This window comes from Phaseolus vulgaris, chromosome 8 (assembly GCF_000499845.2).
Source record: "Phaseolus vulgaris cultivar G19833 chromosome 8, P. vulgaris v2.0, whole genome shotgun sequence".
Lineage (NCBI taxonomy): Eukaryota > Viridiplantae > Streptophyta > Magnoliopsida > Fabales > Fabaceae > Phaseolus > Phaseolus vulgaris.
The window spans coordinates 21,237,037-21,309,125 of record NC_023752.2 but is presented as its reverse complement, the minus strand read 5'-3'; the positions used below and the strand labels follow the sequence as shown (position 1 = coordinate 21,309,125).

The 72,089-nt window shown below is 35.2% G+C and overlaps 1 protein-coding gene across 1 annotated transcript; it reads right to left on the bottom strand.

The window, feature by feature from the left end:
• Nucleotides 1–20,018: 20,018 nt before the first annotated feature.
• On the bottom strand, nucleotides 20,019–25,800 carry LOC137826015 (uncharacterized). Its single transcript, XM_068631853.1, is given in 3 exon segments — nucleotides 20,019–21,623; nucleotides 25,393–25,612; nucleotides 25,615–25,800. Coding segments are annotated over 3 exon segments (1,641 nt in total). The 5' UTR covers nucleotides 25,658–25,800; the 3' UTR covers nucleotides 20,019–20,245.
• Nucleotides 25,801–72,089: the final 46,289 nt, after the last annotated feature.

Sequence of the window (72,089 nt, the reverse complement as noted above, 5' to 3'; positions counted from 1 at the left end):
GATGAAGTTGTTCCCATGGAGGATGACACAGTTCAAGCAACAGAACACTCGTGTTATGTTATCCATCACTCCTATGGGCAAAAGCAATCTGCTGGTCATGCTGGAAGTCATAGGACAAGCTCCCCATCTGTAGAAGTCAGAGGAGACTCACCTGCTCCCCAAAGAGTGCATGAAGAGGCTTCTGCAACTCATCAGAATGCCATTGTTGCCTATCAAACTCCAGAATACCGAGGTGAACCATTATCCATGTTTGAAAGGCAAGTTCTGTATCGCCTTGATGTCATGACTGCAGAACAGAGGGCATATTTTGAGATCACTCAAGCAAGGTTTCAGCACCTTGATGATCAAATTGAAGGAGTTCAGGCGCAGCTTGCAGAGCTATACTACAAGGATTATAAGAATGTTGCTTTCCATGCTTTCTTTTATCAGTGTTTTAAAATTCTGTAATGCTAACAATTTATCTTTATTTTCTAGACTATTATGGTTATGTTTCTGTTTTATCTTCCCTTATGCTTAAATGTTGTTTGATGAATCCAAAGGGGGAGAAAAATAGCTCACCATGCTAGGTGAAGCTAGTTGAAACAGGAAGGTACATTCTGCACCTTAAAACTGATTTACATGTTATGCAATGTTTCAATTTTCTGGTTTATTATTTGGTGCAGTACTTGTTCTTAAAGCAACATAGCTATGGGGATTTGTCTCCATCAAACAGAGGGAGATTGTTGAAGATGGTTGCTGCCCCTTCAAAACATGTGTTTGATGAAGACTTTTATGTACAATTCATGTATATTTCCTTTTGCTTTAAGAATGTCTTAGGAAGTATTTAGAGGTTGTTTAAGAGTAGGCTTTTTGCTGAGTAACTCACCTCCTAACCCCTGGCCATGTGATAAGAGCAAGCACAAAATTTTTTAAACTGTTTTTCACATGTTTTCCAAAAAACACGTTTACTGCATAAAAATAAATCTTTTCTTTTCTAAATAAACAGATTCTTTTTTAAACTGATGCTTTGGCTAAGTCTTGTGAAAATTAGATTTTGTGCATCAAGTATTTTGACTAAGTCTTCTACCTTTCAAAATGACTGTGTTTTAATAGTTAAGCTTTTTCTGTTATCATTTTGAAAAATAAATTTGTTCATCTGTAAATGAATGGATTCTTTTTAGTCTAGTGCAATGCTTATCTTAAACGGTTTTTCAATTTTGTCGCTGCACCAAAATGGTTGGCTAAGTCTTCTCTCATAACATATTCTCTAACTGCTTTTGAAAATAAATTTGTTCATTTTATTTTCAATCTGTTGTTTTTATAACAGCTTTAACTGTTTTTCAAAAATCTATTATAAGTTGGTTTTCTATAAAAAGAAAACTTGTTTCTGAGTTTAAGTATCGATCATACAATTGAGAAAACAAGTTGTGCATCAGAGAATTAAGGTTTTACAAAGAATTAGCATTTGTTCTTGAAAGATTTCCAAAATCAAAAGTGTGTTTGTTCTTGTTTGGTTCCAAAGCTTGGTGAGAGGTGTTGCTACTGTTTAAGCGATCTGTTCTACTAGGTTAAGGTAGATTTCTGCGTCCTCTATCAGGTGTATTCGTTTCACATTTCATTTCTTGTAAAAGTGTGGTTGTAAACTCCTCTTGATAGGGTTTCTTGAAGAGTGTGTATGCTAAAATAGGGTTTTTCAGCAAGTGTACCAAAGTTCTTGTAGGGTTGAAGAACAGTGGTGTTTGTGTTTGTTTGAATTGTGATTTAGTGAATTTCACCTTGGTTTAGGTGAATACTGGATGTAGCTCATTGGAGTGAACCAGTATAATTGCTTTGTGTTCATTCTCCCTTAATCTCTGCACTTGAATTACTGCATATTTGTTAAACTGTCAAGAAATAAATCTGTTCAATTAATAATAAATTTGTTCTTTCTGGGCTTGTTTCGTACTGTTCTTAATTTCTGGAAAATCTGTTTGATTATGAAAAGAACATATATAATCTGTTAAAAGCCACTGGAACAGATTGATTGTGATAGGTTACTCAATTAATTGTCAAGCTATCAATTGAACCTTAATCACTTGCTTAAAATTGAAGGTTGTTGTTTTGTGATTCACTGGTTTTCTTTCTAATATCAGGGTGTGTGTGACTTGCAAATTAATCTGCATAATCTTGTGATTAACTTGGGTGATATAAACGTTTTCAAACATAAACAATGCCAAAATAAATCTGTTCATTTCCAAATAAATCGATTTATTTTCTGTGTACTGTGATAAATACTGATTCTGCGAAAAATTTTAAAAGGTCAATTCACCCCCCTCTTGAACTTTGGCACTATTAAACCGAAGAATGTTAAGCATTGAAGGATAAAATTGAAGAAACTGTCCAAGCTGATAACTTCTTCAAATTTGTCCCAACGACGAACAGGAGCTCATATCGATCTCCACAAAGAGAAAGGTATCCATCTAGAGACGAACGAAAGGAACCATACCCTAGGCATGGTCGAGAGGAGAAACGATCACATCGTCATGAGGACGACTGACATCCTACAAAACAGTAGAGAAAGAGTGAAAGTCCCAGGCGTGGCGATCGCGCAAGACCAGGCGTTCATGAAGTAATAAACACGATTGCTGGGGGATTTGCGTTTGGTAGTTTGGGTCGAGAAGAGGAATGATCACGTCGTTATGAGGATGATCAAAATGTTAGAATTATAGGTCTTAAACAAGAGAGGGGGTGAAGATAGATTGAAAGATAATGAGGAATCAATCAATTAGAAATCAGTTCAGTCAATTTCAAAATTGTTTTTGATGTGATTGCAGAAAATCAATCGGTTGTTTTTGCGAAACAATCGGTTGTTTTTGCTAAACAATCGGTTGTTTTTTGCGAAACAATCAGTTGTTTATATCAATAGTGTTAAAAACAAAGCAAAAACTATTTTAAAGATAGTAAGGATAGAGAGATTAAAACAAATAGTTTATACTGCTTCACTCTTTACCAAGAGCTACATCCAATCCTTAGCAACTATTGAGAATTCACTAAGTAATAAAAAACCTTGATTACACACAACACATCAAAGTGGTGATCTTGAATCCTTCAAGAACACACACCACCTTTGGAAAAATACACCACAGTTTTTAGAACAACCTCTGAAACTGCACAACAACAATTCACAAAGAATTACAATAGTCAATAAAGAATGAATGGAGTACACCTGGGTATAATCATAGATTAAAGCACAATTGATACAACACAATCCTATTCCACTCTTAGAAAAGATCCAAAGCTTTTTGCAATCTTGGAAGAACTTATTTGAATAATTTCTCTTGAATTAATTAAGACCAAAAGCGTAAAACAACTTATTTTAACTTCAATCAGTTAGTCAAAACATTTAATGCAAGAGCTAAAATAGTGTAAATCATTTAAAACAGATTAAAGCCACTTAACATAATTTTGTTAAGGTTTTTAGAAAAAAAATTCGATTGAAAACATGAAACAATCGATTGAATTGGCTTGACAGAAAAGTCAACCAAAGTCAAGCTTTTTCAAATCCTTTTCAAAATACACTAAGTGTAAAACAACCGGTTGAATCAAAATTTCAACAGGTTGATTTTTCACTTTCCTTTGAAAACACGTATTTTTCAAAAGGATTAAAATCAAATAAACTTGGATCATCAATTAGAGTGGATTCAAATCCAACTCTAGACACACACACAACCAACAACAAAGATCTTCATCAAAGCACCTTGTTCAACACAAAGTTCATCCAAACAACAAAGGAGTGAAAGCCCCAGGCGTGGCGACAACTCAAGATGAGGCGTTCATGAAGTAATAAACACGATCGTATGAGGATTTGCATGCGGTGGATGTTCAAATTCAGCCCGCAAGAAACATCTAAACATTGGTGTGTTCTCATACCCATATTGAACTTAGAATCGTTTATTATTATTTAGATTTAATTACCTTATTCGTCCCTACATTTAGAGGGTCAATATTCAATTTAGTACCATGGTTTTTAAAAAAACTAATTTAGTCCCTATGTTTTTTAAAAAGTACCTAAATTCGTTATTTCCGTTAAACCTCACTTATGGCGTCAAGTACTGCTTATATGGCAGAGACAGGTGGGATTAGGTGTTCTGTGAGGTGTGAGGTGTTAAGTGACGTGGATTGAGAAATTAGTTTAGTGAAAAATTAATTAGAGATTACGGTTTTTTTTAATTAGAATTGGGGATTGTGGTTTTTTAATTGGAATTAGGGATTAGGGTTTTTTAAATTTGAATTGGGGAGTACACTGCAGAAGAAAATTCGCCTGCTTCGCCGACCAATTCGCGGGAGGGGGTTGTGCGGTGGATAAAGGCGAGCTGCGCGACGAAGGTTGCACGGTTGCGTTCTCCGCGAGAAAGAACCAAATGTCTTCTAATCCAGGGCGTCTCCGCAACCTGTGCTCATAAACAAACTAATGTTTTCATCTCTCAGCTTCACTTCATTGCTCCCGCTCACCCACCCCCCGCCATGGAACTTTAACACCACCGACAACTTTTTTCAGCAACTAGCACCAAAGGTGAAGAGTGTTGCTACTTGTGAAGGTGAAGCCAATTTCCTCACTTATGGACAAGGTCGTTCTTTCTCCCCCAATTGCAATTAAGAAAACCCTAAATCCCAATTAATTTTTCACTAAACTAATCTCTCAATCCACGTCACTTAACACCTCACACTCACATAACAACTTGTCTTTGCCACATAAGCAATACTTGACGCCGTAACTGAGATTTAACACAAAGGACCAATTTGGGTACTTTTTAAAAAACATAGGAACTAAATTGATTTTTTTAAAAATCACGATACTAAATTGAATATTGACCTTAAATGTAGGGACGGATAAGGTAATTAAATTTATTCTTTATTTGTGATTAATTATTCTTTCAATCTTTATGTGATGGAAGAGGGCCAAGCACAACCTTTCATGAAAAGCAAGAGCCAAGTCAAGAACGTCCAAGATCAAGCTAGGAGCGTCTAAGACCAAGCTAGGAGCGTCTAGGACCAAGCTAGGAGCGTCTAGGACAAGAAGACCAAGCTAGGGGCGTCTAAGACAAGCTAGGAGCGTCTAGGACAAGAAGACTTGGATCAAAGCTATTAATGGGAGAGTGGCTTACTAACACAAATTCCGTGAAGGCCCAACAAGTGTAGTTTAGCTTTAATTGGGGTGTAAATAGCATAGCATGTGGACAAAGGTTTATTTTTCTGCACATTAGAATTAAGGAGGAGTTAACCTTGATTAGCAAAGGTTTCTAGAAGCCTTCACTAATCAAGGGACGATTTTGGTAGCCATGTGAACCCATGTGCACCCATGTGCTCCATGTGCCATGTGCCTCACATTTACATTTCATTTTGCTCACATTTCATGTGGAATTAGCTTAGGATTTACGGTCTCCTTAGCCTATAAAAGGAGATGCCTAGCTCTTGTATTTTTAAGATTAATGAGAGTAAAGTTATGCTGCCAACATTGTGTCATACTTTGCTTTTCCCTAGTTTCTAGGATCTAATCTTCACCTTCATCACCTACCATAGGGCTGGCCGAACCTCCCTCTTTCCATACACATCATGCACCTTCAAGATCACCATAGCTCCTAGGAGGATCTTGCACATTTACATCCATAACTTCCGCACCATTTTTCACATGATTCCGAGAAGAGCTCCATGAATTTGCCATCATTATGTATGAGTCACAATTTTTTTTTCATGTTTTGAAGTTATAAAGAAAAAAGATAATTTCATTCTTTGGTTCAAATGGGTAACATGTGAATTTTCATAATTACTCTTTGGCTAATTGCTCTTTAAAAGAAGCAAGGTATTGATCATACCCCAACACACATATGTATAAAGTATATGTAAGACTTAAACCAGATTAATTGTTCATAAAAGAAACATTACCAATCAGTAGATTTGATCACATCACTAAACTCACCTAGTATACTATTGGAAGTTAACTATTTCATTCACAATTGTTAATCATTAAGAAATAAAATCAACAATAAAAAAATTTCACCCAATAATCAAAACAAAAATCTTTATGTTTACCCAAAAATAGATAATTGTTCATTAACAAGAAAAGATTTTATACATCTCATGCCTTGAATTTTAAGAAAAAAAAATTTCACACAAAATAAACAAGAAATACAAATAAAAGCAACTAGAAGGGAAAAATGTTACTGTTAGAAGAGTATATGGAATTCAAATAAAGAAAAGAAAACAAAGACATCACATCGAAGAGGAAAAAAATAGGATTCATCCAAGCGTTAGTCCTCTTCTGAAATATTTATCTCTTCCTCTTCCATGGGTGCCTCATATACATCATTCTCTTCTACTTACATGTGTTGTGTCAATTTTTTGTGTGAAATAAATTAAAAACAACTAGGGAAACAAAATGTACATCCTTTGTTCGAGGTCCAAACAATACTCGTTTTGTATCTTTGCGGCGTTAGTCTGCTTAGATAAACTTGATCAAGTTGATCGAGAATTGGACAAAAACTTCTATTTATATACCGAATAATATAAAAACATTAAAAGCAAATCCTTGTTCTCTGATAAGTGTCATAAATCAGTAATATTTCATACAAAAAGATACACACTTATGAACTTTAATTGATAAAATAATTATAATTCAACCTCTAATTTAGGAATTTCAACCTTTTTTATTATGAGATGAATAAAAATGATATATTCCCAATTTTGTGTTATTTTTATGAATATAAGGAGAGATGAAGAATATAAATATATTATGAATAAATATGTCACTTAGCCCAAACCCAATTAGGTTAAATAGAAGACATGAGGCATAACCCTAGACATCATTGGGATCATTGGGAGGAACCAAAGGAAGGAAACCAAAAAAAAGGCAAGTCGTCAAAGAGAAACGCTCTGAATCTTCTTGTCCATGCTTGTAATAGTCACCATGAGTGGCTAATTCTTTTCTTTGAGATTGGGAGTAATATGTTCAAACTCTTATGTATTAAGGTGATATTTATCCATAATATTTTGTTCTTAATTGATGATTGGTGCTGTCATTTTATTCTCAAAGCTTGACTTATTCATGATTTTGATCCATAGATTTGACTAGAAAGTATTTCTAAGCATCTGACCTGGCTTATGCTTAACATATTTGAATGCTAGTTTAAATTTTAAATGTTAATCGCTAGTAACATCTATTCATAATGATAAGGAGTTTTTATAAATATGCGAGGAATTGATATTTAGGAGACTCTCTTAATAATTTTGTATACGACAAATCGATATGAATGATTTTTATATGGGCATCAATATCAATCAAAGATGTTATATGCTTTTCAAAATACAAAAGAGTGAGAAGGATGAACTTCTATCCCAATTTTCCCAATTGACTCATACAAATCTTTTACTTTGCTTTTATTTAATTTTCGTGCAAACTATTGTCAATAGCAAATCAAAATCAGATTATAGTACATATTCTTATACTTAGTGAATGTTACTATTAGGATTTTAAAAAAACTGTTTCTTATGGGTTCGATATTCGTTCTTAGGAACAAATTATTACTTCTGACTCAGTACACTTGCCATGAAAGAGTCATCATTCTCCTTAATCTCTTTATGTTGTATGTTACTTATTAGCAACTAATATAAGAAAGAGATATTTGTCAAACTGTCTTTTAAAAACCTTTTTAGGTAGTGTGTTTGTTTTATCGAAGTTGCATCTGACGACATTTCATTAGATGCAGTTCTTAACAAACTTGCTTGACAACACATATCTTCCATTTTAAACCTCATTTGTTCCATTGAGCTTTATGAAAAGTTTTTGAATTTCAAAAAACACAATTCAACCCACTTTTATTGTGTTTTGGCCTAGTTTTCACATAACTCCTCTCCTCCCAAATCTTTTCTTTAAACTTTATATATCCTCTCCCTTTTAAGGATCATCAAAAGATGACCTTAGGCCAAAAGAATTAATATAATCTCCCCTTAAGTTGGAACAAAATGCTTTCACACGGGTTTGATGACTAACTTCTTTCTCGTAGAAGTGCACAAATATTGTATCCTTAGGTTTGATATTTTTCGTTGTGACACAAAAATTGTTTGATGATTATAAGATAATAGTTAAAGTTGCACCGACTCAACAAAGATAATAGTACTACACGATCACATCATCTAGTTAAGTGGCATCCATAAGATCAATCATATTTAGATTTTCTTTAATAAATTTGAAACATTCTACAATGAGAGCCTTTGTAAAGATATCAACCCATTGATGATTTGTGTTAACAAACTTAGTTCAAAAACATTTTTCTAGGTATAATCACGAATGAAATTGTACCTCACTTTAATATGCTTAGCTTTGAATGTTGGATAAGGTTTCTAGAGAGGTTAATTTCACTAATGTTGTGATGTGAGTTGATTTTAGATTTGTCTATTTTAAGGGTGACACTTTGTTTATGATTTGAGTTTTAACAAATATAGGGTGAGACCTAGTGATGTGAGTTGATTTTTTTTTCTGGTTCCATTTCATGATGACACTCTTACTTAGAGTTGGGATTTTAGCAATTTATGGTGAAAACCTAAGGAAGATTCCCACTGGACACAAACTTAACCAAATGGTTAAGTAAGTGTGAAAGTTCACTTCACAAAGGCAAAAATGAAAATCAATACAAAGTGACATGGAATGCAATGTAGAATGAAAATAGCAATAAGGTAAACACCAATGGTGGTCATGGTCGAACCAAATGATGAACAATAAGCATATAACAAAAGAAAAAACGAAGAGTAAGAATTTAAGACAAAGACATATATATAATGGAAATGAAATGAAAAGAGTGGAAGAAGAGTAGCTTATGGAGTGGTTGTGAGAGGGGTTCACGCCATTTGGGGTGTGGTAGCCACTAAGATGAGTGAAGGGACACCACTTGAGAGTCTCACACTACTCAAGATAAGACCTAGCCAAGAGGACTCAAACCTCACAAACTTCTCATACAATTTGTGCAGAGTAACTTTTCTCTTCAAAATTAACATGTAAAATACAAGGAGTATGACACCCTATTTATAGGAGATGGTGCCTTGGAAAACAAGAAGCAATGGTAGGATGTGAAACCTAAAATATGGGGTTGCCTTTAGGGTTTGACTAAGTCAAACCACACCTTAGGCTTGTTCTTCTAGAAACTAGGTAAAAAACCAGCTAAAGTGATAAGTGCACCCCCCTTTTATGTTAAAGGACACCTATTCTACTGAAATTAAAAATAATGACATTAACTGATGTTCAGCACCCAAGGCCTTTACTCTACTCCTCGTGATCCTCTGGGGCAAGCTAGGTGCTGAGACAGTAGTTGGAGAATCCTAACCTAGCCTTGTGTCTTGAGGCATGCTCCTAGTCATTCTCCTAGGAGGCTAGGCTTGGTCAGTAGGCGCACTCTCTCATATGTCCTCATTATGCTCTCCAGGTGGGAGGGAATTTGTCCACGGATTTGGAAGACTTACAGAGAAAGGAGTCAGATAACTGATATTGAAAGAATTACTATCTAAATACATATCATGTAAATCCAACTCATATGCATTGTCATTGATCCTCTTGATGACCTAAAAAGGGCCATCACCACGAGGTATAAGTTTGGACTTCTTTTGAGTAGGGAAGCGATCCTTCCTCAAGTGCAGCCAAACCCAATCCCCGGGTTCAAATATCAATGCCTTGCGCCCCTTATTAGCATGCTCAACATACTTGCCTACCTTTCTTTCAATTTGAAGCTTGATGTGATGGTGCAAGTCTTTAATAAAGGAAGCTTTTTCAAAACCATCCTTGCACAAAACCTAATCAAGTATGGGAATAGGAATGAGGTCAAGGGGTGTGAGGGGATTGAACCCATTCACAACTTTAAAAGGAGTGTGGGAAGTAGTAGAATTAACTACCCTGTTATAGGCAAACTCAATATGAGGTATCAAGTTTTCCCACACCCTTGGGTTCCTGGAAATAAGGCACCTCAACATTTGACCCAAAGTCCTATTAACCACTCCTGTCTGACCATCAGTTTGGGGATGGCAAGTAGTAGAAAACAAGAGTTTAGTTCCAAGTTTTCCCCACAATGTCCTCCAGAAGTGACTTAAGAACTTAGAATCTTTGTCAGATACAATACTTCTAGGAAGCCCATGCAATCTAACAACTTCCTTGAAGAAGAGATTTGCAATAAAACAAGCATCATCTACTTTGCAGCATGGAATAAAGTGTGCCATTTTAGAAAACCAGTCCACCACCACAAAGATAGAGTCCATACCCTTTGATGTCTTGGGAAGACCTAGAATAAAATCCATGGAAATGTCTACCCAAGGCATGTCCAGGATGGGAAGAGGGGTATATAAACTATGGGGTTGCACCTTAGACTTAGCCTTCCTACATGGTATACACTTATCACAGAAGCTATGTACGGATTTGCGTAGTGGGGCCAAAAGAAATGCTCATCCAAAGTCTAAGGTCTTAGCTACCCCAAAATGTCCCATAAGACCACCCGCATGGGCCTCTCTAACTAGAGATTGCCTCAAAGACCCTTGGGGAACACAAAGTCTTTTCCCTTTAAAGAGAAAACCATCATGTATGAAAAAGTCTTTGTGTCCTCCCTTTGAGCACTCTTGATAGATGTGAGAGAAATCAAGGTCATCCTTATAGATTTCCTTTATGTGATCAAAATCCTAAAAATTTAGTATCCAAAACATTTAGCAAGGTGTATCTTCTTGAAAGATCATCCGCAACCACATTAGCTTTACCTTGCTTATGTTTGATCGCATAAGGAAATTGCTCAATGAACTCTACCCATTTGGCATGTCTCTTGTTGAGCTTGCTTTGGCCTTTCAAATACTTAAGGGATTCATGATAACTATGGATCACAAATTCCTTTGGAAAAAGGTAGTGTTGCCAATTTTGCAAGGCTCTCACAAGAGCATAAAGCTCCTTGTCATAGATAGAGTAATTGAGATGACTCCCCTTGAGTTTCTCACTAAAATAAGCTATGGGGTGACCCTCTTGAAGAAGGATAGCCCCAAATCCTATGTTGGAGGCATCACAATCAATTTCAAATGTCTTAGTAAAGTTAGGGAGTGCTAAAATGGGTGTCTTAGTCAATTTATCTTTCAAAGTTTCAAAAGCTTTCTCTTGTTCTTGGCCCCATTTAAACACCACATCCTTCTTTACTATGGCATTGAGAGGTGCGACAATGGTATTAAAGTCTTTCACAAACCTCCTAAAGAAACTAGCAAGGCCATGAAAGCTTTGTACCTCACTAACATTAGTGGGTGTGGGCCAATGTCTAATTGCTGCAACCTTTTCTTCATCCACATGCACCCCTTTAGAACTCACAACAAACCCTAGGAAGTCTATGTGATCTATTGCAAACACACATTTTTCCGGATTAGCATACAACTTTTCCTTCCTAAGGGTTTCCAACACTTGCCTAACATGCTTCTTATGGTCCTCTAAAGACAAGCTATAGATGAGAATGCCATCAAAATAGATCACTACAAACTTGCCAACGAAAGGCCTTAGGACATGGTGTATAAGTCGCATGAAGGTGCATGGAGCATTGGTTAAGCCAAAGGGCATGACTAACCACTCATATAAACCAAACATGGTCTTAAAGGCGGTTTTCCATTCATCTCCCAGTTTAATCCGGATTTGGTTGTAACCACTCTTAAGATCAATTTTGGTAAATATTTGAGACCCATGTAACTCATCCAACAAGTCATCTAATCTAGGAATGGGATGTCTATATTTAATGGTTACGTTGTTTATAACTCGACAATCCGTACACATCCTTCAACTCTCATCCTTTTTAGGGACAAGATGTTGAATCAAGTGTGTTCAAGCTTTGAAGAATCCAAATCCTTTGAGTTTGATGGAAGGCTTGATGTGCTTGCTATTGCTGAGGTGTTTTAGAATAGGATCTGGGGTAGATTATCTGTGTAAATCCACTCTTGATTGAATCCAAAGCTTAAGTATTCTCAAACCTTTTGAATTGAAAGTGTTTTTCAAACTAAGTGAAAAATAACCTGTTGTTTTGTCGAAACAACCGATTATTTTATACTTGGGTGTTTTAAGAAAGGTTGAAAACTGTTTTTGGTGGTTCACTTGCTGTCAAACCAAAACAACCGATTCGAGAATTCAATCGATTGTTTGTTTTCAAACCATAACAGAAAACTATTTTGTGTTTTGACTGAGCTTTAAATGATTTTACAACTGAATGCGCTCCTGTTTTAAATGCTTTGACCAATCTTTTAAAGCTATAAAGAGTTTGTTCAACTTTTGTAACAAACAAGAACTGAGATTTAATCATAGAAAAGCAGATTTGAGTTTTTCACTGATTTTGTTTTTCAAGAGTTAAAGATTGCTTTGAGTTTGCTTTGATCAAGAGAGAGTGGAATAGGATTTTCATCTTGTATTGATATCAGATTATTCTGTAACAAGTGTAATCCTTTTGTACTTTGTGTAAACTCTGTTGTGATAAGCCAAGAAATGTTGTGTGCTCTTGAGGTTGTCAAGATCAGCATTCTTGGTGGTGTATGTGCTGAGCCAAAGGAAGTGTGTGTCTTGAGGGGATCAAGGTCACTTCTTTGGTGGTGTGTGTAAGTAATCTAGGTTTGATTGCTTAGTGGATTCCCCCAGTGGTTTCTGGGAAGACTGGATGTAGCTCTTGGTTTAAGAGTGAACCAGTATAAACTGTGTGTGCAATCTCTCTATCCCTTAAACACTTTAATTTCAGTTTGTATAGTTTAACTGGTATAAACAACCGATTGTTTCTGCGAAACAACTGATTGTTTTACTGGTACTGTGCTAAATTGCTTTGTGTTTTTGGCAAACTGAAAACCCTCTTTAAACCATTCACCCCCCCACCCCCCCTCTAGTTTAAAGCCATACATTTTAACACAAGAATCACAGGTATAGCATAAGGACTCATGCTATCTTGCACCCACCCCTTAGTTATTAAACTCTCCATTGTTGTTGAATTTCCTTGGCCTCGGTTGGATTGGTCTTATATGCTGGTCTATTTGGTAAAGAAGCCCCGGTATGAAGTCGATTTGGTGCTCATTTCCCCTTAGAGGAGGTAGTCCTTTAAGGGGATCTTGAAACACATCTTCAAACTCTTTTACCAAATTTTCCAAGCACTTAGGATTATCTACCGTCGACTCACTCCTAAGGGTTTTCTTTAGAAAAGCTATGAAAATAGACTTTTGTGAAAGCATTACCTTTTTAACCTCTTGTGGTGAAATGAGAAGACTTCTCTTAGAACGCCTTTTTATTTTTCTTTTTCTCTCTTTTCTTTCATTTTAAGTTGGTCCTCATGGACTTCTTTTGGTGAGAAAGATTTTAGTGTGATCTTATGCCCATGGAAGGTGAAAGAGATTTCGTTGGTAAGGCCATCATGTAGGTTTTTCCTATCATAGTGTCATGGCCTACCCAAAAGAATGTGTAGCTTCCATAGGGACAAAATCACACAAGACCTCATCCTTATATTTACAAATAGAAAAGGCTATGAGGACTTGCTTGTTTACTATTATTTCCCCCTCTTCACTTAACCATTGAAGTTTGTAGGGCTTTGCATGAGAGATGGTAGATAACCCAAGTTTGTCTACCACTCTTGTACTTGCCACATTTGCACAACTCCCCCCATCCACAATTAAGGAGCACAACTTATCATTAATGAGGCACCTAGTGTGGAAAATGTTTTCCCTTTGACTTTCATCAAAAGGCTTTAAAACTTGGCCTAGCATGCGCTTCACTACTAATAAGTCTCCTTCACATGGAATCTCACTTCACTCTTTTTTAGCCCAATGTTCATTACAGCCTTATGCCACCACTACATGGCATAGTCTAAGAATTCTAAGGAGGCTAATTTATCTTTTGGTCCTCTTGGACCTCATGTACATTAAAGATTTTCTCTACCTTAGCCTCCCATCCTAAGTAAATGTTGGGGTCACTTTCCCCACTAAAACTATAATATTTTACATAGGGAAAAGAAATTTTAGAAGGATGGTGATGATGTTGGCGCCTTTCATCAAATTGATTCATTCTCCAATCTTCATATTCCTCATGGCTGCCTTATTGAGTGAAGCTCCTTGTAGCTCTCCTATGCTCCCACCTCCTTGGTTGTCTTACTTGTGCGGTTTCAAGCCTTTAGAGTCTCTCCTCCAATTGCCTCATCTCTTCCTCCTTTTTGCCGATGCCAACTCACCCATAAGGAAAGCCTTTTGGGGAGATTGAGGTTTTCATGATTCCCCTTAAGAAAGATGAGCCATAAAATACAAAGAATGAACAAACAATTAGTGAAAGAAAAGTTATACCACTCTCCCTCAATCTTGCGTCACCCTTGTGTAAAACAAAGAGGAGAAGACACAAAGCACTCAAAAAGAAAGTTTCCTCTCAATAAAGGTCTATCTTGGTGTTGAATTCTCTCAAATGAAAAAGGACAAAGCCCTTATCACTTGATCTCAAAAGGACCACAACAAAACATAAGGAAATTTTAAAGGACAAACAAGAAAAGCACAAAACAAGAAAGCTAAACCAAGTTTGAGAAAAAATGTATGACCAAACTTTAAGAAAGACAAGCAAGAAAAGGCACACAATAAGACTCTAAGATACTTACTAAACTTTTAACAATGAATTTTTCCTTTCTTTAGAAATTATTAAAGCAAAAGGATAAAAATTCCACAATGTTGAAATCAATTTGCCAATCAAAATGAACTCACTATTTGAAATATTGCTATTTGAAGAGATTGGAACCAAAAGCTTGTGCCACTTCTCTTTTATATATATATTTAACTTGTTTTTGGATTATGGAAATGAGATGTCCATAGTTTTGATCATGCATATTTTCATAGACCTCTAATTAGCACAAAAGTTTGGGATTCAATTTAATTGATCACTTGAAATCTTGTGTTTGGAACTTAAATCTACTTCTACTAAAACAAATTTCGAATTACTTTTAAACTTTCACAATTAAAAGCAAAGTAAGTAGAAGCAAAATATAAGGACTCCTAGAAACACTAAAGAACATATGACTCAAAGCAAAAGAGGCAATAACAAAAGAAGACACAATTTATCATCCAAAAGCGAAAACAAAGCTAATTGATAAGATAAATGTCGAATTGAAAAGTAAGAAAATAAAGGGCTGAAATTAAATGTGCTTGAATGTAAAGACAAGAAACTAAAGGTGCTTGATTGTAAAGACAAGGAATTTAAAATGCAAGAAAAGTAAAGTGTCAAATCAACTCAAAGCAAAATAAGCTCAAGAACCTAATCTGATAACCACATGATGTGAGTTGAACTTTTTGATGGTTCCATTTTATGGTGACACTTTTACTTAGAGTTGGGATTTTAGCAATTTCTGGTGAAAACCTAAGGAAGATTCCCACAGGACACAAACTTAACCAAATGGTTAAGTAAGTGTGAAGGTTCACTTCACAAAGGCAAAAATGAAAATCAATACAAAGTGATAGATGGTATGCAATGTAGAATGGAAATAGCAATAAGGTAAACACCAATGGTGGTCATGGCCGAACCAAATGATGAACCATAAGCATATAACAAAAGAAAAAACCAAAAGTAAAAATTCAAGACAAAGACATAAATGAAATGAAAAGAGTGGAAGAAAAGTAGCTTATGGAGTGGTTGTGAGAGGGGTTCATGCCACTTGGGGTGTGGTAGTCATCAAGATGAGTGAAGGGCCGTCACTTGAGAGTCTCACATTACTCAACATAAGACCTAGCCAAGAGGACTCAAACCTTACAAAATTCTCACACAATTTGTGCAGAGTAACTTTTCTCTTCAAAATTAACATATAAAATACAAAGAGTATGGCATCCTATTTATAGGAGATGGTGCCTTGGAAAACAAGAAGCAAGAGTAGGATGGGAAACCTAAAAAATGGGACTGCCTTTAGGGTTTGACTAAGTCAAACCACACCTTAGGCTTGTTCTTCTAGAAACTAGGTAAAAAAACAAGCTAAAGTGGTAAGCACACCCCCTTTATGTTAAAGAACACCTATTCTACTAAAATTAAAAATAATGACACTAACTGATGCTCAGCACCCAAGGCCTGTGCTCTACTCCTCGTGATCCTCTAGGGCAAGCTAGGTGCTGAGGGAGTGGCTGGAGAATCCTAACCTAGCCCTGTGCCTTGAGGCATGCTCCTAGTCATCCTCCTAGGAGGTTGGGCTTGGTCAGTAGGCGCACTCTCTCCTAGGTCCTCATCACCTATGGAAGATCCCCACTGGACACGAATTTAACTAGTTAAGTAAGTTTGAAGGTTCACTTCCAAAGGAAGAAAAGGAAAAACACAAGATATGGTGAAGATGATGATGCTTTGCCGAAATGAAAAAGCATAAAAGGAAGCAATTAAAATGTAGATGATCAAATAGAAAATGGAAGAAAGACAAGAACATAAACACAAAGGAACATGATGTAATGGAAATGAAATGAAAAGATGAAGGATAGAAAGCTTATGAAGATGGAAATGGAATGGACACGCCACTTGGAGTGTGGGGATTCTCCAAGATGAGTGATGAGGGCCTCCACTTTAAGAGCTCTCACTCTCACAAGATAAGACCTAAGCTAAGAGAACACAAGTCTCACACAAATTGTACAGATGTTTCCTTCTATATCAAAATTCAACATGAAATACATGGAGTAAGGCACCCTATTTATAGGAATGGGTGCCTTGGAAAACAAGATGAGCAAGGATAGGATGGTAAATGTGTGATGGGCTTCCTTTAGGGTTTGACTAAGTAAAAATCGCACCTTAGGCTTGCTCTTCTAGAAGTTAGATCAACTTTCCTTCCTAAAGGGCTAGGCACAAACTAAAACCCCCCTATTATGCTAAAGGCACCTATTTTAGCCTATCTTGCTATTTGGACCCCTAAAGTGAGCCCAAATTATTTACAACATGTTTTATTTTTAAGAAGACCAGAAGAAAGAACATTTGGTGTTCTGGTCTATGCCCACTTCTTCTTCTAGTGAGGTCCGTTAGATATTTGGTGGGGTCTTGACTTGATTGTTGAGATGACTGCTCATAGTGTGAATGGTCTTTTGAGACCTTGGTCATCTCCTTGTTTACTTGGATTGTATCATGTTGTCATGATATGTAAGTATTATTTTCAAAACTAGAGCAATCCTCCACTTAATATTTTATTCATTGAAGTTATGAGTAGCAAATAGTAGCTAGCATGTACTCCACCTCTATGGTAGATAGAGCTATGAATTTTTTTTTCTTGCTCGACCAAAAGGTCAACCAAGATCTAAGGAATTGACATCCTCCATTGGTGCTTTTTCTTTCCATTATGCCTCTATTATAGTCTACATCATAGAAACCTTCTAATTTGAAACTCACATTTTTTTATAACACAAACTCAAAATAGTTGATCTTACAAGGTATCAAAAGATCATTTTAACAATCTTCAAACGAGACTCTTCTAGATATGACTAAAACCTTGCACACAAATGGACATTATGCGTAATGTTAGGTCTAATGAAAGTTAAATAAAGGAAAGAGTTAATCATACCTAGATAGATCATCTGATCTACAATCTTACCCTTTTCATCTTTGTCTAACTAAGTAGATGAATGCATATGAATCTTCATTGGCTTTGTGTCTGCCATAATGTACTTTTATTAATGGGTGAAAATGTTATTCTCTTGTTGTTTGATCTGAAGCAGTAAGAAGAGTATTAGTTCCTCATCATGTTCATTTCAAACTCTCCTTGCATCAACTTAGAAAAATCCTTGCACCAACTTTCATTAATAGTACTAAAAATAATATCATTTATATATAATTTTTTTAGAATAATGAAATCCTTATTGTATTCTTTGCGAAATAAGGTTGTATCAACCTTTACTCTCACAAGAAAAAATTCTAAAAGAAAATTACCCAATTTGTCATACTAAGCTTTGGGAGTTTGCTTAAGACTATACAAATCCTTTCTCAATTTAAAAACATGATTCAATTTTGAAGGATCCTTAAAATCAATGGTTATTTTACAAAACTTCTTCAATAAAATCATTCTGGAAAACACTTTTGACATCCATTTGAAAAAGCTTAATATTTTTGTAATACTAAAAGCTAATAAACTCCTTATAGCCTCAAGTTACGCAATTGGAACAAAAGTTTTAGTAAAATATATACCATTTTGTTGGTTGTAGCTTTGTGCTACCAATATAACTTTACCATTTTCCCTTCTTCATTTAGCTTGTTGCAAAATACCTAACTTCTTATGAACACAATTTCATTTGAGGAAGGAGGAACCAATGTCTAGATGTTATTTCTAGTAAGCTGATTGAGCTCTTCCTCCATGGTTAGGATCTAGTCTTTGTCTACTAGAGCTTTTTCTAAACTATTCAGTTTCACTTGTGACACAAAAGGAAAAGATGTTTCATCTCTAAAGATGATTTGTTTTGTACGCCTTTTTTCTTCTCACCAAGGATTTTCTCTTAGGGTGAGACAAAAATGAACTTTTCATTCTTCTGTTAGGTATGGCTTGTGTGATCTGGGACAAAAAGACCTTCACTTGAAGCTTCCTTTGGGTTTAATCCCCTTTTAACATTTGATGATCTTTCTTTGTTTGTTGACTTGACTTTGTCCGCTCGATTTTTCTATGAAGTTTTAATCCTAAGATCTGCCAAGTTGTCTTCAAGATATGATATTTTCCTATAAATTTGTTCAAATTCATCTAATTCACAGTTATGATTTCCTTTATAATCTAGGTACACGAGTTATACACTTTATAAACCTTTGATATGTTAAAGTATCCTAAAAATATTCATTTGTCAACCTTGGAGACAAATTTTCCAATTTGGTCATTGGTGTTAATGATATAACAAGTAAAACCAAAAGCATGAAAATTAACCAATGTTGGGTTTTATATCCTTCCATAATTCACAAGGAGTCTTTTCCAATAAGGGTCGGATAAACACTTTGTATTGTACATAACAAGTCCTTTTGTCTAAAAATATTTTAGTAAAGAGTTGTCATAGAACATGCTTAATAAAGCTAGTTTTGTATGTGTATTTAAGAGATGTGTTAATAACGAGAATTTGGTGAAGGTAAATAAATCGATTAATATGAAATTTAAGGAAATTGAAAAAATCCTTCACAAAATATTGTGGAATGAAAAGAGGTAGAGGGAGGTATTGAGATAATGAATAATCTATCTATAGAAGAACACTTAACATAAAGAAGTCTCTTCTATAAAGAAAGTTTTGACATAATGTTTGCTTTCTAAGGTGGAAAAGAGAGAATATCTATCAATGAAGAAATTATCAATTGAATGAGGAATTATTCAAATATTAATAGATAAAATCATTGTATAAATATATGGAGTTTACAATTCTGTTTTCTTTGTAATTATTCATTTAAAGAAGTATTTAACCATAATTTTAGTTTAATCACATCTAAAATGTTATAACGAAATCAATTTTATATAAAACTACTACTTGAGTATTTGAAGATTTTTGAATTTTTATGAAGTATTGAATGAAATCTATATTTTCATAATTATAAAAAATTAAATATACTTCTTTAATTTGTTCTTAAAAATTGAGTGTGTTGATATAATGTGCTTCATAGATGTGATTTTAGTCGGTTCAACATATTCAAATTGAAAATTATAACACCACTAAACCTAAATAAAAAGAACCCATGATATTTATTTATTTTGATGTATGAAAATTTGTAATAAAAAGAACCCATAATATATTTATCTATTTTGATTCATGAAAATTTGAAATGATGGATGTAAAAGGTTTTCATCGAGAAGAGTTTGTTACCATGCTCAAAGCCTTATTTCATATTAAATTTAAAATGCTTTATTGGATTGAAACTGTTAATAATGATTGAGTAAATTGAGTTGAATAATCAAATGTATAATTTTAATTTCATTCTTGCAGCAAGAACAGCACAGATAGAACACTGTTTTTTTCAATATTAACTTGGATATATATTTACATAATAGCCAAGAAAGTTCTGTTGACATCAATAACTAGAGAATACAGGGTGGAATATTGTACTCAAATGGAACCAGTAAATCACCTTGAGTCATTTAGAAGGAAATCTACATTTTGGCTTAAATTTCTTATTCACCATAACTTAGTGTCTTTGCGTGTTGCATGAAAAAATATGGATAACAAAAAGAATATAAACATAAAGCTACTATACTCTTTCTCTTTAAATTTTAATAATTTTACTCTATGAACTTGAAATTATCATCATATATGAAGTATGAATCAATCAGAACATCCATCTGGGTGAAGGAGAATGAACAGGAGTTTGCCGAGGTGGCTTGCTAGAGCTGCTGTTACGTTTCATGATTGAGGAGACAGTGGGACTGAAATAGTCATTGCTTCGCTGAGAAGTTGCTGCACCTTGTGAGTACATTCTCTTCACATGCATAAAGCTTCTCTGATTTTCCACAATCATCCCACGAGCAACTTGGCTTCTTGGTGCAGCACCCCACCTATTGTAACTCACACAACTCTGGCTCCTACCCACCTGCTGAAACTTCAACTCTCTTGGGCTGGTGTAGTTGCGGCTCTCGGCGGTTTCTGCCGAGTACATGGTCTCTCCTTCGCTGCTATATCCATTTTGCATATCTGGTACTTCCACAGGAGATGAGCTAGACTGAACCTCGCTTTGTGCAGCTCCATTGACAGACCCTGTTGAGGAAACGTCCGGAATAGGAGTTGTTGGCCTTGTGTGCTTGTTTTGTTCGCCTTCTGCTTGGTTTTCAGGAAAAGGGTCTTTGGTATGATTGTCAGCTGACTTTGGTTTGGATGATTGTGCCAAAACTGCAGTTTTGGCTGACCTTGGAGGAAAATTGATGTCCAAAAGCTGCAATGGTATGTTTTCTTTCCTTCTGAGTGGCACAGCAGTTACTCTAGGCGATTCGTATATTTCTGGGGTGGGAATTCCCTGTACATGAGCAGCATTTGGATTAGTGATCAAGCTTTCTTCTTCAACTGTGTTGGTAACAGCAGAAGAGCTCGGTCCCTGATCCCTTGCCTTTGATGCATTGTTTGATGAAGATGTGGTGCCATCATCATCGCCTTCTGCTGACTTGAAAACTTGCCGCAGGGTGAAGGAAGCACATGAATGCTCGCTCTTTGGGCCAGTAGACATCAATCGCATGATAGGTAATTTTGGCTTGTTAAGCTCATCAAGGTTGCCTTCCCAATGCTGGTTTAACCAGTCGCAAATGACAGGAATTGGTATGCCAAATTGCATGGGGAGTTCTTTCTTCCAAGAGGATGACGACGACGATGAAGTTGAAGGTGATTTGGTATTTGGTGATGTGGCTAACTTCATAGGATCGCATATCATAAAAGCTAGATTTCCATGCACATCAAAACCTGCAGAACCGGGACTCCATTGAATTCCATCAGTTGACAATTTTATGAGATTGTCAGTGGCTATGACCACCTTTCCTTCACCAACAGTGAGCTCCTGTTTTTCTGTGTAGCCTAAAAGGTAAACTACACTTCCCAGATCCAGATTGGCTTTACAACTGGTCTTCAAGTAGTGAGGGTTTTGACCCTGTGCATTTGAGTCCCCATCCGCATCATCTAAACCCACAATTGTAAGATCTAATACAGAACTTGTAATGAAAAACCTGAAAACAAATGAAAAAATCAATGCACTAGTTTACAAATAATCACTCTAAGGACTACTATAAGTGATGGTGCCTGCCACAAATATTTTTTCATAATAAGGTAATCAAATTCATTGCCGAATACAATAAAATATATCTTCTAAGAGTAGCTCCTCCCCCTCCCCCAAAAAGAACGAGAAAAACCGAGTAGAAAAAACATAAGTAGAACTCTCCTATCTCTTTTGAATATCCATCAAAGGAACTTTTCTGAAGTAGTGTCCTATTCACATCATTTTGATGTGGTGGTGCGGTGAGGCAATCATAATTTAAAATAAATCACATAAGCAATTAAAATCATTAAAAAATAAGACAACAAAGTAAATTACATCATAAAAGACAACAGTATACAAGCATAGTGTAATTCAATATATAGGTTTACAAAGTAAACACAAACATAAAATTGCAAAGTTGAATGAAAACCAGATAAAGATAAATGGTGCTGCTCTTCAAAACAAAAGGTCATATGCATTTACTTGTGGAAAAAGGTACTGGGAGAAGCTTCAAATATGCTATGCGAAAATGTTGACCGAAGTTTCAGAATGTAGAGTCTGAATTGAGATGATAAATATTGGATACATAATGCTGGATACAAAGTACTCAAACTAAAGCAAACTTCCATTACACATTCAATACCACCACAATACTACATTCTGACACATTCTGCATTCGTGAGAGTCAATTAGTGTGTAACTATGTTTTGTTTTGTATTATGAATTTAGCTAAAAGAGTAAAATGAAATAGATAATTACTAAAAATAAAATCAGCAGAAACTTGTTTGAAAGGGGAAATAGTAAATAGAAGTTACTCAAGCATTATAATGAGATGTCCATAACTTATAAAATTCTCAGATTAAGCGTGCCAGATTAATAGTTACAGGGCTTTTTAAAATGTATGACAGCATTGAGAAATATGAAGAGAGGAAATATAAGAAATATTATTAAAATGAAATTATGAATGTGATTACAGAGTTCTCTATTTATAGATATTACAATGAGCTAAGTAACTACTAACAGATTACAACTGTATAGCTGACTATACAGCTGTCATTGACAACTATCACACTCTCATGTACCCCCCCTCCCCCAAACTCAGTGTGACTCAAACTTGCTAAAAACTCTGATTTTGGTCCTTAGAGAAATGAATCTGTCCCTGGAATAGGGTTAGTGAGAATGTGTGTAGCTGATCCTGAGAAGCGACTCGTTGAGCACCTTTTCATTAACAAAGAGCATGTCCAATTCCATGTGTGTTTTTTTCTGGAACGCAAGCCAGGACTGTGACTTGGAAAAAACTCTAATATACTGCAAGCACCAGCTACTGATCTATTAAATGTAGAGTCGTTCATATAATCTGAACCAAGTTGGAAAGTTTAATCCAACAGGGAGACTTTTTATCACGACAGCTCCATGAAGTAAATACTTTATACATTTTTGTTTTGATAAAAGGAGTGATTGATTAGGTAGAGTTTTGACCTCACACTAAACATGAGTGAAACCAAAACCAGTAAGAGTTTTGGTGAGCCTTTCATACAATGCATAGGGGTTGTTTGAGACCATAAATTGCTTTATTCAGTTTGCATACTAGATTAGGATTGCCTGATTTGAAGCCATCTGGTTGCTACATATAAACATCCTAAACTAACTAGCCTTGAATGAAGGCAACGTTAACATCTACCTACAGTATAGGCCAGTGATTTGAAAGCGCCAAAGTCAAAATGATACAAATTGTGACAGGTTTACAACTGGAAAAAGTTTCAGAGAAGTCACAGTCCGGAGTTTGGTGGAAACTCTTAGGAAGAAGACTCACTTTATACATGTTGATAGTATCATCATGATTTTGTTTTATTCAAAACACCCACTTACAACCAATAGCTGTTCTTCCCGGAGACATAGGAACAAGAGACCAAGTCCTGTTAGCAATTAAAGTATAAAATTAATCTTCTATAGCTAATTTCCATTGCGGAGAAGATAAAGCTTGCTGAAGGTTATTAGGGGGTGTCAAGTCATAAACTGAAGGTAAATGACACCAAGAGAGAGTAATTTGGATGTAACATCTGATGTAGGTAAGACAGGCCCAGAGGAAGCAAAGGGAAATTTGACGACATTAAAAACAACAGCCTTAGAAATATACAGTTACTACAACAAACTAAGCTTTTGTAGCCTTTGTCATGAGGATATTGGGAAGTCCTACATCATCTGTCTCAATTCTTAGAGTGCATCTTATATATATATATTGGACAACTTCACTTAATGTCAATTGGTTTTAAGATGAAATATGACATGATAATACTAATTGATTACAACTGTATAACTAACTATACAGTATTATTCACAGCTATGACAAATATCACAATTTAATAAATGAGCCCAAACACTTTTTTAGGGTTGATTTAATCTGCAATAAGGATAAAAACATGTTCTATGTCTACTTTTCTTTTGGAACATTAGCTCTACCAAATTCTTAAAAGAATTAGATAATGAAATTTAGAAAAATGCTAAAACATCAAAACTATTTTTTTTTACTTTGAATTTGTTTAGGTTGTTTTGATTTTATGCCATTTATCACGGATTGTTCATTTCTGAAACATTGTGCATAACATTAGATTATTGACACCAATACACACCACACAAGCCAATATTTACAGTAATTCTTAATAACTAGTCTGGTCTGCTATGCCTAGAAATAGCTACTTCTGACCATAAATTAAATCAATTCAAAGTTTCAAAATATATATAGGACTTCGTACTTTACAGTTGGTAGTTTTTTCTATCTACTAGTAGGCCATGTTGGTGAGAATATGGCAGACAGTACTGAAAACTAAATAGTTGAGCTTAAAAATATGTGAATATGCAAAACAATATAAATACATCACCTAATGGAAATTGAATCACATGATACTGGTACACAGGTGTAAAGGTTACCTCCCAAAAGTAATAAACTAAATTAGCATCCACCATTAATATTTTACATGAATGTCCTTGATAAAATGAACTAGTGTTAGCTACAACTGTTAACAAACAAGTATAAAAAATTTCAAACTTCACCGAATTGCAAGAATACAGAAAGTAAACAAAGGAAAAATAAATAAATCACCAAATGAACATAAAATAGAGACAAGAAAAAAGTGATGTGAGATGTGTCCCAGTGTTGTACAGTGATAAAACTAGCGAGGAGAATATTGTGAATACGTAAATAGTTCAGAAAACCAAGATGTGCTAATATTTCATTTTAATTGTTTGTCGCTACAGTGCCAAAGAGCACGGTTCCACTTGAACAACGTATCAAGTTCAAAAATATAAAAAAGAAAAGGTAATAGAAGCCTTTGCTACAAGTGAATCTACCCGATCCAACTTGAATAAGTCAAAGCCAGAAGTAGCTTTCAAATACCAAGATCTCTTACCAAAAACACATAACTCTTTCAAATTCTAACAAAAACGTGTTTCCAACCTTTAGAATTGAATTCCTATCCAACTTTACCACATTAACTGCATTGGTTACCAACACCAGAAACAAATCTTAACACAAAAGCCAACCACTTTGCATCGTTTAATCCTCCACTAGCCTACTTATCTCCCTCTCCTACCTAACAAATACATAAAAACTTAACCCCTCCCCAAAAAAAATGTTTTCAAAAAATAAAAGATAATGACAGTTTGGCTACATTTTCTTCCAAGTTTGACATCAACTTGAGCAAGAAAAATGAAATCACAGCTTTATCGTCAAATAGGGATACCTCTGAGGAACAAGAGTAGCAGCAACACCATTGTGCAGCCGGATCTCGGCACTGTCGGCGGCAACCACCGAGGGAAGATTGGTGTGAGTGGTCAAGAGAAGGTTCCGGTGGATTAAAAATCCGGTACCGGAAACCCCATTTGGAGAAATGGCGGTGATTGTGGCCATGGCTTGACCCTTCCCTGTAAAGATTGCAGCTTTCATTCTCTCAGACTTGCTGACCCTTTGCAGAAACACCATGATTCCCTCAGACTCACACCCCCCATGGCTGTGTGAGTAATGGGTATCTTCAAAGACTTCAACTTGAGATCTAATGTGAATCAATGAGGCATCTCAGTTCCAAGATCATGGGTAGGGCAGCAATGATAAAGAAGAAGAACAAGAGAAGACAATGATGTAATGAAAACAAAACAAAGTGCAAAAGATTGGAGTTCCCTCTCTCCCTCCTCACTTCTTATCCTAGGACTGTCTTTGGATGTTGTAAAAATGGTGTGTTGTGGATTAATGTCATCACCTAAAGTACATTGTTGCTGCTCAAATGGAACACACCTTACCTTTATTAAAGCTTCATAATAAAGAGGGAAAAAACCCATCACTTAGAGAGATAACAAATTTATATCTTCATCTAATTATAAAAGCAAGTTTATTCATTTTTATAGTGAATATGATTTTTATTCAATTGGCAATGTATAAGTATTTTCAATGATAAAACTTAGTTATCAAACTCTAAATTTATTATTACATGATGCTGTCTTGCATTTTTAATAGAAAAAAAAATCATTATTTTAAGAAGTTAAGTTACATTCTTTTAATAATTATAGCTCGGTTCAGTCAATTCACTCAGGTTGAAGTTATACTATTCATGATTGATAAAGCTTTTAACTTAAACAAACTACTCTCAAGATCTAATAAGTGAAATTTAAAATGTTTCTATACTTTTTTATAATATTCATTCACATTAATTTAACATTTTAATAATTTAGTTATATTTTATTCAGATAAAATAATTTTAGAACGTTTTCTCAACATTCTTCATGGTTCAGTCTCACACTTTATTAGAAGATTATATGGGAGAAACTTTGTTTAGGAATATGATTACAAAATTCAAAGGACCCATTAAAGGTGAAAATGATGGAGTTATTATTCCTTTATTCATTGCCGACAAAAATTATTATGCACCAACCTTCTGAACTTGCAAATCAAAGACCAAGTCCCGTGGATGAGTTGTTTGCTGTTAAAACATGAATATATGCATTTTTTTAAACAAAATGAAGAAAAAAAGTGAAATAAAATAATCTCTTTAAAAAAAAAAAAACAAAGTCCAATAATTTACAATAGAAAATTAAATATTGTAACATTTCTTTTGCAATCAAAAGAATTTGATTGCTCAAATAGTCAATATCATATTTGTTTCACTTTTAATTACTAAAAATATTTATTACTCTTTTATATTTTGTAAAATCGTATAACAAAATAATAATTAATGCATGTATAGTTCTATTTAAGTAAGTAAAAAAAAAAAAAAAAAACCCAACAAGAGAGCAAAATTAAAATTATAAGGTGGTACATGTTGGGGATATACCCTACGATGATGGAATATTTCGGTCAATTTAACTATGTGCCTCTAGAGTAGGTTGCAATTATTTGCACGGAAAATTCTATATTTATTTATGGTTTAATATCACGTTTCATTTTTTAAAAAAATGTAAAGTTGTTTCTCACTTTTTTTTCAACTTAATGTAATTTTTAATTTTATTAAAGTGATATAATGAGGTTCTTTAAATTAGATTGACGTTGATATTTTTGAGAGGGTGTTGATTTGGCAGATGGAATTTGATACGTGGAAGAAAGTTCTAGAAGATTCCATAAAATATGTGAATTACACGTGTGAATAAGGAGTTTGAATGAGAGGACTCAGTTGCAAAGAGAAAGATAGGGTTTAGGAAAAAAAGAGTAAGAGTGAATAATTTGGGTGACCTAGAAGAGAGCTTCATTTCTTCAGATTTTTTTTCTATATTACTGAAACTCTACACAGGACTCACCTCACACCTCTTACTTCCAAAAAAGGACCAAATTTTAGGAAATGAAAGGGTTTAAGATCAAATTTCATATATTTTTTTTGTGAGATTGTGTTTTAAGATTACTTGGGTGATGGAGACAAAGAAACATTGTGCGAAGGGGATATAAGATTTGTAGATTTGCGTTGGTGGGTGAAGTGATGCATGAGTTGTGATACTCGAAAGAAAGAGAAAAGAAAGAGAGAAGACAAAGACAAATTAGAGATTGCAAAACTGCATAAAGGGGAAAATGATTTTGATTTTGATTGTCAACATTTTTCATATCCTTAATTACACCAAAATTTTAGAAATAATAATGACCAAATTTCTAAAAATAAAAGGGATTAATATTTTTCTAGAGCCTTGCAACAAATTTTTGCAACCAATGCAAGGCAGATGGAAATCAAATCCTTGCTTCTCTCTTCAATCTTCACAAAAGGGACTATAAAGGTCATGCAACAATTTATTTTCCTCCTCGAAAAATTACTACAAAGGTCATGCAAAATCTATCTGTTCCTGTTAGGGAGATAGGACCTAGAGAACTATTGAAGTTTTCGTCTTCTTCCTTCGATCGGTCAGGTGATTGGATAGTGAGCTGAGATTCTTCTCCTCCTCCTGCTTCTCCTTCGGCACTCGGTCTCGGCCAACACCGGATGGTGGGGGTACCTGCGAAGGCACTCCGACGCTCAAGTCAGTAAAGCGGGTGGTCAGCTCTCAGGTAGGTGAACAGTAATAAATGACATACCTTACTCCTTGGGATGTGTGCTATTTATATTATTCTAATGGGCCTACCTTGTTGGACCCGTTTATCGAGGTGGATACCGCTTAAGGTTGCATTACCTAATTCTTAATGATGGATTAGCTTTACTGATCTTGGCTTAAGCGTTAACGGTGGCAGGGGTCGGCCGTCGGCCAAATTAACCTGATGTGTGTCGGCCTTCGGCCAAGTTCTTATGGTCTTGGTCGTCTCGTGTAGGCCTTATAAGGTCTCGGCCAGGTAGACCGTTGGCTTCGTCATCTCGGCCAAGTCTCTCAGGTCTCGGCCGGCTTTCCTTTGGTTTTGGTCAGGTTGACCTGGTCTCGGGCAGGGGGACCATGGGTCGGCCTCGCCCATACCGGTATACTATCTAAGCTTAAAATGTCACATAGGTGTTAAATTTTGCTTTGTCGTTAGTCAGACTAATGATGTTAACAAAAGGGACTACATTGAATAATTTTAAAAATATCGAAGACTATATTAAGTAAAAAAAAAATTAAAGACTACATTTTGGGAGAAAAACTGTATTAAACCTTTATGTATAGATTAAGATGAACAAAATAAACTCCTAAATATTTCAAACAAGCAAAAGTATTAGTAGGTAATGTAACATACCATTTATGTGAGTTTAGAAAATTATTTTTAAATTATGTGAAAATGAGCTATAGAAAGTTCAAATGTGTATTTAAGATTTTTTAAAATTAATATTTGATAAATGAGATCAAACGAAATTTATACTTGACAAACACATTGTTAAATAGTTTTTCATTAGAGTAGCGTCTTATGAAGATCATTAGATACAACTTCAAGTTTGACAGATGCACTATCAAAAGCTCTTTTCGAAACTTGTTTTACAAAACTCTCTTCCTTAGACTAGTTGCATATTAATAACATGCAATGTGAAAAGATAAGAGATGAGAGATATTTACATAAGTTATTTTTGTATTGGTTCGTCTGAAATATCATATTACGTCCAGTTCTTGATCAACAAGATCAAGTTCCCTAGTACACTAATATTGCAAGATACAAGGCAAGTATAATTTGGCCTAGCACCTTCTGGTTAAACATTGAGTATTATTTGGACTCAACCGCTCCTAATTAAACACAGAGTATTATTTGGAAACATGGTCGCTCCTAGCTAAGACAGAGTCTTCTTTGGAACACAATCCTTCCTTACTAAACAACTGAGTATTCTTTGGACTTAGCCACTCTTGGCTAAACACATAGTATTATTTGGAACACAATGACTCCTCACTAAACACATTATTATTTGAACACATAGTCACTCCTAGTTAAGACCTAGGTTTTCTTTTGACTCAACCACTTTACACAAAGAGTGTGATCTAAATGATCACAACTCTCACTATTTGGATCGAGGGAATAATGGGAAAGAAAATAAATTAAGAGAAAGTGAGTGGAAAACGATATTGTTTGGATTATTGGAAAATGACTAGAAAGTGGGGGAATTTTGCAATACATTTAATTGATATGATAAAATAAATTTGGTTGTGTATTAATATATTTAGAAAATAGTTTATTAAATTGTATCGACTAGTCCTCGGCCATCGACTTTAGAGAAGACCTCGGACATCGGACATCGGTGTCAGATAGTAAAGATGGGCCACATAAGGTGGGCCCCAGAAATCATATCAATTATCATATGAAACACTCATATATAAGAAAACCTAAGTCATGAGGGATCCATGCATGTGGGGTGTATGGCACATTCGGGCACAACACAAGTAAAGAACCCTTGGAGGCGCTAAGGCCCATTAGGGTTAGGGTTTCCAAGGGTAGCTTGCATGCATGACACGTGAATACTTAGGGCACCTATAGAACAGATGGTCCCGCAGCATTAGTGCATGAGTTGGTACCTTGGCGGTCATTTTGTTAGTCGTTGCACTCTAGTAAAGGAAGGTTCTATGTGCCAGATTACGCTAAGATTGTGTAATAGCGGCGCAGGGATATTCTCCAAGGAACCCTAGACACGGGTAACAGAACAGAGGTAAACCCTAGTTTCAACCTATATAAAGGGCACTAAGAACCCTAACAATGGACACCGTTTCTAAGACTGAAACTACTTTATACACATATTGTTTCTTTGCCCTAGTACTGACTTGAGCATCGGAGTGCAAACGGCCGCCAAGGCGCCCTTTTGTCTTTGCAGGTGAGAGATTCTTCAACCAAGGAAGTTCAATTCTCAGGCGGAGACAGGCGGGTCAGAGACAGTCGTTCGAGTCAACCGGCGAGCGAGTCAACCAGCGGGAACATTTGGCGCCCACCATGGGGCCCGATAAACACAAGGTCCCACTCGCAATCGTGTTAAGAGTTTACCAACAATATGAGGAGTACGAGGCAAAAATCTATTGCACCCTCTGGAAGGCACAATGTCACCATGCAACAACTCATGGAGACCATGCATGCCCTCCAGGAGGCGGTAAGAGCGTCTAGGGTTGACATAGCTGCGTCATAGGCAGACAACGAAGAGCTGTGCAGAACCAATGAGGAATTGCGCAGGAGTTTGCAACAGGCAGGGGAACGCGTAGTGGATGAGCGTGCCCCACCCATACCACCTACGGAACGCCCCATGTCGTTCTCTCAGGTAATTATGGATACTGTGTTACCAACCACGTTTATGGGCCCGAAAGTCACCTTCACAGGTGTAGAGGACCCAAAGGCTCACCTCACAGCGTTCCACACCAAGGCCGACCGCTAGGACGTCGTTCCACATGACAATGACTCGATGGTGATTTCGATAGTGACAACAGGAAGGAGGGTGCATCGCGTCCTTGTGGACCAAGGAAGTTCGGTCGATGTGATGTTCTGGTCGACCTTCAACAAGTTACAGTTGTCTCCAGTCCAGTTAAGGCCTTATACTGGTTGCTTGTATGGTTTCGCTGGAGACAAGGTGGAGGTGCGTGGACACATAGAGCTGAGGACGACCTTCACAGATGGCACAACTTCACACACTAAAAACATCAGGTACCTCGTTGTTAACGCTCCATCAGCCTACAATATACTTTTGGGTAGACCTGCTTTGAACAAGATTGGAGCGGTGGCCTCTACGAGGCACATGAAGATGAAGTCGCCTTTCCTCGAGGGTACAGTGATCACCATCAAGTCTGATTAGAAAGAGGCTAAGAAGTGCTACGAGAATAGCCTCAAGATGAAGAGAGGAGTGTTCGCTGTTACCACTCAGCCTCCGAGGGAAGAAGGGGTCACCTGTGCAGAGATCGCCCGGGAGAGACGGCCCGAACCTGCCGAAGACGTGTTAGAGAGGGAGATCGGCGGGAAGAAGTTCAAGCTTGGCAATCCTCAAGCCAAGAGACACAGGACCAGATCGCCAAAGTCATAGCTCGACACTTTAATTCTTTTTGCATGGTCTGCCTCAGACATGCCTGGCATAGATCCTGACTTCCTGTGTCATCGTCTCACCATGGACCCCCAGGTCTGACCTGTTCACCAAAGAAGACGAAAGTTCAATGACGAGAGGCGTCAGGTCGTTAGAGAAGAGATAAAGAAGCTGCTCAAGGTTGGCCACATCAGGGAGATTCAGTACCCTGAATGGCTGGCAAACGTGGTGCTTATGAAAAAGGCTAGCAGGAAATGGAGAATGTGCGTCGACTTCACAGATCTCAACAAGGCCTACCCGTTGTCCAATATTGACGCTTTGGTGGACAGTGCGTCTGGTTGCAGGCTACTCAGCTTCCTGGATGCCTTTTCTTGTTACAACCAAATCGGGATGCACCCCAGGGATGAGTGCAAGACAACATTCATGACAGAGTTGTCTTGCTATTGTTATAAGGTGATGCCCTTCGGGCTTAAGAATGCAGGTGTGACTTGACAAACACATTATACTTGAAAATTAATTTGATAAATGAGATCAAACGAAATTTATACTTGACAAACACATTGTTAAATAGTTTTTCATTATAGTAGCGTCTTATGAAGATCATTAGATACAACTTCAAGTTTGACAGATGCACTATCAAAAACTCTTTTCGAAACTTGTTTTACAAAACTCTCTTCCTTAGGCTAGTTGCATATTAATAACATGCAATGCGAAAAGATAAGAGATGAGATATATTTACATAAGTTATTATGTATTGGTTCGTCTGAAATCTCATATTACGTCCAATTCTTGATCAACACAATCAAGTTCCATAGTAGACTAATATTGTAAGATACAAGGCAAGTATAATTTGGCATAGCACCTTCTGGTTAAACATTGAGTATTATTTGGACTCAATCGATCCTAATTAAACACAAAGTATTATTTGGAACATAGTCGCTCCTAGCTAAGACAAAGTCTTCTTTGGAACACAATCCCTCCTGGAACACAACGACTCCTCACTAAACACATTATTATTTGAACACATAGTCACTCCTAGCTAAGAGATAGGTTTTCTTTTGACTCAACCACTTTACACAAAGAGTGTAATATAAATGATCACAACTCTCGCTATTTGGATAGAGGGAATAATGGGAAAGAAAATAAATTAAGAGAAAGTGAGTGGAAAACTATATTTTTTGGATTATAGGAAAATGACTAGAAAGTGGGGGAAATTTGCAATACATTTAATTGATATGATAAAACAAATTTGGTTTTGCATTAATATATTTAGAAAATTGTTTATTAAATAATTTAACATAAAAAATAAAATTTCAAAAATATTTGGAGATATATTTGTAACTTAATATGCACAATAAAATATTATTTAGTATTTGAACATTTATGTACTAAACATGAGCTACAAGTTATTGGTTATAACTAAGGGATAATATCTTATGTACCAAATTGCATGTAATTAGTAACTAACTCTATCTTTTGTCTATCTTAATTATCTTTTTAGTTTTTATTCAAGGGTCAAAAACCATATAGATACGTATTAACCTCATAGGGAGTACTTATTCAATTCTCTCAGTCACATAATACTCATATATTATATAACTTCTGTAACTCTTAGTGACTTGATCATTGGATAATATACTACAGGTGGATCTCCCATTGATTTTCATCAACAACTTGACAAACAATCATCAGAGGTTCAAACTCAGCTTCTCAAGATTACTAATTTTTCCACCTCAAAAGAACAACACTTCTTTTTGCTAAGAACATTTGGCGTCCACTATGGGTGTAGGTAAAAATTTTCTTAAACCACAAGTCTTAAGGTACTTACTAGAAGTAGAATCACCGCCTCATCCTCATCAAACCGTAAGATGGACTACTTAATTTTCAGTATGCTAAAAGCGCATATGGAGGAGAGTCTTAAAAAAAGAAAACCTCAAAAACACAATAGTTGGCACACAAAACATGATAGCTGGCATGCGAGAGGAAATCAAACCCAGTTCGATAAGTACTTGGAGTTCATGTGAAACAAACATCGAGTTGAGCTACAAGCTCTCTAGAGCAACTCTCGATACTCATCCAAGACTGAGACATGCATCGACCCGAGCAACACATGCCAACTAGAACCCAACGCACTAAATAGGAAGTTAAGTCTAGTCCCCCCAAGTAGAAAAACAACCTACCGTGGATGTGGTGAGGCTAGTGCACCGTGTCCGATCCAAATAGGTTCACGCTGATGACCAAATATGAGTTAAAACCAACAACAAGCAATAAATACTAGACCAACCTCATGGATCCTCATCATAGAGGGAGTTGCGGGCATGTCACCAACAATAACCTTTTAAGGTTGTTTCAACACCCCTTTTGAATGAAGCAATGCAAGAAAGCCTCGATGACTTCCATCCTTTCATCCTAAAAATCATGAACGCTTTGCTCTCTCAAAAGTGAAAGTGGCCTCTATTGAGAAGTTTGATTTTTCATCAAACCTAAAGGCACGTGTAAAATGTACATGACTTAGGCGAATCTTTTCTCCAAAAATCTAGCAGCCCATTGTAGACTTTTCCCAACTACTCTCGAAGGACCAGCCTTGAGATGTATTATTCCTTGCCCAAAAATTAGATAGACTTTTTCCAAACTTTTTTGTGTGAGGTTCTAAACCTAGTTCATAGATTTCAAACCCATGATCGCAAACTCAACCTCCCTCCATAATGTTGTACAAGGGGAAATTTGTTGATCAAGAGTGATCAAGGTCTTTGAAGAATCCAAATCCAAGTGTTTGATGTAAGGTTGGAGTTGTTGTTGTGTTTTGGGTAGGATCTGGGTAGTTTAAAAGTGTAATCCACTCTTTATTGAATCTAAAGCTAATGTGTTTTAAAAACTTTTTGAATTTAAGTGTTTTTCAAAACTAAGTGAAAAACAACTTGTTGTTTTGTCGAAACAACCAATTGTTTTACTCTTAGGTGTTTTTGAAAAGGTTGAAAACTGTTTTGGTTGATTAACTTGTTGTCAAACCAAAACAATCGGTTGTTTCGTGGTTTCAACCGATTGTTTCTTTGAAAATCCTAACAAAATTCTGTTTTGGTGGTTGAATGTGCTTTAAATGATTTCCAACTGAATACGCTCCTTCATTAAATGCTTTGACCAATCTTTGAAAAGAATAAAAGGTTTGTTTATGTTTTAAAACAAACAAGAAAAACATATTTGAGTTTTTCAGTTGTGAGAAAGTTGCTTTCAAGATTTGAACATTCACATCAAGCTTTGGGTTTTCTTAAGAAAGAGTGGAATAGGATTGCATCCGTATTGATTTCAGATTGTTTTGTAAACAAGTGTAATTCTTTCTGAATCTTCTGTATTTTCTGGTGTTGTTGCCAAGAAGTGTTGTGTGCTCTTGAGGTGGTTAAGATCAATACTCTTGGTGAGTGTTGTGCCAATCTGAGTGTGTGTCTTGAAGGGTTCAAGGTCACTACTTTGGTGGTTTGTGTGTAATATGTTTTTATTGCTTAGTGGTATAAACAACTGATTGTTTTTCTAGTGCTTTGTTGTTTTGTGCTTAAATTCATGGCTAACTGAAATTCTGATCTGGATTCACACATAGGATTTTGTTCAAGCTGAAAAAGTTTTCAAAAACCCCTTTTAAACAATTCACCCACCTCTCGTTTAAGGCCATATATTCTAACATTTGGTATTAGAGCTTGGTACTTGAAAAATATTCAAGTTTGATCCTAAATTTTTTTTTTCTATGGCTGGAAAACTACCTTTTGAGGAGGGTGCTTCAATTAACAAAAAACCTTTGTTTTGTGGTTTGAATTATAAGTATTGGGAAGCTAGAATGAAAATCTTTGTTGAATCCATTGATCAAGGAATTTGGGAAGCAATTGAAAATGGCCCTTTCATTCCTAAGATTAAAAAGAGTGGGTCTTTTATTAAAAAACCTTGGTCACAATGGACTAATGAAGAAAGTGAGAAGGCCAAGTTTGATTGCATTGCCAAGAATATCATAACTTCTGCTTTGGATACTAAAGAATTTTTCAGGATCTCAGAATGTGAATCTGCTAAGGAGATGTGGGATACACTTAAAACAACTCATGAGAGTACCACTGAAATGAAGAAAGCAAAGACAAGAAGTCAAGCAAGAAGAAAAAGGAGGCAAAATCAAAAAGGTCTCAATCTGTGTTTTATGGCCAAAAAGGAGGATGATTCAAGCAGTGAAAGTAGTGTAAGTTCTTCTGCTTCTGTAAATGTTGAAAACTATAGTCAATTACTTCAAGCCTTTAAAGAAACTCATGAAGAGGCTAACCGATTGGCTCTCTTGAATAACCGGTTGAAAGGAATGAACAACTGGCTTGAAAACAAAGTCAAATCACTGGAAGAAGAATTGGAAAATTCAAAAACAGATTTTGAAAATCTTGAAATTCTTTACAAAAACTCTTCTTGCAAATGTGACTCTCTTGTTTGCGAAAATTGTGAAAATCTTGAAAAGAAAGTTCATTATCATGTAAGAACTGTGGATAAGCTTTCAAAGGGTAAATCCAACTTTGAGAATGTCTTGGCATCTCAAAATTGTGTTTTTGGAAAAGCTGGATTAGGTTTTAATCCACATAACAAGCAAGATAAGTTTTCAAAGTCATTTTCAAAACTGCTAGAAAAAAAACCGATTGTTAAATCGAAACAACCGGTTGTTAAATCGAAACAACCGGTTGTTACATGCTTCTACTACATGAAAATAGGCCATTCAGTCAGATTCTGTAAAATTAGGAAATATTATGTTCCTAAAGGCATCATAAGATGGATTCCTAAAGATTATGGAGTTCCCAGTGATGAATGTAAATCAAAAGGATCCACATTTATATGGGGACCAAATCTTTGTACTTGAAATTTTCCTTTGTAGGGAAAATTGATGGAAAGCATGCAGGAGTGGTATCTGGACAGTGGCTGCTCAAAATACATGACAAGAGATAAATCTAAGTTTATGAGCATCATCTTCAAACAAGAAGGCCATGTAACATATGGAGACAACAACAAAAGAAGAATTCTTGGAAGAGGCTCTATAGGAGACAAGAATATCTTGCTTATTCATGATGTCTTGTATGTAGAGGGACTAAAACACAACTTGCTTAGCATTAGCCACCTGTGTGACAAAGGCTATCAAGTAATCTTCAAGACAAACTCTTGTGAAATCTGCCTTCCCAACTCAAAAGAGGTAATGTTGATTGGTAAGAGAATCAACAATGTCTATCTCTTGGATATTTCTTCTCCTTGTTCTATTGGTTGTCTTCTTTCTAAGCATGATGAATCTTGGTTATGACATAGAAGAATTGCTCACATTCATATGAATCACTTAAATAAATTAATCTCAAAAGATCTTGTGATTGGGTTGCCCAAGGTTAAGTTTGAGAAGGACCACATATGTGAAGCATGTCAAAAGGGGAAACAAGTTAAAAATTCCTTCAAAATTAGAAAATGTTGTTTCATCTTCAAAACCCCTTGAGCTGCTCCACATGGATTTATTTGGACCTTCAAGAACCATGAGTCTTGGTGGCAACTATTATGCTCTTGTTATTGTGGATGATTTATCTAGGTACACATGGACACTCTTCTTGGAATCAAAGAGTGATGCCTTCTCTGCCTTCAAAAAGCTTGCTAGAAGGTTACAAAACACAAAAAACAGCAGCATTGGTTCTATAAGGAGTGATCATGGAGGGGAATTTCAAAATGAGAAATTCAGCAAATTTTGTGAGAAAACTGAGATCTTGCACAATTTCTCTGCACCAAGAACCCCTCAACGGAATGAGGTAGTGGAAAGAAAGAACAGATCTCTAGAGGAATTAGCAAGAACCATCTAAGTGAGTCTTCCCTACCCAAGTACTTTTGGGTTGATGTTGTTAGCACCTCTTGCTATGTGATGAATAGAGTGCTGATAAGGCCAATCTTGAAGAAAACTCCCTATGAACTCTTCAATGGAAGTAAGCCAAACATTTTGTCACCTAAAAGTGTTTGGATGCAGCTGTTTTGTTCTGAATAATGGGAAAGAAAATCTAGGAAAGTTTGATGAAAAAGCTGACCATGGCATCTTTATTGGCTATTCCTTAAATAGTCATGCATATAGGGTCTACAACAAGAGGCTCATGATTGTAGAAGAATCTGTTCATCTGGTGTTTGATGAAGTTGATCACAAAAACATTCAAGCCTCAAAGAACAGCACAGAAGAGGATGAGCAGAACATCATTTTGCAGAAGCTGAACTGCTGTCCAAAAAAACAACCGGTTGATTCATCGAAACAATCGATTGAAATTCTGCAGCAGAGTGAGTTGCCTTAAAAGTGGAGAATACCAAGAGATTTGTCAGTGGAGAACATCATTGGGCAGATAAAGGAGGGTGTTTCTACACGTAGCTCTATCTCAAACTTCTGCAGGCATACTGCTTTTGTCTCTCAAGTTGAACCAAAGTCTATTGAAGAAGCTTTTAAAGATGAAAAATGGGTGGATGCAATGCATGAAGAGCTGAATTAGTTTGCAAGAAATGATGTGTGGTTTCTTGTCCCCAAGACAGATGAGATGAACATCATTGGATCTAAATGGGTTTTCAGAAATAAGCTAGATGAGGCTGGAGTAATTACTAAAAACAAGGCAAGGCTAGTTGCCAAAGGCTACAATCAAGAGGAAGGAATTGACTATGGTGAAACATTTGCCCCTGTTGCAAGATTGGAAGTTGTGAGGTTGTTGTTGGCCTTTGCTTGTATGAGTGGATTCAAACTCTTTCAAATGGATGTGAAAAGTGTTTTTCTCAATGGTTTTATCAATGAAGAAGTATATGTTGAGCAACCACCGGGTTTTGAGGATCATCAACATCCCAATCATGTTTTTAAGTTGAAAAAGACTTTGAATGGGCTTAAGCAAGCTCCAAGGCAGTGGTATGAGAGGCTTAGCAACTTCCTTTTATCTCATGGTTATGAAAGAGGAATGATTGACAAAACTCTTTTCATCAAGAAGTCAAATTCTGAAATTATCTTGGTGCAAATCTATATTAATGACATCATATGCTACCAAAGATAGTTTGTGTGAAGAATTTGTGGTTGTTATGCAAGGTGAGTTTGAGATGTCTATGATGGGAGAGCTTTCTTTCTTTCTTGGATTGCAGGTCAAGCAAACAAAGGATGAAATTTTTCTGTGCCAATCAAAATATTGCAAAGAAATTCTCAAGAAATTTGAAATGGAAAGTTGCAAGGAAGCTAGCACATCTATGCCTTCAAACTGTTATATGGATGCAGATGTTGTTGGAAAATGACTAGATCAAACAAAATACAGAGGTTTAATTGGTTCCTTACTCTATCTCACAGCAAGTAAACCGGATATCATGTTTATCGTATGTCTTTGTGCAAGATCTCACTTCAAAGCTGCAAAGAGAATTCTTAAATATCTCAAAGGAACAACCAATGTGGTCTATGGTATCCTTCTCACTCTCCTATACACTTAATTGGTTATTCAGATTCTGATTTTGCAGGGTGTAAGCTGGACAAAAAAAGCACAAGTGGCACTTGTCATCTTCTTGGATCAAGTCTCATTTCTTGGCATAGTAAGAAGTAAGCTTGTGTAGCTCTTTCTACTGCAGAGGCTGAATACATTACTGTTGGGAGCTGCTGTGCACAAATACTTTGGCTTAAACAACAACTTGCAAATTTTGGATTGAAGATCAGCAAGGTTCCTTTGCTTTGTGACAACATAAGTGCTATAAATCTCACCAAAAATCTGATTCAACACTCAAGAACTAAGCACATTGAGATTCGTCATCACTTCATAAGGGATCATGTGAACAATGGAGATTGTGAAGTGAAATTCATTGAAACAAAATTGCAACTGGCTGATATATTCACAAAACCTCAACCAAAAGAAAGGTTTTTCTTCTTAAGAAATGAGTTAGGCATTCTTGACTCTCAAAATCTCTCTTAAACTGTTTTTAATACTTAAAGTCTATTTATGAAGACAAATAGCGGGAGAATTGGTTGTTTTTTGTGTTGCCTTCTCTCTATAAAATGTTTCAAACTGTTAAATCTCTCTATTTTTGAAACTGGAATTGTTTACCTGCTTCTGCTGACAGAAACAACCGATTGAATCGAGGAAACAACCGGTTGTTTGTCTGATACAGTGTTTAGTAGAAGTGCTATCCTAACCTGCTGCTATAGATGTCTTGTATTGCATAAGTTTTTTTTTGCAGGTACTGCTTCAGATTCAAACAAAGTCCAACACAAGCAACCAGGAATTTGTCTTCATCAAATAGGGGGAGATTGTTGATCAAGAGTGATCAAGGGCTTTGAAGAATCCAAATCCAAGTGTTTGATGCAAGGCTGGAGTTGTTGTTGTGTTTGGGGTAGGATCTAGGTAGTTTAAAAGTGTAATCCACTCTTTATTGAATCTAAAGCTAATGTGTTTTAAAAACTTTTTGAATTTAAGTGTTTTTCAAAACTAAGTGAAAAACAACCTGTTGTTTTGTCGAAACAACCGATTGTTTTACTCTTAAGTGTTTTTGAAAAGGTTGAAAACTGTTTTGGTTGATTAACTTGCTGTCAAACCAAAACAATCGGTTGTTTCGTGGTTTCAACCGATTGTTTCTTTTAAAATCCTAACAAAATTTTGTTTTGGTGGTTGAATGTGCTTTAAATGATTTCCAACTGAATACGCTCCTTCATTAAATGCTTTTTCCAATCTTTGAAAAGAATAAAAGGTTTGTTTATGTTTTAAAACAAATAAGAAAAACAGATTTGAGTATTTCAGTTGTGAGAAAGTTGCTTTCAAGATTTAAACATTCACATCAAGCTTTGGGTTTTCTCAAGAAAGAGTGGAATAGGATTGCATCTGTATTGATTTCAGATTGTTCTGTAAACAAGTGTAATTCTTTCTGAATCTTCTGTATTTTCTGGTGTTGTTGCCAAGGAGTGTTGTGTGCTCTTGAGGTGGTCAAGATCAATACTATTGGTGTGTGTTGTGCCAAAGTGAGTGTGTGTCTTGAAGGGTTCAAGGTCACTACTTTGGTGGTTTGTGTGTAATCTGTTTTGATTGCTTAGTGGATTACCCAATGACTTATGGAGACTGGATGTAGCTCTTGGTTTAAGAGTGAACCAGTATAAACTGTTGGTGTATTTATTTCTTCCCTTAAACTCTTTTAAATTCAGTTGTTATTGCTTTACTGGTATAAACAACCGATTGTTTCGCAGAAATAACTGATTGTTTTTCTGGTGCTTTGCTGTTTTGTGCTTAAATTTTTGGCTAACTGAAATTCTGATATGGATTCACACAAAGGATTTTGTTCAAGCTGAAAAAGTTTTCAAAAACCCCTCTTAAACAATTTACCCCCCTCTCGTTTAAGGTCATATATTCTAACAAAATCGAGTCACTTAGACAATACATGGCCCGTTTTACTAAAGTGTCCCTCAACATTCCTAGCCTTTATCTAATGATATCAATGCATGCTCTCTAAGTGGGACTCCGTTCAAAAAAAAAATCTCGATATGCTCTATTTTGATCCACCCACCAACATGGATGAGTTTCGCAACCGGAAAATATGATACATTGGCATAAAGGTGAAATCGAACATAAGTAAAATAATAATGAAAGTTCATGCTCAACCTTCCTCTTCCTCTACTTTGATTATATTGCAAGCTTATAAGAGAAGGCACATAAGTAAATATGAAAATTACATCCCTCTGAATACTAATGGAGACATTATCATCCATGAGACATTCAATCTCGAACTAGTACAAGTCCCACAACCTAGCCCATCCTTTCCTCTTGGTGATCCAACCAAGAGGTGTAGTTAACACCAAAACAAAAGAATATTACAAAGTATGTAAATTCATAGAAAAAAATCGTCTAGTTGGGGGCCTTGGGGTATTTTGTTTAGAACGATCAAGCCGAACGAGGTCGAGGACAAGAGGGTTGGAGAGGAGGTTGAGTTAGAGGATTCTTTGGTGGATTCCAAGGATGAGGAAGAGGAAACCACAAGAAGAGCTAGAAGACGCAACAACTTGAGTAGGAGTAGAGGGAGCAACCTCAACAAAACCCCAATGACGTCAAAGAAAAGATTAATATTATCGCTACCGATATTTGTTGTGGGAGGTAGTTTGAGTTCAACATGGAAAAGGCATCTCTGAAACAAAAACTAGGTGAGCCCACTACCACCTCATTATTTCCCATCTATCACATTTATAAGGGAAGACTTTTCCACCATCGATCTTATGCAAGATGATCCAATCGTTGTCACCGCCATAATAGCAAATTGACAATTCAAAAAGGTCATCATTGACCAAGGAAGCTCAACCAACATACTTTATTAGTCAATGTTCTTAAAGCTCAACATTTTCGCTATTAGGGTTCATTAGGGAACGACTACACACCAAAGGTTATGTCGATCTGCTTACAATGCTCATCTCGAGTGAAGCCTATTGGATATTCATAGTCCGATATATTTCATTTGAGGTTAAAACTTTATACAATGTTGTAATTGGACGAAGAACCCTTAACCACCTTAGAACCATTGTTTCTATATCGCATATGATGATGAAATTTCTTGCTGAAAACGAAACTATTAAAGCGCCAAGTAAATGTTAAACGTAGACTTTTAAGGTCACTCCTTATTCACCCATGGCTCCTTTTACCAATGATAAAACTCAAATTGAAATGTTAGATCAGTTGAACAAACATGACAATGTTCAATAATGTCATAACACCAAGCTCACACCCCACACATCTTTTCATAATGACAAGGTCTGGGCCGAGTTTGAGAAAAATTGTCTCACTTTTGATGAGTCAATGGTAAATGTACAACTTGGTTCTCAAACAACTCAATGCATATGGTGTGCCAAACCAAAAGTTTCTTATTAAGAAAAGAATTGGAGTGATTCCTGCTAAAACAAATTGATATATTCACATATAGTCGAGCAGATATGCCTGACATTTATCCAAATTTCATGTGCCATAAACTTGTTGTCCTTCCTTAAGCTAAGTCAGTGACTCAAAGGAAAAGAAAGCTCAGTGAAGAGAGACGTTTAGTTATTGATCAAGAAGTCAGTCAATTACTTAAGGTTGGCTTCATAACGAAAATTATCTATATCACGTGGCTAGCAAACATTGTCATGGTAAAGAAATCAAACGAAAAGGGAGGATGTGTAATGAATATACACATTTAAACAAAATGTTCCCCAAAGAAGCATATCCTTTATAGAGAAGAGATTGGCTTGTTGACAACATAGCTAGCTGGATACGAATTACTTAGTTTTCATTATTCCTATCCTAAATAAAAACAACTTTAATGATCGAGGGAGTTAATTTTTCTTACAAAGTCATGCTCTTCAGACTCAAAAATGTTAGTGCGACATATCAACACCTCATGGAAAAGGTCTTTATAGATCTCATTACTAAAATCATATAATTATACGTCAACAACATGATAGTAAAGTCAGCAAGAGCAAAATCCATCTAGCCCACTCAGAAAAGGTTTTCTACAAGATTAGGAAACTCAACATACGTTTGAATAAAAACAATGCTTCTTCGACGTTGGTGGAGACAAATTCCTCGGCTTCATGATCACTCAATGAGGAAAAGAGACCAATCCCAACAAATGTAAAGCCATTCAGACTATGGGGAGTTCGAGTAACCTGAAGGTGGTCCAACGCTGTACCGAGAAGCTTGCGAAACTTTCAAGATTTCTTTCCAAACTTACAGAGAAAGTAATACCTTTCTTCAAACACATAAAGGGGTAAAAGAAGTTTGAACGGGACAATAAGTGCGAAAAAATGCTCCAATACATAAAAAAAGATATTGCCTTTTTGTCCATATTGGTCAGTCCACCACCCAACTATGTACTTATAATTTATCTAGCAATATCAGATTCAACTATAAGTTTAGTAATAACATATGAGGAGGGAAAAAAAGCAAAATCTTATTTATTTTACAAGTCATACTCTGTAATCAATTGATGAGCGCTATCAAGTAATTGAAAAACTAGTGTTGCTCCTCATCTTCTCGGAATGAAGGCTCTGCCAATAAATTTGGAGCTTTGACATAATCGTAAAAAAATCATTATCGTATTGAACCAGTATTACAAAAACTAGAGTTAGCTAGCCAAATGAAAGCATGGTACATGGAACTATATGAATTTGTACTACAGATCAAAATTCGAGGCACAGTGAAAGCTCAATTCTTGGTCGACCTTCTCATCAAGTTACCTTAGTTATATGAAAAACATGAATGGTTCCCATTGAATGTGGATGGTCCATCAAACAGAAAATAACCTTTATTACAAAAATACTATCATATCACCAAAAAAAATTTTGATCGATTTGACAAATTCCTCATCACCCATGTACCAATGGAGCATAATAGTTGTACAAATGTCTTATCCAAATTGACAAATACTAAAAGAGCATGACCACACCAAACACTTATTCAAGAAACTTTGAGGACATCAAATTGGGATCATGACGACATCCAACAAATAAATCTAAGTATCACCACTTGGATGACCCTCATTGCCAAATACCTGACTGATGATACTCTCTCCGATGAACCAAATGAAGCTAAGAAACTACAATGACAACCATCATTTTACACCATGTACAGTGATGAACGAGGCTTTTCACCTTCGTTGTTGAAATGCTTGGATGAGGATCAAGCTAAGCATGTAGTAGCCGAATTTCATTTGGAAATATGTGGGATGCACATAGGGGCTCATTGTATGGCTTATTGATTCATGAGAGTGGGTTATTACTGCCAACACTTTGAAAAGATGCTCACAACTTTATCGAAAAAGATATCAAGAATGTAAAAAATTTGACCTTCTCCACACACTCCCTTCAAAAGAGTTACATGCAATAACCACCCCTTTGCCATTTACAACATAGGCAATGGACATACTCGGTTCTTTCCCCCTTGCCAAAGGTTGGTAAAATTTATAATAATGACTATTGATTATTTCACTAAATGGATAGACGTCGAGCCTTTGACAACTATCATTGCTCAACAAGTACAAAAATTCTTCTAGAAGAACATTACATGTAGACATGGATTGCCACATTATCATCACATATAATGGTCATTAATTCTTAGATAAGGGATTCAACAACTTGGCATAATACATCAATTTTTATACATAGAGCATCCACAAACTAATAGGCAAGTCAAAGTAGCCAATAAAGTCATCCTAGATGAGCTAAAAGAGAGGCTTAGTCAAGCTAAGGGTTTCTGGGCCAAAATGATACTTAACATACTTTGGAAATATAATTGCGCCTCTCAATCATCCAAAAAGAAATTTTTTGTTGGGTTAACATATGGATCAGACGCCATGATCTTGGTTGAACTAAGAAAAGTATCTTGACAAAGACAAAACTTCAATGAGAATGGTAACAATGACAATCTAAGGGTGGAATTAGACCTCATACATGAAATAAGAGAAGAAGTATGGATAAAGGACGGACTCACTAAAAAAATGGCAGTTTGGTGCTACAATACATGCGTATGAGAATAAGATTTTAACAAAGGTAAGTTGGAATGAGATTAACTTGAAGAAGCCCGAAAGGACAAACATGAATAAAATCTAGCACTCAATTGGGACAACCCATATCAAGTAGTTTATTCCCTTCGCAATAGAGCATAAAACTTTAAGAATTGAATGAGAGACTCCTACCAAGAACCTTGAATGCGACACCTTTACAAATATATTAGTTAATCATTATAAAAATGAATATTGTCAAAGGATGATGTATTTTTTTTAGCTTGGATTTTATCCCTAAATAGGCCTTTTTCTGAGAAAAGTTTTATAGAGACACATTCTTTAATAAAAATTTCAATTTATAGATTAAAAGTTTTTTCATTGAGTCGTTTAAAAATAAACGACCAACACATCGAGTCAAATTAATTTGATGTCTTCGTTTGAAAATAAACAACCATCACATCAGATTAAAGTAATTTGATATTATGTTTCCTTAAATGACCAGAAAATCTTAAGTAATATGATGTTGTGTGTCAACAATTCATTTGACAATACATTACCATCACATCGGGTCAAATTGATTTGATGTTGTTTCAACTAGTCATTTGAAAATAAATGATCAGGTGAAAGTAATCTCATGGTGTTTCAACATGTCATTTGAAAATAAATGACCATCACATCGGGTCTAAGATGTTGTTTCAACTAGTCATTTGAAAATAAATGATCAGGTGAAAGTAATCTCATGGTGTTTCAACATGTCATTTGAAAATAAATGACCATCACATCGAGTCTAAGTAATCCATTTTTGTGTTTCAACATTTAGTATGAACACTACAAGAAAATAACAATTTAGTCACTGAATTTAGCGATCGAAAATGAGTGACCGCAATTTGGGACCGAAATAGCCACCGAATACCCTCAACGTCAAATCTTACAACCCTCAATAGCAACCAAATGAATCATTAATGATGTTAGTTAGTTTTGCGACCGAATCAGTGACTGAACATGAAAGTAACAAAACCATCGGTCGCTAAAGTCGTCGCTATTTTGAATAAATTGGGAGAAATATATCCACGACCAAATATGTTTATATTTTAGTCACCAATGTTTGTTTGGTTGCTAAATGGAGTTGTTTATTTTTCTGTCACTGAATTAGCTACCGTATATGTTTATTTTTAGCCACCAATTTTCTTTCGGTCGCAAATGTAATTGCATTTTTCTGCCACTGAATTAGTCACTGAATATGTTTATCTTGTAGTCACCGATTTTCCTTTAGTTAGTAAATGTAATTGTTTATTTTCTACCATCGAATTAGCCAGTGACCTAACATTCATATTTTATTTAGTTATGCATATAATAAAATAAAATATAAAAATTAAAAATTTGAAAAAAAATTAGAAAAGAAGATAAAAATAATATTAATGTCAATAATAATATTTCATATTAATTAATAAACATATTTAAAAAAACATAATTATTATAAATAATAATTATATTTATTATTAATAATAATAAGAATCACATTACTGCACAGTTAAAGTTAATGAAATTGCAGAAAGATAAGGAAAGATACTTAGTTTTTTTTATGAAAGCCATAAAATTTTTTAATCGTGAAGAACCCTACACCTTGGGCACATTGAAGATGAGGATTTTGAATCCTGAAGAATTCTAAATCGTGCTAGCACTTTAATCTTGGAGTTGAACCATTCGAGTTGTTCATAAGTGGATAATTATTAACTTGTTCTACCTCTATGATCTCGTTCCAGCTTTGCGATTTTCTCTCGATTGCTAGATTAGTGGTGTCTTTGGTTAATTATTGTGATCTTCAAAATGTTCACTCAAATTCCGAGGTTAAATGTGAATTAGAATGCATTAAAATCGTTGTCTGAAGAAAAAAAAATCTTGGAATATGTATGCCAAATAATATGTCAAATATGTATTACAGAAGAGCTGATTTGGCAGAAATTTCTTGGACAATCGAATGATGTGGCAGAGTGGAACGGTGTGATGGCGGTGTGGTTGATTCCTCTGCACTTCAATTTTGCGTTTTAGTTACCTCTGCAAAGGTTCTGCCTTTTTTTGCCGGCACAGGGTATATTCTCCATTCCATTTTCCTTCTTAATTACTACCAATTTACAGTTTATGATCCATTTCAAATATTGTTTATTTCAATTTATAGCAGTACAAATTCATTATTTTTACACTTTTTTTAACTAGATAATCATTTTATTTTCTTGATATCATCATGCAATAAGAAACTAGTTTCAGTACTACCATATACTTTCATGCCTGTGCTGCCATTAACTTATTCAAAAAAAAATTAAAGAAGAGGTAAGCTAATTGAGTGCATTAAAATTTCCATAATCAATGGTCCTCCTGATAAAAGGACAAGAGTGAACAAACAAGTTCGACAGGTATTTCAGTAAATAGTTATTGTAAATTTCAACTGAAGTTTCAAGTTGTCAAGAAATTGAAGATTGGAATGGGTCAATAATAATACCCACGATGTTGATATATTTAAACTTTAAGTTATAATCTAATTTTTACTATATGTTTTCTTGTTAATAATCATTTTGACTGCATTTTCAGGAGAAATATAAGAAACGCCGAGAATAAGCCCGACAACAACAGATGCTTAAAGGTTCATCTTTGCATAACTCTCATGTTGCCTCTATTGATGACAATGAAATATACATTGATGTTGTTGGAGGTGAAAATAAAAAAGGGAATGTCTATGTACTTGATGTATTGAGCAAAAGGTTTAATAGTTCCACAAGTGTCATTCTACTCAAGCCAAACTCCAGTAGTCCATCAAATAGAATAAATGCGTGAGATTATTCAAAATCTAAATGATGAGCTTATGGTAAAAGATGCCAAGAAGCAGACACTTGAAGACAAGATGGAGCTATTGATGAAAAATCACGAAGAGCAAAGTGAATGCATGCACAAACAAGATGAGTTAATGCGCAAACAAAATGAGCAGATGCAACTCAATATACAACACAATCAAATGAATAATCTTATATCAGGCTCTTCAGATCCTATTACTAGTGGACATCATAAAGGAGACTACATTAGACATGACAATTCAAAAGAAGATTAATTGTATGTTAAATTATATAATAGATTTGACTATTTTAACTTGTTTTCAATAATTTTCATTGTGTAATATGGTTTACTTTTAATTTGTGTACAATTCTCTCTTAAACTATGTATTGAAGTTCATTCCTATTTAGCTTGATTGAATTTTGAGTACCTATAAGCATATTTTTATTTTTTTTTACAAATAGGTCAAAATACCATTTTAAATAGGTATTGATAATACATATAAAAATAGTCATTGAAACTGATTTGGTGACTATATCTACAAAGCTATTGTTTAGAAACCGAAATAGAATCAGTCGTTGTAATTAAAAAAAAATATTTAGGCACCGAAATCAATTTCATCGCTATAGGTCTCCATTTAGCCACCACAATTTTTTTAATTAATTATTTTAATCCATTAGCGACCAAAAATGGTGGTCGCTATCACCTTTTATTTCAACCACCAATTTAGCAAACACTTTTTCATCAAAATTTGGTTGTTAATTTGGTCTTTGAATTCTAGTGACCAAACTTTCTGCAACGGAATAACGACCGAAATTTCGGTCGAAAAATTGCGACAATTTATAATTTGGTCGCTAAATGCTTTATGACTAGGGTTTTCACTTTCACCTTAATTTGGTGACCTTTTAAGTCGCGAATATATCTCCCGATCGATTGTAGTGCTTTTAGCAACCGAATTTGGTAATCGCTAAAAGTGATTTTTTGTGTAATGAAAAATAAACAAATTTTACATTGGTCAAAGTAATCCAATGATTACTTAAAATTTAATTGTCGAATACGTTGAATCAAAGTTATTTAGCGAATATTAATTACAATAAAATCAAAGTAATTCATTTTCTAAGTCACTCAAAGATAAATGACACACAAATTGAAACAAAGTCATTTGATACACAATCAAAGAATAATGAAAAATCAAATCAAATTTCTTCAATATATGACGACAAGAAAGCATGTGAAAGTTATTCGATAATTAGTAATCATTCAAAGTTAATGGCTATTGTTATAGGTCGTTCAAAAAATAAATCAATGTAGTAGAAGACAACTTAAACAAGTAACATTTAGTTTCTAAACTATTCATTATGTTTACAATTGTACATATTACAAATTATTACATGAGTTTAATCGTCGACCAAATCCTTATCAACAACATTTTTAGCCAAGTCAAAACGGCATGCATAAATGGAAGCTGCAAACAAAATGGCTTGGTGCATAGCCTTCTTGAAACCCTCAAAGTAATGAACGGTTATCATACATTTTGCCAACATTATTTCAATAGAATCCAAGTATTTCACCTAGGGTGCACCGTCTTCAGAAGCCTGACATCATAGGGAGTCAGAAAAATACCATTACCACTAGTTCTCACCTTGTTGTGCTTTATATTGATGTGCCACAATGAGTTGGAGTTTGACGCAAAAGTAGACAGATGATCTACTTGGGTTAGAGGCCCCTCATAATACAAACCAACTCTACAGGCAGATGACTAAGGACATCACAAACTCTTCACAACTAGGTCAGTCATTTCAACATACAAGATAAGGCCCCACCCAATCTCAGAAGAGCCTCAGTAGAGGGAGAACTGGACATAAACCAGAATATCAATTGTTTTTCCTTCTAGTCTTCTTACAACACAAGTTAAGTAAATAAATTGGGCTCACTTTGGGCTTCAATTAGAAAAATAAGCTAGAAGAGGGTGTACTTGGTAAATTGGGCTTGTGCTAAAGCCCACCTTAACCTAACTGCTAGAAAATCACCCATGTGCCACCCATGTGCTCACCTTTGACCTAAATTTTAGGATACTCCCCCATGTGCTCACATTTGACCTAGAGTCTAGAAGCTTGTAGTCATTTACACCCTCTACCCTTCCTTTCTTCCTCTCCAAGGCACTCATATCTATAAATAGAGTGTTGAGTTTGAATTTTAAATAGAAAAGAAACTCTGCTAGAGTGTTGAGTGTGTCTTAAGTGCTCTCCTATTTGGGTCTTATCTTGGGTGTTTGTGCACTTCAAGTGGCAGCTCTTCACCACTCATCTTGGAGTCTCCCACCACTCCAAGTGGTGTGACCACCATTATCATCCGTAAGTCTCATCTAACTCTTCATCTCTTCATTCCTTGCGCAAATTCCATTCATCTTTATATTCTTGTGTTCTTCTTTTCTATTTCGATTTCCATCTTGTTTCTTTCTATCGTATACTCTTTATTTTCCGCACCTCATCATCATCCACACCTTATAATTGTGTTTTTTGTTTGCCCTTTAGAAGTGAACCTTCACACTTACTTAACCACTTGGTTAAGTTCGTGTCCAGTGAGAATCTTCTTGGGGTTTCTCACTATAATTGCTAATCCAAAAATTATAAACAAAAGAGTAACCCATAAAATGTGCAATCTTAAAATCAACTAACATCACCTCATCCTTTGTATAACCAACCTGAGCAGAAAGGGTTAAAGGTGTTATGGTTGAGGAGGTAGCTGAGGTATATTTGGCGTAATGTTTGGTCTTGAAGATTGAATTGATAAGGTTTGAAGTAAGGGGCCAACAACTATGGTAGACGTAAATATTGTCTTCAAAACAAAATGTTCATCACTCTTAGTCATTTATTCTTTGAAGGATTTTAGAAGTCAATAAGCACATCCTTCTCAAGGGGTGGAGTGTCGACCTAAGTGCAAAGCTTTTTATAGTTGAAATCCTTTCTCATAACATTTGTACACAAAGAAAATTAAGTAAATACAAACAAGATAATATACAAAGATACTAACAAAATATAAGGAGCCTTACCTAAAAATAAAGCATTTGGATCCTTGATGAGAGGCATAATGAAAACCTTTACTACTTATTAGTCGAGGAAGATTTTGTATTATTTTAATGTCTATTTTATCCTCGACAAAATACTCAAGTCTACTTCGCGACAGTAGTCTGCATAATTGAACTTAGCTTGTTGGTCAAGAATTGGATGTCACTAGAAAAAAAATAGTGTATAATGTGGCAGTTGATTTCATATAAACAGACGTTTATAACCACCACAATATACGCGTGTGGCGGTTTCTCAAACCGCCATAGAACTGGCTGCCACAAAGTTTAATGTGGCGGTTTTACGTTACCTGCCACAACACCCGTCACTTTAACATTATGTTTGAAGTGACAATTTTTATATGTAAGTAGTGTCAATTATAATTGTCGAAATTTAATTCATTGAAGAAGATTCCAACACCATTATATAGGGTATAATGTGACATTTTTAACTGTCAGTATTATAACAAAATTGTAAAAATAATACATCAGTTTCAACTAACAAAATTTGAATACTAAATAAATGGAATTTGACCACCAATTTTTATAATCTCGTTTGCATAATTAAATAACTAAACATATTTAATTAAAATACCATTTAATTAAATGTTTTCATAATAAAGAAAAGTAAATACTAATAAAATTCATTACATTGAAAAATAGAACAAAACTAATACATAATTATTCTTAAGTAAAGAAAACACAAAAAAATATTTTTAAATGTCATAACATTTCGACTATTACACCCATTTCAACATGTTTATCCCATCTCCCTAATTAGTTTTGCTTCAGTCTTGTTTATCCATCTTCCTTAATCAGTTTTGCTTCCAGCACTTGATCCTGTTACTTGTTTAGGTAATGGAGCACCACTTTCAACCGTTGGTGCCTGAAATAAATAATAAATAATTTCAAGTTAAGAACTTTTAATGTTTATAATTATAAAATAAAGGAATACAATAATAAATATCCAAGTATATTAATACCTCATTGATGAATGCATGTACCAAATTAGTTGTCATTACAGCAAAATGTTAGGAAACATCTTTTTTGGGAAGTAATATATCATCATCAAAATAGCAAACATTTAAAACCAGCAATCAACCAATCAAAAAAATATATCATCATCAATATATCAAATATGTTGATCAAGTGTGATCAAGTGTTTTGAAGAATCCAAATCCAAGGTGCTTGATGAAAGGTTGGTGTTGCTGCTGTGTTTGTGTGGGATCTGGGTAGAATAGAGTGTGATCCACTCCTTTGTTGAATCTAAAACTCATGCGATTTAAAACCTTTTTTAAATCAAGTGTTTTTCCAACTAAATGAAAAAAAACATGTTGTTTTGTCGAATCAACCGGTTGTTTTGTTCTTAGGAGTTTTGAAAAAGGTTGAAAATTGTTTTGGTTTGGTTGACTTAACTGTCAAGCCAAAACAATCGGTTGTTTCGTGGTTTCAACCCATTGTTTCTTTAAAAATCCTAACAAAATTCAGTTTTGAATGGTGAATTTGTTTTAAATGTTTTCTAACTGAATACGCTCCTTCATTAATTGCTTTGACTAATATTTGAAAAATATAATGGTTTGTTTATGTTTTCAAATAAGAAAAAAACAACTTTGAGAAATTCAGTTTGACAAATTTGATTCTAAGATTTCAAGATTCACATCAAGCTTTGGATTTTCAAGTGAGAGTGAAATAGGATTGCAATTGTATTCAATTCAGATTGTACTGTGATCAGGTGTAATCCTTTCTAAACCTACTGTATTTCTGGTGTTGTGTTACCAAGGAGTATTGTGTGTTCTTGAGGTGTTCAAGATCAATACTCTTGGTTTGGTTTGCCAAAGGTAGTGTGTTTCTTGAAGGGTTCAAGGTCACTACTTTGGTGGTCTGTGTTTTGTAATGTGCTTTGATTGCTTAGTGGATTACCCAGTACTATTCTGGGGTTTGGATGTAGCTCTTAGTTTAAAAGTGAACCAGTATAAGTTGTTTGTGTGATTTTCTCTTACCCTGAACTCGTTTAAATTTTGTTTTAAGTTTAACTGATATAAACAACCGATTGTTTTTCTATGTATTGCTGTATAATTGCTTGAGTTCTTGGCTAACTTGATTCCTGTTCTGGATTTATACAAAGAATTTCATTAAACCTGAAAAAGTTTTCAAAAAACCCTTTTAAACAATTCACCCCTCCTCTTGTTTAAGGTCATATATTCTAACAGTTCACATCAAGAGCTTGGTACTTGAAAAAAATTCAAGTTTGATCCTAAAATCTTTTTTCTATGGCTGAAAAACTACCTTTTGGGGAGGGTGCCTCAATTAACAGGCCACCTTTGTTTTGTGGTTTGAATTATCATTTTTGGAAGGTTAGAATGAAAATCTTTGTTGAATCTCTTGATAAAGGAATTTGGGATGCAATTGAAAATGACCATTTTATTCCTAAATTTGAAAAGGATGGATCTTCTATTGAAAAAACATGGTCCCAATGGACTGATGCTGAAAATAAAAAGACCAAGTTTGATTGCATTGCCAAGAATATCATAACCTCTGCTTTAAACTCGGATGAATTTTCCAAGATCTCACAATGTGCATCTGCTAAGGAAATGTGGGATACTCTAGAGGTCACCCATGAAGGAACAAATGATGTGAAGAGAGCAAGGAAACATACTCTAATACAAGAGTATGAGATGTTCAGAATGCTCAAAGCAGAATCAATTGCTGAAGTACAAAAGAGATTCACTCACATTGTCAATCATCTAATGAGTCTTGGAAAAACATTTGACAAAGAGGAGTTGAACATCAAGATTCTCAAGTGTCTTGATAGATCTTGGCAACCTAAAGTCACAGCTATCTCAGAATCAAAGGACTTGACTTTTTTTACTACAGCTTCCTTGTTTGGAAAGCTTAGAGAACATGAGTTGGAGATTAATAGACTCAATGTTCAAGAAAGTGAAGACAAGCATGTAAGGAACATTGCCTTGAAAACTGCCAAGCACAAGAATAAGCAAGAATCAAGTGATGAAAGTGAGGAAGAAACTCTTAGTTTGTTGTCCAAAAAGTTCAACAAATTCTTGAAGAGAAACCGCAACAAGGAATCCAACAAAGAAAGGTATGGAAACAAGAAAACTAGTGATTTCAATTCTAACAATTACACTTGCTTTGGTTGTGGAGAACAGGGGCATATAAAAGCTGATTGTAGTGTAAGTTCTTGTGCCTCCTTAAATGCTGAAAACTATAGTCAATTGCTTCAAGCTTTTAAAGAAACTCATGAAGAAGTTAACCGATTGGCTCTCTTAAACAGCCGATTGAAAGGGTTGAATAACTGGCTTAAAAATAGAGTCAAGACTCTTGAAGAAGAATTGGAAAAGTCAAAAACTGATTTTGAAAATCTTGAAATGCATTGCAAAAATTCTTCCTACTTGTGTGACTATAAAGTTTGTGAAAATTGTAAAACTCTTGAGAGTAAGGTCCATTATCTTGTAAGAATTGTGGAAAAACTTTCAAAGGGTAAATCCAACTTTGAAACTGTCTTAGCATCCCAAAAATGTGTTTTTGGAAAATCTGGTTTGGAGTTTAATCCTCAAAACAAGAAAAATGAGATTTCAAAGCCTTTTTCAAAAGTGTCAGAAAAACAACCGATTGAAAGATCGAAACAACCGATTGTTACATGTTTTTACTGCATGAAGAGAGACCACTCAGTTAGATTCTGTAAAATTAGGAAATATTCTATTCCTATAGGTATTATGAGATGGATTCCCAAAGGCTCTGAAGTTTCCAGTGATAAAGCTAAATCAAAAGGACCCACATTTGTAACGGGACCAAATCTTGTTGCTTGAATTTATTGTGTTCCAGGGATACTAAAATAAGCATGGGGTCTTGAGTTATTAGATCAAGCTTTTGGAAGAAAAGGATTTTGACTAGAATTGAATTAAAGTTCTGTACCAGCTCAAGGTGTCCTGAAAGCCAAAAGAAGCATTCTTGATCATGAATAATGACTCATTGAAGGGACTTCATGACAAAAGGATAAGACTTTCTTTGTCTTTGTTTTTTTTGTTATAAATTCATGCTAAAATCTTCATCTATGTGTATATGTACAATTACATTTTGATTCTTCTCTGTTTTTGTTTTAAACTCAAACATTGTTGCTTCTTCAGAAAAACAACCGATTGTTTTCTCGAAACAACCAATTGTTTCTTCTCTAACAGCACTGCATAAAATTGATTTAATTTCTTTATGCATTCTATCTTTTACAAATTTCTTTTTCTTTTAAAAAGGATTATGAGTCAATAAAGCAGTCATGAGGTCTGATTTGGTTCAGGAGAAAGTTGTTTCTTGTCATAAAAGGAATATATTCCATATCTTGGAAATTCAAGTGCATTTATGACTAGTCAAATCCACATGTGCTGACCATGTGATTTTCTGGTAAGGGCTGACGTGGTTTTGTGCAAGATTGGACCAAATTCCTCTTCTTGAAGACTGAAACCCACTGCAACTAAAGGATCAAAGAGGATTTATGTTTTGCTATAAAACCCTCTACGGCTGTTTTTCTACACAAAAACAACCCATTGGCATATCTCTTGTTGCATCTCATATCTTCCTCTATTTTTCTAGTTTCTCTCATTCTGGTTTCATGGGTTCCACTCCTCCATCATAAAAAAGGATTAAAACCAGAGTTGTAAGATCAGGAAGACGTCTTGAAGGCTGGTTTTCAGGAGACAATGAATTGATTGAGAAATATCACTTTGAAACAAGTAGAAAAATGATAAACAATCCAAAAGTTGTCTCTTTTAGCTGGTTGAAGAGTCAAAAGTTGGATGATGTGAGAAGACTACTCAAAGAACAACTGCTGAAGAGGTTCTTAGAGATGAAAGGGAACATCTATCTGGATCTTATTCGGGTTTTATACACCAATTTAAAGTGTGAAGGTAACAATCTTGTCTCTCATGTCAAGGGTGTGGATATGGAGACCACTCATGAGGTGTGGGCTGCTGTGACTGGCCTAAAGTATGCTGGTTTGAGAATCAACAAAAGGAACATTGGTGTGGGGAAGATTTCAACAAAATTCAATATTACAAAAGTTTTTTTAAGAATCCTCATGCACAAGTAAGAACTTGTTCTGTTGGAAGGTTGGAATTGAATGAAAGATTGTTGGCTCTCATTGTCACTTGGATTCTAACACCAAGAGGGAGCAACCATTTTGTTCTCACTGAGGAAGATCTTGTCTACATATACTGCCTAATGAGCAAAGTTAAGATCAATTAATCCATGAGGTTAAGTGACTATCATTATCCTTATGCTATCTTGATTTCTAAATTCTTAAACTATTTTGAAGTGAATCTTAAGGATGAAACATCTGAGTTGGTGAAATCAACACATGAAGTGAACAATGGTTCACTAAGCAAGATGGATTTTACCAAGATTAATGGAAGATGGGTAAGTAAGGATGGTGAACATGGTGGTTCCTCAAGTGGAATTCATGTTGAACATGGTGAAGAAGATCAAGAAGTTGTTGAAGGTGCTGGTATGAATTTTCAAAATGAAGAACAACCTGCTACTGACTTAGGTGCTGGAACAAGTGTTGGACATCAAGGAAATAGGATTCCTTCAATGTCTTCCTTTGAGAGTTTCATGGTCAATAGGTTGGACAGCTTTGCTAAAAACCAAAGGAATCTTCATGATCTTTGTGTTACAAATTTTCAGAACTTTGATAACAGATTTAAAAGCATGGATACATGTTTTCATACCTTTGATGAACAGATTGAAGCTATTCAGAACCAGTTTTTTGAGTTGTAGTATGGGAAAGAAGATTGAAGCCAAGTTTTGTAATTCTTTCTATGCTTGTATTGACTTATTTTGGACTATTATGTTTTCATCTCTTCCTAAAGTCTATTTGTGGAGACAAATAGGGGGAGAATATGGTTTATGTGTGAACTGCTATAACTCTGATTTAATGTTCTGTTGCAATCTGGTTTATATGGTGCAGAAGTTTGGTGCGTTTTAGCTGAGTTTTTTAGCTGGTTTTTCTACTGTTATGATTGTGTAGAAAACTGGTTTATGTGCCATCATAACCTGGTATGAGAGATGCTCTGTGCATAGCTTTTTTGTTTTGCAGGTGCTATTTTAGATTCAATCAAGATCAACACAAGTAACCAGGAATTTGTCTTCACCAAATAGAGGGAGATTGTTGATCAAGTGTGATCAAGTGCTTTGAAGAATCCAAATCCAAGGTGTTTGATGAAAGGTTGGTGTTGCTGCTGTGTTTGGGTGGGATCTGGGTAGAATAGAGTGTGTTTCACTCCTTTGTTGAATCTAAAACTGATGTGATTTAAAATCTTTTTTAAATAAAGTGTTTTTCCAACTAAGTGAAAAACAACATGTTGTTTTGTCGAATCAACCGGTTGTTTTGCTCTTAGGAGTTTTGATAAAGGTTGAAAATTGTTTTGGTTTGGTTGACTTAATTGTCAAGCCAAAACAATCGGTTGTTTCGTGGTTTCAATCCATTGTTTCTTTGAAAATCCTAACAAAATTCAGTTTTGAATGGTGAATCTATTTTAAATGTTTTCTAACTGAATACGCTCCTTCTTTAATTGCTTTGACCAATCTTTGGAAAATATAAATGGTTTGTTTATGTTTTCAAATAAGAAAAAAACAGCTTTGAGAAATTCAGTTTGACAAATTTGATTCACATCAAGCTTTGGATTTTCAAGTGAGAGTGGAATAGGATTGCAATTGTATTCAATTCAGATTGTACTGGGATCAGGTGTAATCCTTTCTAAACCTACTGTATTTCTGGTGTTGTGTTGCTAGGGAGTATTGTGTGTTCTTGAGGTGTTCAAGATCAATACTATTGGTGTGGTTTGTCAAAGGTAGTGTGTTTCTTGAAGGGTTCAAGGTCACTACTTTGGTGGTTTGTGTTTTGTAATGTGGTTTGATTTCTTAGTGGATTACCCAGTGCTATTCTGGGGACTAGATGTAGCTCTTGGTTTAAAAGTGAACCAATATAAGCTGTTTGTGTGATTCTCTCTTACCCTGAACTCATTTAAATTCTGTTTTAAGCTTAATTGATAAACAACCGATTGTTTTTATGTGTATTGTTGTATAACTGTTTGAGTTCTTGGCTAACATGATTCATGTTCTGGATTTATACAAAGAATTTCATTAAATCTGAAAAAGTTTTCAAAAACACCTTTTAAATAATTCATCCCTCCTCTTGTTTAAGGCCATATATTCTAACAAAATCAACCAATCAACACTTCAATATATTACTATCAATATATAATTAAGAAACCAACAACTGTCCAACTAACCAACTAGATATGATTTTACAATTACATATAAATTTAGTCAAAACAAACACTACATGGATGAGTTTCATCTGCACTACCTTAGCTTCTACATAGTAATACCTTAGCTTCTACATAGTAAAATCTCAATGGTCCCAAAATAAGTCATCTCTCAATTAACCATCTTATTTTGTATGTTTTAAAAACAAAACCACAATGCCAAAACTTTCTGATTTTGACCTTACTAATGATGGACTAGTTGGAGCGAATCATATGTTTCTTCTAAACCAATCAAGTACAAAATAATTTAAAAGCTACAACTGCAAGATTTGTATAAGAATGATCCACACGTGATCCACAATCCATTACTTTTTAAATAAATATTCTTCTATTGATTTTTTTAAGTAAGTATTTTTTGCAAGAGATAATTATACTCAAATTGAATAAATCAGTGTGAATAATAAAAATTCTTAACAATTTTCAAACGGTTCTGCAATCAATGTAATACTAACATGTCTTCCAGTACCACTTTTCAACCCCAAAGTTCATTTTCAAACAATAATCAATTAATTAGTGATCCATACCATCACGTTGTTAAACTAACTGCCCAACAGATCATGTTACTAACTCTAGCAACTTTGCTTTAAGTTTAACTCTAATTAGTTGCCATTGGTGGGCCCTATATCATATCATTCCTCTTATTTGGACCCCATCATGATCCTAGCACAAGGAGACACTGAAGCATAGTGCTTACCTTGTAGCGGAAGCACACTTACCAGGTTCAATTCCCATTGTCCAATGAGTTCCAATAATCACATTTAGCCCATCCTTAAAATGCAAACGTTTATAAGTGGATACATCTTCTTAATAAATAAGATACAAGTTGGTGTTAAAACCTAATTCAAACCAATTAAAGTATATATTAATTAAAATTTTAAAAAAAATTATATGTTTGACTTCATCCTTAAATAATATTCTATTTCTTTTTATTAATTCTTATGAAAACTACTCTCTAAAATATATAGTTATCCTGATATATTTACCATTGATTTATTTCCACAATCAACTCACATATAAACATTAAGAATTTTCTAGAACAAAAGTATGACTCTTAATAGCCCAATAAAATTATACTTGGGCAAAAACAACAAGAATAAGTTCGGATTCAGCGTGGACATCAACTCTTCTCAATCCCGAAAGGCCTCTCAAAAGAAACCATCTGTCTGATCTCATACCTGAAAGAGGAACCGTAACAGATGCTGAAATTCCGCTTAAAGGCCTTTGAGAAATTTGTCTCTATGAAACTTCCTACCTAGTCTAACAACACCTACCCTCCCATCGATTTCCAAATCTCTTCAACTACTCGACTCCTAAAAAGAAACTGATAGGAAAAAACCCACGCAGAAGCAACATACATAATCACAAATCAAATGCAGAAAATAAACAACACAGGATTTAATGTGGTTTAGCCGCCAACTCCAACTTACATCCACACAGGCAACTATTAGGTTTCCATTCTGTCTGGTTGCTCCCCAATTACAAGTACAATGATCTCTTTAAATAGAAATTATAAAGGGGACACAATGATTAAGTCCACTCACTAACATAGTGTCTAGTCAATCCAACCCAATTGGTCCTGGCTTCATACCCAACAATCTCCCACTTGAAGCCACGGAACAATGTTCACCTGCGCTTCAACTATGTACATGTACTTTTGTAATTTGTCGATGGAACTCAATGTTCCACCTCTAGTTACCACCAGCCTTCTTAATCATTTTGAAGACTTCGTTAAAACTCCCCTGAAACTAAACACGTCGTCACTGACCCGTTCTCTGTTCCTACCTTCTCCCACTTGCAAGAACTGTCAGATCCTAGAACAACCTAAGAACAAACACTCTCCATATTCAACAAGAAATTCAACCGCTGGAATACTGGTTCTCCTATCCCACTGTCGTCTAGGAACCTCAACTGAAGCATGACCCGTGCTCCCACTGCCATAAGTACCTCTGACTGGTCTACCTAAATCTGACCTGTGGCTCTAGGTTTCTCTCTTATAAAGACAACCCCTCTTTTGCCCACGAGATTCTGTGAACCGGACTTTGTTTATCTTTGTTGAACCAAGTGGTGTTCAAGCTTTGAAGAATCCAAACCCTTTGAAGGATGTTGAAGCCTTTGCTGAGCTTGTTGTTGCTGTGCTGTTTTAGTTAGGATCTGGGGTAGATTGTGTATGTAATCCACCTCTTTGATTGAATCCAAAGCATAAACATTCTCAATCTTTTTGAAAGAAAAATGTTTTTCAAACTAAGTTAAAACAACCGATTGTTTTGTCGAAACAACTGACTGTTTATACTTAGATGTTTTTAGAAAAGATTGAAACTGTTTTTCAAATGGTTGAGCTGTTAAAACCAAAACAACCGATTGATTCGAGGAAACAACCGATTGTTTGTTTTGGGACCATAACAGAAAAACTGTTTTATCTTTGACTGAGCTTTAAATGATTTAACTGCTTACGCTCCAGTCATTAAATGCTTTGACCAATCTTTTAATGAAATTTAAGAGTTTGTTAAGTTTTGAAAACAAACAACATCTTTGAATAAATTCAGAAAAATAGTTTTGAGTAACAATCTTTCTTTTACAAGATTTTTAGAGTTTTTGAGTTTTTCAAAGAGCTGAGATTGCTTAGAGTTTGTGATTGATCAAAGTGTATGGAATAGGATTCTGCTTGTATTGATTTCAGATTATCTTTTGTAACAAGTGTAATCCTTGTACTCTGTTGAACAAGTTTTGTTTCTGTGTTTGCTAAGATTGGCTGTGTGTTCTTGAGGGTATCAAGATCAGCAATCTTAGTATTGTTGTGTTGGCCAAGAAGAGTGTGTGTCTTGAGGTGTTCAAGGTCACTTTCTTGGTTGTGGTGTAAGTGATCAAGGTGTGGTTGCTTAGTGGATTTCCTCAGGGTTTCTGAGAAGACTAGATGTAGCTCTGGGTTTAGAGTGAACCAGTATAAACATTTGTGTGCAATCTCTCTATCCTTAATCTCTTTAAATTCAGTTTTGTTTGTTGTTTGCTGGTATAAACAACCGATTGTTTCTGTGAAACAACCGATTGTTTTTCTGGTACTGCAGTTTTTGCTTGCTGTTTTGGTAAACTGAATCCTTTATCAATTGTTTCTTGAGAGAAATTCATTCTTGACTTAAAAGTTTGTGAAAACCCTCTTTAAACAATTTTCACCTCCCCTAGTTTAAAGCCATCCATTCTAACAATTGGCATCAAGAGCTTGGTTCTTGAAAGTTATTCAAGTTGATCCTAAAACTGTTTTTAAAATGGCTGATAGACTACCTTTTGGGGAAGGTGCTTCAATTAACACACCACCTCTATTTTGTGGTTTGAACTATTAGTTTTGGAAAGTAAGAATGAAGATCTTTATGGAATCTCTTGACAGAGGAATTTGGGATGCAATTGAAAATGGTCCTTTTGTCCCAAAGTTTGAAAAAGATGGATCTGTCATTGAAAAGCCATGGTCTCAATGGACTGATTCAGAAAGCAAAAAGGCAAAATTCGATTGCATTGCCAAAAATATAATAACCTCTGCTTTAAATTCTGATGAGTTTTTTAGGGTCTCTCAATGCAAATCATCAAAAGAAATGTGGGACACCTTGGAAGTCACTCATGAAGGGACAAATGAGGTGAAGAGAGTTAGGAAGCATACTCTAATCCAAGAGTATGAGATGTTCAGAATGCTTAAAGGTGAAACAATTGCTGAGGTGCAGAAAAGATTCAATCACATCATAAATCATCTCATGAGCCTTGACAAGACCTTTGTAAAGGAAGAGCTGAACATAAAGATCTTGAAATGTCTTGATAGAGCATGACAACCAAAGCTAACTGCTATTTCCGAATCTAAAGATCTAACATCATTCAGTATGACTTCTTTGTTTGGAAAGCTTAGGGAACATGAGTTAGAGATGAATAGACTCAATGTTTTAAGAAAGCGAAGATAAGCACACAAGGAGCATAGCCTTAAAAGAAAGTTTAAACTAGAAGGGGGTGAATTGTTTAAAGAGAGTTTTCGCATACTTTTCAACCTTGAATGAAATTACATCAAGAAAACCTTGATTAAGAAATCAGTTTTTCAAAACATAAAGCAAAAGTCACAACACTAGTAAAAACAATCAGTTGTTTTACCGAAACAATCGGTTGTTTATACCAGTTAACAAATATCAAAACTGAATTTAAAGAGTTAGGGATAGAGAGAATGAACACAGATGTTTATACTGGTTCAATCCAAATCTAGAGCTACATCCAGTCTTCTCAGAAACACTCTAAGGAAATCCACTAAGCAATCACAACTTGATCACTTACACCACAACCAAGAAAGTGACCTTGAACACCTCAAGACACACACTCTTCTTGGCCAACACACCAACACTAAGATTGTTGATCTTGATCCCCTCAAGAACACACAGCCAATCTCAGCAAACACAGAAACGAAACTTGTTCAGCAGAGTACAAGGATTACACTTGTTACAGAAGATAATCTGAAATCAATACAAGCAGAATCCTATTCCACACACTTTGATCAATCACAAACTCTAAGCAATCTCAGCTCTTTGAAAAACTCAAAAACTCTTTTCAAAATCTTGTTAAAGATTGTTACTCAAATCTGTTTTTCTGAATTTATTCAAAGATGTTGTTTGTTATCAAATCTTAACAAACTCTTAAATTGCATTAAAAGATTGGTCAAAGCATTTAATGACTGGAGCGTAAGCAGTTAAATCATTTAAAGCTCAGTCAAAGATAAAACAGTTTTTCTGTTATGGTCCCAAAACAAACAATCGGTTGTTTCCTCGAATCAATCGGTTGTTTTGGCTTTAACAGCTCAACAATTTGAAAAACAATTTTCAATCTTTTCTTAAAACATTTAAGTATAAACAATCGGTTATTTCCACAAAACAATCGGTTGTTTTAACTTAGTTTGAAAAACATTTTACTTTCACAGAGATTCAGAATGCCTATGTTTTAGATTCGATCAAGGGGTGGATTACAACACTCAAACTACCCTAGAACTAAACTAAACCAGCACAGCAACAACAACAGCAAGCACAGCCAAGGCTTCAACATCCTTCAAAGGGTTTGGATTCTTCAAAGCTAGAACACCACTTGGTTCAACAATCTCCCCCTATTTGATGAAGACAAATCCCTAGTGCTTGTGTTTGATCTGATTTAATCTGAAGCAGTACCTGCAAAAATAGCATTTATACTATCCAATGCTTCTTACAGCAGCAGGTTAGATTTTTATATATTCAAAGCATAAAACATGATAAACAATCGGTTGTTTACACGGAACAATCGGTTGTTTTTATCAGCAACAGCAGAAAACACTTTTATATCAGAGATTTGAACAGATTATACAGTATCAGATAAAGATATACAATAACCAATTAATTCTCCCCCTATTTGTCTTTACAAATAGACTTTAGCATGTATCAAAACAGATTTAGGAGAGATTATTAAGATCAAGGATACCTAACTCATTTCTTAAGAAGAAAAACCTTTCTTTTGGTAAAGGTTTTGTGAAGATGTCAGCTAACTGTAGTTTGGTCTCCACAAACTTCACTTCACAGTTCGCATTGTTTACATGATCCTTAATGAAATGATGCCTTATCTCAATATGTTTGGTCCTTGAGTGTTGAATCTAATTTTTGGTAAGATTGATGGCACTTGTGTTATCACACACCAAAGGAACCTTGCTGATTTGTAATCCAAAGTCTGCAAGTTGTTGTTTGAGCCACAGAATCTATGCACAACAGCTTCCAGCAACAATGTATTCAGCCTCAGTAGTAGAGAGAGCAACACATGCTTGCTTCTTGCTATGCCACTTGTGCTCTTTTTATCTAGCTTGCGACCTGCAAAGTCAGAATCTGAATAACTAATTAAATGAATTGGAGAATGAGAAGGATACCATAATCCAACAGATGATGTTCCTTTGAGATATTTCAGAATTCTTTTTTGCAGCTTTTAAGTGTGACTCTTTAGGATTTGCTTGATATCTTGCACATAGACACATCGCAAACATGATGTCCGGCCTACTAGTTGTTAGATAAAGCAATGATCCAATCAATCCTCTATATTTTGTTTTATCTACACCTTTTCCAGAAGCATCTGCATCCATGTAACAGCTTGATGGCATTGGAGTGTTTGCTTCTTTGCAACTCTCCATTTCAAATTTTTTGAGAATCTCCTTGCAATACTTTGATTGACATAAGAAGATCCCATCCTTTGTTTGATTAACCTCATTCCTTACAAACTGATTCAACTCTTCATGCATAGCTTCAACCCACTTCTCATCCTTGAAAGCTTCCTCAATTCACTTTTGTTCAATTTGAGAGACAAAAGTTGTGTGCCTGCAGAAGTTTGAGATGGAGCTACGTGTGGAGACACCTTCCTTTATCTACCCTATGATGTTATCCACTGACAGATCTCTAGGAATAATCCACTCCTTGGGCAGCTCACTCTGTTGCAGAATTTCAATCGGTTGTTTCTGCGAATCAACCGGTTGTTTTTCTGCACAGATTTCCAGCTTCTCCAAACAGATGCTCTGTTCATCTTCTTCAACACTGGTCTTTGGAATTTGATTGATTCTACGATCTACCTCATCAAAGACAATGTGAACTGATTCTTCTACAATCATCAACCTCTTGTTGTAGACTCTATATGCATGACTTGTGAGTGAATACCCTATGAAGATACCAAGGTCCGCTTTCTCATCAAACTTTCCCAAGTTTTCCTTTCTTTGTTGTTGTCTCCATTGGTGACATGACCCTCTTGCTTAAAGGAGATACTCAGGAACTTTGATTTGTCCCATGTCATGTGCTTGGAGCATCCACTATCCAAGTACCACAATTGCTTGCTCTCCTCCAAGATTTCCTACAAAAAAAGATTTTCAAGTACAAAGATTTGGTCCCCTTATGAATGTGGGTCCATTTGGTTTACACTCATCAATTAAAGCTTTATTACCCTTAGGAATCCACTTCATAAGACCTTTAGGAACAACATATTTTCTTATTTTACAGAACCTCATAGAATGGCCTCTTTTCATGCAATAGAAGCATGTAACAATCAATTGTTTCGATGGTCCAATCGATTGTTTTTCTGGCATTTTCGAAAATGATTTTGAAAATCTATCTTGTTTGTTTTGTGGATTAAAACTCAATCTAGCTTTTCCAAAAACACAGTTTTGAGATGCTAGAACACTCTCAAAGTTGGATTGGCCTTTAGAAAGCTTATCCACAGTTTTAACAAGATAGTGGACCTTCTTTTCAAGATTTTCGCAATTTTCACAAACTAGAGTATCACACTTGCACGAGGAGTTTTTGTAAATGATTTCAAGATTTTCAAAATCTGTTTTTGAATTTTCTAATTCCTCTTCCAGTGTCTTTACTCTGTTTTCAAGCTAGTTGTTCTTTTCTTTTAACCGATTGTTCAAGAGAACCAATCGGTTGGCTTCTTCATGTGTTTCTTGAAAGGCTTGAAGCAATTGACCATAATTTTCAGAGTTTGAGGAACATACACTACTTGAGTCATCCTCCTTTCTGGCCATGAAGTAAAGGTTGAGGCTTTTCTTATTTTGCCTTCTTTTCCTTCTTGCTTGACTCTTTGTCATTGCCTCCTTTGGTTCATTGTGACCATGAGCAGCCTTGAGTGTGTCCCACATATCCTTAGCAGTTTTGCATTTTGATATCCTGAAAAACTCATTAGTATCTAGTGCAGAAGCTATTATGTTTTGAGTAGTACAATCAAGCTAGGCCATCTTACATTCATCATTGGTCCATTGAGACCAAGGTTTTGCAATGAAAGAACCATTCTTTTTAAACTTTGGAATGTAAGGACCATTCTCAATTGAATTCCAAATTCCTTGATAAATAGATTCCATGAAGATATTCATTCTTGATTCCCAATATTTGTAATTCAATCCACAGAATAAAGGTGGTTTGTAGATTGAAGCACCTTCCTCAAAAGATAGTTTTCCAGCCATAGAAAAAAGATTTTTGGATCAACTTGAATAACTTTCAAGAATCAAGCTCTTGATGCCAATTGTTAGAATATATGGCTTTAAACTAGAGGGGGGGTGAATTGTTTAAAGAGAGTTTTCGCATACTTTTCAGCCTTGAATGAAATTACTTCAAGAAAACCTTGATTAAGAAATCACTTTTTCAAAACATAAAGCAAAAGTCACAACACTAGTAAAAACAATCGGTTGTTTTACCGAAACAATCAGTTCTTTATACCAATTAACAAATATCAAAATTGAATTTAAAGAGTTAGGGATAGAGAGAATGCACACAGATGTTTATACTGGTTCACTTCAAATCCAGAGCTAAATCCAGTCTTCTCAGAAACCCTCTGAGGAAATCCACTAAGCAATCACAACTTGATCACTTACACCACAACCAAGAAAGTGACCTTGAACACCTCAAGACACACACACTCTTCTTGGCCAACACACCAATACTAAGATTGTTGATCTTGATCCCCTCAAGAACACATAGCCAATCTCAGCAAACACAGAAACGAAACTTGTTCAGCAGAGTACAAGGATTACACTTGTTACAGAAGATAATCTGAAATCAATACAAGCAGAATCCTATTCCACACACTTTGATCAATCACAAACTCTAAGCAATCTCAGCTCTTTGAAAAACTCAAAAACTCTTTTCAAAATCTTGTTAAAGATTGTTACTCAAATCTTTTTTCTGAATTTATTCAAAGATGTTGTTTGTTATCAAATCTTAACAAACTCTTAAATTGCATTAAAAGATTGGTCAAAGCATTTAATGATTGGAGCGTAAGCAGTTAAATCATTTAAAGCTCAGTCAAAGATAAAACAGTTTTTATGTTATGGTCCCAAAACAAACAATCGGTTGTTTTGGCTTTAACAGCTCAACCATTTGAAAAATAATTTTCAATCTTTTCTTAAAACATTTAAGTAAAAACAATCGGTTGTTTTAACTTAGTTTGAAAAACATTTTACTTTCACAAAGATTGAGAATGCCTATGTTTTAGATTCGATCAAGGGGTTGATTACAACACTCAAACTACCCCAGAACTAAACTAAACCAGCACAGCAACAGCAACAGCAAGCAAAGCAAGGCTTCAACATCCTTCAAAGGAAGCTAGAACACCACTTGGTTCAACAGTATCATCATCAAGCTCTTCATCAAGTGAAGAGGAGAAAGCAAATATCTGCTTGATTGCTGAAAATGATGATGAATCTTGCAGCTCAAGTGAGGTTAATTCATGTGCTTCTTTAAATGAACAAAATTACAGTGAGTTGCTTGAAGCTTTTCAAGAAACTCATGATGAAGCTAATCGATTGGTTCTTTCAAACAACCAATTGAAATCACTTGAAGATGAGATTGAAAAATCTAAAAATGATTTCAAAAATCTGGAAAATCATTTCAAAAATGCTTCTTGCAAGTGTGACACTCTCATTTGCAAAAATTGTGAAAATCTTGATAAAAAAGGTTCATTATCTTGTTGAAACCGTGGACAAGCTTTCAAAGGGGAAATCTAACTTTGAGATTGTCTTGGCATCTCAAAGTTGTGCTTTTGGAAAGGCTGGTTTAGGTTTCAATCCACATAATCAACAAGATAAGTTTTCAAAAAAAAATTTAAGAAAGCCAGTAAAACAACCGATTATTAAATCGAAACAACCGGTTGTTACATGCTTTTATTGCATGAAAAAGGGTCATTCAGTTAGATTCTGCAAAATAAGAAAATTATATGTTCCTAGAGGCTACATGAAATGGATTCCGAAAGGATGTGAGGTTTCAAATGAGAAAAAGAAATCAATTGGACCCACATTTGTGAAGGGACCAATTCTTGTTGCTTGAACTCATGCTTGTACAGGAATTCTAATGAATTGTGAAGGACTAAGTCATGTGATCAAGTTCTGGGAAGAAAAAGACCATCATTGAAGCTGAATCAATGCTCTGCATCTGTTCAAAAGCCCTTAAAAGTGAGAAGAGGCTTCTTGATCATAAAGCACATGGCTCATTGAAGAAATAACATAAGGATAAGACTTTCTTTTCTCTGTTTTTAATTGTTGTTTTAAAGTTCTTTCTCATGATTAAAAATCTTCTTTAAAATTATTAATGTCATTTGCTTTGAACTCTTTCTGCTCATGATTAAAATTCAAAGTCAATTTTAATTGCTGCAGAAAAACAACCGATTGTTTTGAGTCTAACAGCACTGTGAAGAAATCAATTTAATTGCTATTTTGAATTTCTATCCGTTGCAGATCAATTCAAAGAGAGAATCTTGGTCAAAGAACCTTTGATTGAAAGTTGATCACATTCAGAGAGAAGTTACAACTGTCATAAAGGAATATATTCCAAAATCTTGGAAATTCAAGAGCCTTAATGACTAGTCAAAGATCACATGTGAGGACCATGTGATTTTCAGCTTTTTCTGACGTTTTCTGTGCAGGGCAGGGTCAAGTCCTCTCTCTCTCTGAAAATCTGGTACCCACTCATATCATTGACTGTTATTTGATTATTTTACTGCTATAAAAACTATTGCAGCTGATCTCTTCCTCAAGAACAACCAATTGCAACATCTCTTGCAACATCTCTTGCAAAATCTGTGAAGTGAGTTTTTCTCTGTTTTCTTCTCTGCCATCATGGAATCAACTCCTCCCACCTCAAAGATAGTCAAAACCAAAGGTGTAAGGTCTGGAGGAAGGCTAGAAGGCTGGTTCTCTGGAGACAATGATCTTATTGAGGGGTATATGTATGAAACAAGTATCAAAAAGATAAACAACCCCAAGGTTGTGTGCTTTGATTGGTTGAAAAGTCAAAAGCTTGATAATGTAAGGAGGTTGCTCAAAGATCAATCACTCAGAAAGTTCATGAAGATGAAAGGAAACATTTATCCAGATTTGGTAAGGGTGTTCTACACAAATCTAAAGTTTGAGGGAAACAATCTAGTTTCTCATGTGAAAGGTGTAGAAATGGAGATAACTCATGAGGTATGGGCTGCTGTTACTGGTCTCAAGTTCTCTGGTCTTAGAATCAACAAGGGAAACCTTGGAGTAGTGGAGGATTTCAACAAAATCCAATACTACAAAAGTTGCTTGAAGAATCAACATGCTAAAGTTAGAACATGCTCGGTTGGAGGTCTAAAGCTTGATGAAAGATTGGTAGCCCTCATTGTGACTTGGACTCTAACTCCAAGGGGGAGCAATCCTTCAGTTATTACTAAGGAAGATCTGGTGTATATCTTCTGCATCATGAAAAAGATCAAAATCAATTGGATCCACATCATCAAAGAGCACATGCAAAAGGCTATGAGGTTAAGTGACTATCACTATCCATATGTTGTTTTGGTATCTAAATTTCTACTCTATTTTGAAGTGAACATTGAAGATGAAACATCTGAGTTGGTCAAGTCAACTCAAGAGTTGAACAGTGGATCACTCAGCAAAATGGGTTTTACCAAAGTAGGTGGCAAGTGGATTAGTAAAGATGGTGATCTTGGTGCCTCATCTAGTGCTGCTGCTGATATTGAACAAGATGAACCTGCTGATATGGATGTTCAACATGAAGATCCACCTGAAGATTATCAAGATGATGGACCTAGTGCTAATGCTGGAAATCAAGAAGAAAGGATGCAAACCATGTCTCCTTTTGAGAGACTCATGGTGAATAGGCTTGATAGCTTTGCTGAAAATCAAAGAAACCTTCATGATCTCTGTGTTAGTAATTTCCAGAGGATTGACAACAGGTTTGACAGCATGGATGCACACTTCATGACTCTAGATGAATAAATCGAAGCTGTCCAGAACCAAATCTTTGATCTTCAGTTTGCTGATGATGATGAATGACGAAAAACAACCGGTTGATGTATCAAAACAACCGATTGGTTTTGGTGGTTATATCTGTATTTCAATTTTTCTTTCTTTCTGCTATTACTGCTTTAATTGTGATGTAATCAAAACAATTATCTTGTTTTATCTCTTCTTTTTGTCTATTTGTGAAGACAAATAGGGGGAGATTTATGTTTTTCTGCAAAAATAGTTTGCTTTTTTTAATGTTGTTTACTCTGATTTTATGCTCTAGATTTCTGTATTTGTTTTTGTTCTCACCAAATATCATAAGTTCTATGATTTGCTTAAAATTGTATCTTGCAGGCACTGCTTCAGATTCAATCAGGTACAACACAACCATCAGGGATTTGTCTTCATCAAATAAGGGGAGATTATTGAACCAAGTGGTGTTCAAGCTTTGAAGAATCCAAACCCTTTGAAGGATGTTGAAGCCTTTACTGAGCTTGCTGTTGCTGTGCTGTTTTAGTTAGGATCTGGGGTAGATTGTGTATGTAATCCACCTCTTTGATTGAATCCAAAGCATAAACATTCTCAATCTTTTTGAAAGAAAAATGTTTTTCAAACTAAGTTAAAACAACCGATTGTTTTGTCGAAACAACCGATTGTTTATACTTAGATGTTTTTAGAAAAGATTGAAAACTGTTTTTCAAATGGTTGAGCTATTAAAACCAAAACAACCGATTGATTCGAGGAAACAACCGATTGTTTGTTTTGGGACCATAACAGAAAAACTGTTTTATCTTTGACTGAGCTTTAAATGATTTAACTGCTTACGCTCCAGTCATTAAATGCTTTGACCAATCTTTTAATGAAATTTAAGAGTTTGTTAAGTTTTGAAAACAAACAACATCTTTGAATAAATTCAGAAAAACAATTTTGAGTAACAATCTTTCTTTTACAAGATTTTTAGAGTTTTTGAGTTTTTCAAAGAGCTGAGATTGCTTAGAGTTTGTGATTGATCAAAGTGTATGGAATAGGATTCTGCTTGTATTGATTTCAGATTATCTTTTGTAACAAGTGTTCCTTGTACTCTGTTGAACAAGTTTTGTTTCTGTGTTTGCTAAGATTGGTTGAGTGTTCTTGAGGGGATCAAGATCAACAATCTTAGTTTTGGTGTGTTGGCCAAGAAGAGTGTGTGTCTTGAGGTGTTCAAGGTCACTTTCTTGGTTGTGGTGTAAGTGATCAAGGTGTGGTTGCTTAGTGGATTTCCTTAGAGTGTTTCTGAGAAGACTGGATGTAGCTCTAGATTTGGAGTGAACCAGTATAAACATCTGTGTTCATTCTCTCTATCCCTAACTCTTTAAATTCAGTTTTGATATTTGTTAACTGGTATAAACAACCGATTGTTTTTACTAGTGTTGTGACTTTTGCTTTATGTTTTGAAAAACTGATTTCTTAATCAAGGTTTTCTTGACTTAAAAGTTTGCGAAAACCCTCTTTAAACAATTCACCCCCCATCTAGTTTAAAACCATCCATTCTAACAATCTTCTGAACTAGGATGGTCACTCCCTCAAACACGGTAATCCGATCATATACAATGAACCTCTCTTTCTTCCGCAGGCCATGACAAGATTTCCCTTAACGACCTTCCACTCTTGATTTCCGAACTTTACTTCATGTCCCTGTTCATCCAACTGCCTAACAGAAATCAAACTTTTCGTCAATCTTGGAACAACTCTGACATCCTTCAAAGTCCAAAAACCAACTGAATTCTTCAACACTATGTAACCCATGCCCGTAACATCAAGAGTTTTGTTGCCTGCTAGTCTTACCTTTCCAAAGTCTCCAATAACTAGATTCTGCAATGCTTCACAGTTCTGGGTAGCATGAAATGAAGCACCAGAATCCATGACCTAGCAATCCAAACTGTTATCCGCGCAACCAACTAAAAGGTCCTCGTCCGCGAAGTCTTCTGCAATGTTGACTTGTTTATCATTTGGGCATTGATTCCTGAAATGCCCCACCTCTTTGTAGTTCCAAAATGTTACACTTGAGCAATTCCGAGTCTTT